A 61,188-nucleotide genomic window follows, 5' to 3' on the forward strand; every position below is an offset into this window, starting at 1 on the left:
ATGTGATTACCACGTCGATTTAATCTGAATACTCCCAACGGAGATTTTGCAACAGTGCAGGAGACTTTTCCTCCCTACATAGCGAGACGTTAAAAAAATCTAGAATGGATTATCGAATAGATGTTATCTCTTTAGAACGAATATAAAATTACATAACTTGGCATCAAAGATACTGCTTTTGTTACAGCACAGTGTTGAGGACATTATTTTCCGTGTGTTTACTTCCGGGTTCAATGCCCAGTAGAGGTATACCTACAATTGTCTGTTTTTAGCTCAGCAGTTTATCAATTAAATGGTAACGATCATGAAGACCGATAATGACGATAATAATACAAAGATGGGTGTCATAGTTCACATTTTTCTTTCTGTCCTTTAACCTTATATATACGAGGGTAAGTCAAAAATTATCCGCAATGCAGGTAACTTTCTTTACATTGTTCATTCTGAGCTCTGTCCTCGTTTATTTGCTATGCTATGCTGTTATGCTGTTAAAGTTTGCTATGCTATGAAAGTTTGATCCTAATTCCTTCATTTGTCTTCTTTTTTCTGCACATAGATCATGGCCGCTCCATTATAAATTTTCACCAAAGAGGAACAACGAGCAATGATCGGGATTTTGTGGTCGAAAGGTGTGACAGGGGCCGCAATCCATCAAAGACTTGCGGCACCATTCAGGAACAGTGTCTTGTAGCAACGGAGTGTCTACGAACGGATTGAAAAATTCAAAAAAGATGGCACAAGTGTTATGCATGAGGAAGGAGCCATAAATGGTCATCCGGCTCCTTCCTCGTGCGTAACACTTATGCGACTATTTAATATTTTTTTCATGGATTTCCTAAACGGATTGCGGCCCCCTGATACGAGTACATCTTCCGATTAGAAAACCGGACCACTGCTCGTTGTTCCTCTTTGGTGCAAACTTCTAATAGAGCGGCCATTATCTATCTGCAACAAAAGGAAGACAAATGGGGGAATTATGATCAAACTTTCATAGCATGATCACAACAGCATAACAATAAAATAAACGAGAACAGAGCTCAGTATGAACAACGTAAAAAAAAAAAAAAAAAAAAAAAAAACTATAGTTGTTTATAATTTTTGACTTCCCGGCTCCTTTAGCCTCGCTGTCTAGATAAAACTTTGATTTCATTTCCTTTCAATTTTTGACTTACCCTTTATATATGTATAGACCCTATAATATAGGATGGGACATATTTATATTTTGAATACTGTCATACATGATGTTTTTTATATTGCTTAACAGGGAACGTAAAGATGGGAGTTACTGATACATGTTTCTTTCATTGTTGCACGAAATATCCGTGATGTGGACCCTAGTTAAAATTTCGTACGTCATGAAAGCGTTCTTTAGTAGTGGAAGGTGCATCATCACAGCACAACGGCGTTGCAGATAATATTTTAAGAAACAAGTATCATCATTGCGAAAGGTCATACTGCGTGCTGTTCACAACTTTCGTGCGATCGCAAACACGAACAAAATATACTGTCCCCTGGGAGACCTCGAGCATTACGTAGTGCAATAAACATTGAACAATCTCCAATGCCCTAAAGTCCAAAGAAGTCAACTCGGCAATTGTGTCAAAGTGCATATTCCACGTACCAGTGTGCGGCGAGTTCTTAAAAAGGACTTTCAACTGTATCAATATAATGTATAAATTACTCGACCAAGATAAGGTTCAAGGAACCACATTCTGTGATTGGCTAATCAGCAAAGTTGATAACTTCGTGCGACACCTTATCACGTCCAACGAAGCTCGTTTCCACCTCAGTGGTTTTGCCAATAAACAAAACTGTCGATTCTGGTCTAGACAAAATCCACAACTGGTGTATAAAACGCCATTGCACAGTGCCAAGATTACTGTGTGATGTGCAGAGTCATACTTGTATGAGAAGTCCATACATTTTTTTTTTTTTTTTTTTTTGACTGAAGAGACATGTAGATGCAGCAAGACGGTACCATCAGTTATACAGCAAAAGTGTCAATGACAACCCTTCGATGACATTTTCCTCGGATGTCTCATCTCCAGATTCGGTTATATCCATTGGCCGCCCAGAATCCCCGATCTAACTCCACCAGACTATTTCCTGTGAGTTATCTAAAGGAGATATACACCACAAAACTCATTATCAATGAACTGAAGGACAGCATCTGAAACAAGATAACAGACATTCCTACCGAATCCCTGCGCCAACCTATGCTGAAAATGATTGTTAGAGCCAAAGAATGTTCTCATCAAGGTGATGCCCATCTAGGGAATGAAATCTTCAAACACTGAGCATAGTGCAAAACTCCTGTCCTTTGGCAATGTGTTCCACGTAGCTGGTAATAAACTTTGTGTTCAACATGCTTCACAAATACATTTTAAAGGTGTCCCATCAATATGGCCCACACTGTATAGACCTATACATATTATAATCTTAAATTCTAAATAACTTGAAAATGCTAAAAAAGAAAAAAGAAAGAAAGAAAGAAAGAACCTGGTTTTCGAAAAAACAGAATGGATATAAAAGTTACAGCTTAAACTCTAGACATGCTTCCCACTTATCACCCAAATAACGAAATATGTAGCCTACCAGAGCTTCGGAGTTCAATTCGAGTCATAATTTTTTTTAAAAAAAAAATGGAAAGTGGTTTGTTCTCTTGTTAGGAACTTAATGCCCTTTTTAGTATCAGTCACGATTTAACGAAGGATCTGAACAATATTTAAGGGTTCCTCTAAAGACTTCACCCAACTTCAAAATGTTATAACTTGAAAACAAATAATCGTATTTGAACGGAACGCCTATATAGGGTTGCCACATCTTACTTTTATCCGCAAGTTTTTTTTTTTTTCTGGCATGGTTTACGTTATATTCTTTTTTATTTATTTATCCCGAAAAATAATTTGTTCCATTTCTAAAACAAATAAGCAATGGGCATGTTAAAAAGGTTTTTACACGATTTTGTTAGTGCAATATTCTTCTTTCTTTTTGAATTAGAGGAATGTGGGCAATCAATTCCTATTAAGAGGCCTTATCACTACGAAATTAAAATACTGCTAATTTTAAAGTAATTATGTGAGATCTTCAAATAGATAAAAGATAATCAAAATGTGGAAAAGATCGCCCTAGACAATATTATTTTGCATAAGGTACCGTTATCACGAGTCACTTAGTAGCTTTCCGTTTGCAGGCTTTTAGAAACGCGAAAATAAAAGTCGATTTTCTAAATGATTTGGAATCGAAAGCAGATAAGTGGGTCGTGATAACGGTATCTTATGTAAAATAATATTGTCTATGGAGCTCTTGTTTCACTTTTCGATTATCTTTTATCTATTTGAAGATATCACATAATTACTGTAAAATTCGCGGTATTTTAATTTCGCTGTGATGCAGCCTCTTAACAACGCAACAAAACGATGTATCATAGTATTCGGAGAAAAAATATAACAGGCTGCGTTTTCATCTTCTATATAAACGGCGCCGCAACTTGTTTAAGAACAATTTTCTTTTAGCACTTTACTCTTCGCCTCTCAATGTCAACTTGATAATATCGCCATTTCGAGCGATCGTGATATACTGATGTCAGGAGAGGAACAAAAACTACTGTGAACTAATAAAAGCAGAAAGAACTTCAAGTGGTTGTAGCATTTTTTGAACCAATGAGGAAGTGGGACTGTTAAGAAGTGCAAAGTCTTCATGAAAATACAGTTAAAAGGCAACAAAGATTAGTATTACTTGGTTGGTTGGATTAAAGTTTAGCGTTTTTTCCAGCAACGAAGCTGCACGAGACAAGCACAATATAGTAGAAGAAACAAACGAGAAAAAATGGCCTAACCCGGAAATAATTGCAACACAAATGGTTTTTTTGTCTATCACTTCCAAATAGCGTTGCTAATAATATATTCAAAATCCGCTATCGTAATGCTTGGGGAAAGTCCGCCATCTTGGAATCAATATGGCGGCCACACCGAGACATCGACTCACACTTAAATGACAATATCTACTCACAGATTTAAGCTGAAAACTTCGTTCCTGCGCCATTTTCAAGATAATAGCATACCTTAAGGGATGCAAGTTTGCATGCCTCTATGTACCATCGCCATATTGAAAAATGGCGGCGATTATTAAAAATATAGTTTCTTTTTCAATTGGCAATAATGTTTTATTGGCAGATAACTCAGAAACTAACAGAGATATGCAGAAATTTCTTGAAATAAACGTAAAAGCTCATGATCTTAGCTTTCCAACGAGGTACTTATGTTCGTTTATCTTACAAAGTAACGAAGCTAGTCGAATTTATGTGGCACTGGGTGTACGATTTTCGATAATATGACTTTTTTCTCAGGTTCCTGCTAGAAGCTAAGTAGACGCAGTATACGGATTGACCAGTAAATAATTGCAACACAAATAATTTTTGAACCAGGATGTGTAACAAGGTGTATTTAGCTACATATTAAAAATCTTCTACTCACCTCCTTGGGGAAAATCCTCCGAAATTTCGTTGAAATATGACTTCTGAGATTTCGTTCAGATGTCGCTACAGATCGCGATAATGCATCATTGAAATGAAAAAAAAAAATGTAAAAAATTGCTCAAAATTACGATATTTCTTCAGTCCTTGTTATGGTTAACGCTATATGTCTATTTGAAAGGCAAGAATGAAAACAGTGTAGCAACCTCTTCACTGAAAAAATTGTCCTCGTCTTTACAAAGTTTACACCGTTTTCCACATTATCACAAGTTTCTTCCAGGCAATTGTCACTAATTTATATTAGTAATAGATCACGTTTCTGGCATGAATACTTCATGTCTCTATTGTTTTCATGTATGTGTATATATAATGGATAACAATTAAAACAGTGTAGCTATCTAATCATTAAAATGAATGATCATCTTCATAAAATTCTAGAATTTCTTTACACATTGCACACGTTACGTGTATGTTCATACCTTATATGCATATTCAATACATAAAAACTACATTAATAACTAAAACTAAAAATTTTCATTTTCAAAAACTTCAGTTTTGTCTCACATTATCAAAATATTTAACCAGAAACTGGTCACAAATTGATGTACAAAACTGTCCATACTCCTTGAACCAACACACCATACTGACATAGTTTTCTGCGGATATGTATATTTAGTAAATGGCAAATAAGCAGCACACCAACCTAATTATTAAAACAAATCGTCTTCATTGTCAGAATGTTCTGATTCCCTTTCTACATTATCACAAGTTTGTCCCAGACACTGTCCACAAAATGATGTACAAAACAGACCATACTTCTTGCAAGAACACTTCATGCTTATACAATTTCCATGACAATTACAATGAATGATTTCCTATATATTATCAGGAGCAGGTTTCCTGTCCATCATCACTGGAAAATACATTCCCTTATGTAGTCGCCATCCCCAACCTTCTGGTCGCATTTGGGAGGATAGACTTTTCCATTCCATGATTTGGTAGTAAACACTCAGAGAATGATATTTAAGTGCATCAGGAGTAGGGGGAAGGTTTTCTGGTCGTACAAAATCTGTTGCTGTACTGATTTTGCTAGAAAACATTCTTATTCTTAAAGCAACAAGAGATTCATCTTCCTTGCATTTGTACAGCCTTGCTGTTTCCTGTTCTCCAGCACGAATAATTTCTTCTTTAAAGGCATTTTTAGAATTAAAAATAGAGATGGATTTCTGAAAGGCCTCATCAGAATTAGCTAGTTGTAATGCCACTTGTTTTCCTTTTCCAAAAAATCGTGATGTATCACAACCAAGAAATACATGGATACATAGAAGATTGCTACAGAGTTCGCCAAGGTCTGTTTTCGTAGATTTAATGTCCCAAAGCCTAGTTTCTGTTTATAAAACAAAGCATTCGTGTTTGACAGTGATAGACTTAGGAGAAGAATGAGCAGATCAGTATCATTTCCAACAACACAAGTATCTTGGTTTCGTGATTCTTGAATATCTGTGTTGACTATCAGTGTGTCAGCATCCCTGTCTAAATACAAAACTTGAAATCCAACAGCAGAAAGCTCCAAACCCAATTTTCGAATTAGTCTCTCCCTTTTCATAGAAAGTTTCACTTCTGGAGAAAGGAGCACTTCAGGAGCGCTCAAACCTCTAGTTCTCCTTAGGTGTGTGCAATCCTTTATCGATGGACCACTAATGTAACCATCGAAATTAACTGAAGCGTCACTGAAGTGTGTCTTCATGTAAGAAACGTAGGACTCAAATACTGTTTTGAATGTATGATTCACTGGCCAATTGACCTGGTGGAGCAACCACCCACCGTCAATCACATATTTACAAGACGTTGGTGTATTTGAAGGTGAACTTGTCATTTTCCATAAAGCATTAGCCAGTGCTGATTTATTTGCTGGTCGTAGATTCTCATAATCTTCAAATAAAGTTCTTGGAACAGAACAAAGCTCAAAGGAGAAAACGTCTTCTAGATTCATGTTTCCTCTCATAGCAACAATTGTTAATCTTTGGAAAAGCTTGTTATGTTCCATACTGATTGATCCGGTAATCGTATGTATGGATTTCTTGTCTGTCATTGTAATGGCTTTATCCTTCGAAAATATGAATGAGTCTGACGAATTTTCCTTCATTTTCAGTAAAATATTTTGTCCAACACATTTTGCTTTATCAACATTGACACGATCTTGGGCAGTTAAATCGTTCGTAATATTAATAAGTTCCTCTTCAGTTCGGAACGGCTGACATAATGTTAAGAAATCAAGTTTTTTTTTTTTTTTTTTTTTTTGTATCAGCTGCATCCCTACTCATCCTCTTCAATGAAATATCTCTATGCTGGTTGGTGTGCTGCTTATTTGCCATTTACTAAATATACATATCCGCAGAAAACTATGTCAGTATGGATGTTGATGCAAGGAATATGGACAGTTTTGTACATCAATTTGTGACCAGTTTCTGGTTAAATATTTTGATAATGTGAGACAAAACTGAAGTTTTTGAAAATGAAAATTTTTAGTTTTAGTTATTAATGTAGTTTTTATGTATTGAATATGCATATAAGGTATGAACATACACGTAACGTGTGCAATGTGTAAAGAAATTCTAGAATTTTATGAAGATGATCATTCATTTTAATGATTAGATAGCTACACTGTTTTAATTGTTATCCATTATATATACACATACATGAAAACAATAGAGACATGAAGTATTCATGCCAGAAACGTGATCTATTACTAATATAAATTAGTGACAATTGCCTGGAAGAAACTTGTGATAATGTGGAAAACGGTGTAAACTTTGTAAAGACGAGGACAATTTTTTCAGTGAAGAGGTTGCTACACTGTTTTCATTCTTGCCTTTCAAATAGACATATAGCGTTAACCATAACAAGGACTGAAGAAATATCGTAATTTTGAGCAATTTTTTACATTTTTTTTTTTTTTCATTTCAATGATGCATTATCGCGATCTGTAGCGACATCTGAACGAAATCTCAGAAGTCATATTTCAACGAAATTTCGGAGGATTTTCCCCAAGGAGGTGAGTAGAAGATTTTTAATATGTAGCTAAATACACCTTGTTACACATCCTGGTTCAAAAATTATTTGTGTTGCAATTATTTACTGGTCAATCCGTATACTGCGTCTACTTAGCTTCTAGCAGGAACCTGAGAAAAAAGTCATATTATCGAAAATCGTACACCCAGTGCCACATAAATTCGACTAGCTTCGTTACTTTGTAAGATAAACGAACATAAGTACCTCGTTGGAAAGCTAAGATCATGAGCTTTTACGTTTATTTCAAGAAATTTCTGCATATCTCTGTTAGTTTCTGAGTTATCTGCCAATAAAACATTATTGCCAATTGAAAAAGAAACTATATTTTTAATAATCGCCGCCATTTTTCAATATGGCGATGGTACATAGAGGCATGCAAACTTGCATCCCTTAAGGTATGCTATTATCTTGAAAATGGCGCAGGAACGAAGTTTTCAGCTTAAATCTGTGAGTAGATATTGTCATTTAAGTGTGAGTCGATGTCTCGGTGTGGCCGCCATATTGATTCCAAGATGGCGGACTTTCCCCAAGCATTACGAAAGCGGATTTTGAATATATTATTAGCAACGCTATTTGGAAGTGATAGACAAAAAAACCATTTGTGTTGCAATTATTTCCGGGTCAAACCGTATATTGCCTCTACTAATATAGCTTACGTGGGATCCGAATTGTATGAGTTCTCACAGATTTTTGTCTTTTGTTGCAATTATTTTTTAATGAAATTGTCTGTTCCTAATTAAAATTAGTCCACATAGTCCACATAATATATGTAAAACAATATATATGTTTGTTATATGAAAATTCTGAATATCACATATCTCCCATTCACCTCCCGCTAAAAGTCATGTCTGGCAGCTCTGCACACAGTTCGAAAGAAGTGGGTTCAAGTTTCGTTTGGTTGTCGGGAGATGTCACTAGTGTGCAGCAGTAACATGGAAACGATGCACGATAGTGACATCTTCCCTCAACCATTAGTCGATTCTCATCATTGTTACCAACCCTACTGATCTCAGAGAATCTTCTGAATTTTCAACTTAGTCTAAGATCAGTAGATTATTAATAATAATAATAATAATAATAATAATAATAATAATAATAATAATAATAATAATAATAATAATAATAATAATTATTATTATTATTATTATTATTCTATTTATGCTAATAGCCTTAGAAAATAGGCTTTTGGTTGTCGAAACGATACTTCAAAAACTAAAAAGACCACTACAACGAACTCTACCTACAATTTCTTGATTTTGAATTGCCTACACTCACTAAGTTAAAGAGAGAGATGCAGAATGACGATCCTCAGATTTTCATCTTAGGCGAAAATATTGTTTCTTCGAGAACAATCCTTGATTGCTGCATGGAGCCTGAGGACTTACAGAGTGCATGAGTTGAAAGGATGAAGTGTCGAAACCCTAGTGTCTTCCTACCTCTAGAATAAATACGAAGTATTCACGAAGTCTTATCACTAGAGTCCGGATTTTTATGTAATATCAACCCCCTAAATATGTAACAAAAACCGCTTAAAATGTAAGAAATATGTAATATTATGTAAGAATATGTAATATTACATATGCTACATATTTATGAAAGCGTAATATTAACACGCGTATGAATATGCAATATTTAAACGAATTAAGAAAATAAAAAAGAAAATCTACTACACTTTATCCTGCTTAATGCAAGTCCCCCAATGAAGTGAAATGCTTGAACAGCTGAGACAGCCATAAGTCACTGACGTGACTGATTGCAGGATAATAAACATCAGACGCGAATGAAGGAAGATGTGAATTGGCTAGAGAGAAACAGGAAAGCCCCGAGAAAAGCAATGGATACGGCATTTGTACGTCAGAATCTCATGTGATGTGGTGTGGTCCTGTTTCAAATCTAGAACCTTTTACACTAAATGCGCATCCGTCACCACGGCCAAATCTTGAAATGAATTATACGCAATATACAAATTTAAATACTAAAAGCAACTTAAGACGAAATGTATTGTTTTATATATATTTATTTCATGCAGGAAAAAGCAGTCCAATATCTTTTAAACAATACCAGCTGAACTAAGATTGAAGAATATTTCCATTAATGAACATTTTAAATTTGAAATAAAGTACTTACAAAAGATGTGTATGCACTTCAACTGTGTGTTGTTGCACAATGGGTTATAAGGTACATTTCCAAATGTTCAGAAGTAAAATTTTGTCGGCGATCGGATAAAATATTCTTGTATGCAGAGAATGATCTCTCCACATCACATGAGGTAACAAGAGCGTATTTCAACAGGGGGATGTAGTTGGAGGAAATATCTTCAGGGGGGGGTCTTGTTTCACCACTGAGAATCTACACACTGCCAATAGGCTGTCGTAACCTGGGTTTCTTTCAAGCAGTGCATTTAGGTTCTTTCGAACTTTTTCTCCTACATCTCCACACGCACCTTGCAGCAGTCCCTTTGCATCCTCTATGATTTCCATGGATTCTGAAAGAGGCCGCCCAACAGTCTCTAGCTTTTTAATGCCAACCAAAATTGCTATCTATGTATGCGATATCACACTCTACTTCTGAGTCATTAAACAGTTTCTGAGCAATGCCAACTGACACAGTAGACTCCGATGGAAATGAACGAACAACAGGCTTAATTTTTTGAAAATGTTCATTGTAGAAATGTACTGCCTGTATCCAAGTGCCCCATCGCGTTAGCACAGGCTCCGGAGGAAGTGGCACGTCTTGCAGTTGATCTCTGTAGACTTGAGCACGTTGTGGCGCATTAACAAACATTTTTTTTTCGTGGGAGAAACTAGTTTATTTACTTTGCAAAAGTTGTCTCTCGCCTCTTCAGCAATACGCTGAAGAGCATGGGCCATACAGATGAAATGAATTAAGTTAGGGTAAAAAACTGTAAGTGTTCTAGCCGCTTTTAACATGTACGCTGCACTGTCTGTATAGAGAACAAGGACTTTTTCTTCCTAAACTCCTCCCGGCCACAACACTTTAAGACCATCGTTTACAAAGCGAGCAATCGTGGAATGATTCGTGCGTTCCAGCAATTTACTCGCAATAAGATAGGATTTAGATGGAGCATCTTCACTTAACTTTCCAATCACTAAATTTGCCACATAACGTCCCGAAACGTCTGTTGTTTCGTCCACAGAAATCCAAATATATGAACTACTTATTTCTGCCCTAATGGTATCTATAGCTTTTCTATAACAATCTTCGAGATAACATTTTCGAAGAGTGGATTCGTCAGGAATTCGACGCCTGCAGTACTTCTCCAGAAAAGCAGGGGCCGCGGTGGCTCAGTGGTAGAGCGTTCACCTCTGGTGCTTGGGGTCCCGGGTTCGATCCCAGCCCCCGCCAAGTGAACTTTGTGGTGGACAAACACCGTGTGCGTGGGTTTTCTCGGGGTTCTCCCGTTTCCTCCCACTTTCTTCATTCCACCATTTCATTCATTACTCATCATCACCGTCTCCTTTAGCATACCCGTGGGACGTAAAACTCAAAAATTTCATTTCATTTTTTCATTTCTCCAGAAAAGCACGTATTTTGGCACTTGAACTTTGTTCCAAGGAATGTTTGCTGCTATCATTGCTTGGCACAAGTCTTTGAAAAATTCACTCACTGAAGTGTCTTCATGCAGTTGTGTCAAGAGTACTTTTTTTTTTCAGTTCACAATTTTTTATTTCTTGTACATGTTCTAACTGTACATGTTCTAAGCTTAGGTTACCTGCTATGATATTGCCATTGTCGCCAGCTTCTTGGAACGAACTCTTGCAGTAAATTCCTGGAAGCACACTAACATACAATTTTATCTTGAATTGCAGGATTTTCTTTCGTCTTTTTTCCCGTCCGACCCCCGATAACAATCAAATAGACATCATTTTAGGAATTTCCCGGCCAGTCGCCTATCAGGCACGTGATCTGTCTTCTTCCAGAGTTGAGAATAAAGGGCGATTCCAATGTACCCCGGAGGGAGGATTTTTACTTGTTTCCTCTTATATTTCTTTTGTTATCGGCGAAAATTCTGCGAAACATGGTTTGACAAATAAAAAAGAGAGATATATATTTATCTTTCGGTAAATAAACGAAAAGAAAGACATGACAAAATTGAATCTAGATACAAGCCTTGCAGTTGGAGAGTTTATTTTTTTATATTTTAAATTAAAATTTCAGTAAACGCAAAATTTTAAGACAGTTTTATGTAAATATATATATATATATATATATATATATATATATATATATATATATATATATATATATATATATATATATATATATATATATATATATATATATATATATATATAGGAACCATAGAAATATGTAATATTGGTAAAATAATATGTAATATGAAACTTGAGTTGAAGCACCCTACAGGTGTGACTCTCAAACATTTAAGGATTTAAGGAACACCTACATATGAAGGAAAAAATATGTAATTACATACAAATCCGGACATTACTTATCACGTCAACTTAAAACCGTTATAACTCAGAAACGATACTTGTGACATGAATGTGGAATACACACAAAGAAAGTGTGATTCTCGGGTATATTTTTCTGAGGAAGTGAAATACGCCACATAAGCAAGGACACATACGAGAAGGATAAGAATAGTGTTAAATGTAAAAAAAAAAAAAAAAAAAAAAAAAACTTGTGAAAGCTCTTTTCCCACAAACGTCTCCAAAATCCAATACTAAGAGAAGCTTTCTGTAGGATTTTACAATGTATCTGTTGACAGTTAAATAATATTTTATGATCGCTTAAAAACCTAATTTTCCGAAAATTTCTTGGCTGCTAGCAAGTAATAGCTAAACCATATCAGATTATGTGTGGCGGATATCTGTACTTATAAGAAAAAAAGAATGCAAATGTGGCAAATTTAAACATTTGAAGCAAGTATAGTTCACATACTTATTTGTATTGCATGATGGATGGTAGCCAGTGCCCAGAACCAAAGCTGAAATAGTGCCGATTCAGGTCAAGGCAATGACGAATTAGTGTTGGAGTGAGGTGATACACACACGGTTATTACCAGTGTTCCTACCAGATATACTTCCGAGAGTGGTTTGCCCCCTCCTTCAGCAACCGAAGTTCAAATAAACTAAATTATGTTTGTCGTTGAAATGTGTTATACATTGCAAAAACGTGTTCATTCTTAATTCCGTTTTGATACGAATAGTGAGGAACAACTTGTGCTAAGGTTTTCTAGCACGCCTATACCACATAGAAAAACAATATTGGGACTTCATTAAAAAAAAATCAGGCTATTGGAACTGTGTATGTCAGGATCCAAAGTGAAATACCAACTGTCGTGACTCTTGACCTTTTGGGGAGTCTACAAAGTGTTATGCATGTTCGCTTATTGGCGTAACTAGAGGGGGTGCAAGTCCCCTACTCCAGTAGCCCTCCTAGAGTACGATTTTGCTGGTAGTTTCGAGAAATATTCTCAACACAAAAGAGACTTCAATAAAGTGTATTTTTTGTGATGAACAATGGTTTGATTTATCTATAAGCAACCAGTTCCAGAATATAGACTTCCGAAAACCCTTATAATTTGCAGGAGAATCAGTGAAAACAGGTGTTCGGTCACCAATGTCAAGACTGTGCGTTACAGGGTGTCTACTGAGTTTCAATTTCAAAATTCCAGTATACTTCCAGTATAACTATCAGTAAAATTCCAATATCTAATACAATGATCCTTTTAAAGTTCTTTAGGAATTATCATACTCTTGATGATTTCAAGTTTGTAATTGTTTTACCATCAAATGAATATTTTATTTTTAATAAATTTAGTTAACCTTGATTTCTTTAAAATACAAATCATTATATATATGTAGCTGTTCATGAAAGCGCTGAAATGTTTACATAACCAATGTGTCACACCCATACCAAGCATTAATACTGGTCCTCAGTTTCCCATCATTAGGCATATTTTCACTGACTTTACTGACTAGTTTGCAGCCTGTATACTGTACTTGAAGCATTGCATATAATATAATACATTCATTGTTATTCTACGTGAGGTATTGAAAAGAAGAAAACCGGAAACTGAAAACAGTATTAGTAGAAAGGGGAAGTTAGTAACTATCTGCAACCCTGAGACATGACATCACCTCTTAACGCCGGATTATTAGGGAAAATCACAATTTATTATTTCAGTAACTGTACTGTATTACATAAGTATTGTTGTTCTATAAAATCACTTTTTCCATGATCTGAAGATCAATTTCACTACTTTCCGTTGACCGACTACCTCAATTCATGGCCTTCATGACCCGTAGACACCCCGTCGGAGGCCTGATACAGTGAGCCAAGAGTATTATTTATATTATATAAATGAGGCGCCTAGTATCAAAATCCGCCACATCCATTTCGCTTAGTTTCGAGTAATCTCGCAAAACGTGCAGTGAATCCCCATATAAACGCGTACAAAGTCCCATATTTGAACTAGTTTTTTAGTATGGAGTATTAAGCTTTTAAACAAAATTCTATTTCCATGGTAGATCAAACATATAATAAGTGATATATAACTCAATTTCGGTTAAAAAAAATGAATTGGCGGCTTTTGATACTATTCGCCTCAAATGTATTATTAAGTTATATTATAACTTGTATAAATAACTGCGTATTATTCTATTCTAGTTATAATGCAAGATTATTATTACCTTGGACTTTTGGAGTTCAAAAATCCATGGTAGATTACAATGAATGATAATATTTGTGTATTTCATAATTTTTCCAGTATGTGGATCAAAATTCCAGTATATTTTCAGCATTTCCAGTATCAAAATTAAATTCCAGTATAATTCCAGTATTTCAAGTATTTCCAGTATCAGTAGACACTAGAGACCTGCACGGGCCGGGCTTGGGCGGGCCGACTCTGTTATTTCTTAGGGCCGGGCCGGGCTTGGGCGGGCCGACACTGTTATTTCTTTGGGCCGGGCCGGGCTTGGGCTGGCCGACACTGATTTCTCTTCAGGTTGGGCCGGGTTGGAGCCGATCAATTGCAATTCTTTAATAATTATTGACTTTTGTTAAACGATAATTGGAATAAAGCCAAACGTTGAAGAAGTGTGTCCGTGAAAAATGTTACAAAGAGTACAATAGCTATTTACAGTTTGTGTTGCTTAGCGGCTCCACTTTCACTATAGAGGATTGCAGGCATTATGCGGTAAATTGAGCTCTGACCTTGACCTTCACTGAACTCAAAATATAAAAATAAGTTGTGGGAATGTTTTGCCTGTCGCTAAACAATATTGCCATCTTCACTTTATGCTAAAAATCAATTAAGTTAGATTTTTGTTACAGGGAATGGAGTTTTTGTTCTCTCGATGACAGACAAAGTTCTAGGAGGCAATGGTGCCATTCGGGAGGCAAGCGTCAGGTTGTGAACCAGAGTTTAGAAAGTTTCTGAGGGTTAGGTCAAATTTAGTACTAAATTTTGAGATAGATTCGGGCTCGAGCTAATTAAAAAAAAATATATATCGGGCCGGGGTCGGGCCAAAAATTTTAAAATTTATCAGGCCCGGGCCGGGCTTGGGCCAAGAATTTTGAAAAACTTATCGGGCCGGGCCGAAAATCTTCAAAACTTTTCGGGCCCGGGCTGGGCCGGGCCTAGGTACGTTCGGGCTGGATTGGGATTTTGCAGGCTTTGGTGTTTATGTTGTAGAATAATGAAAGTGATCTGTTTGCTTGTTTGGTGGAGTACCTTTACTGCAGCGAAGCTTATATGCAACGTAGATCTAGTTAAAGTGGATTCCGAATCATCGTAATGCCTTTAATGCCCTCCTACCAGGAATCTCACCCAGGATCCCGTGCACCAAGGGCACGCGAGCTAGCTACTAAGCCATGGGGGAGAGGAGTTATTTTATCAATATGATTGCGCCACAAATCATTCACCACATAAAAACAAAGTGTGTATTGATAAAGTATTTTGTACTGTATTATTGGGAGGAGGATTTACAGCATTACAACTCTCTCATATCTTCGATCTTTTCCACTCAACTACTTCTTGTGGGGATATATATAATATATATATGTGTGTGTCAACGGAGATATAATAATAATACTTACATCTTTCACTGAAGTGCTGACTTCTTTAGATATTTCTTCATTGTTTCTCAACACGTTTTTGCAATTTTTTTTCGCCAAAATTACCATTTCTGTCTCTTTTTATTTTTTTCGTTCCAGCCACTTTTCTAAAACGTTTTTTGAGCATTTCTCTGAATTAATATCTTGTTTAGATTTTTCTCCGTTGGTTTTTGGTTTCTTTCTTTGCACATTTTACTCACCGAAATTAACACGATTATCGTTTTTTTTTTTTTTTTCCGCTTTAATCACATTTGTAAAACGTTTTCCGACATTAAGCCATTACGAAGTAAGGTCTTATTTCGACATCCTAAACACGTCCTGCGCAAGCAAATCATCTTAACTGCTCTACCTGATTAAACATCAGAGATTGCTATGGCATAGTCACACGCTAAAGACTTTAGTATTGTTTTTCGCCTTTTACCATGTTAACAGTTTGTCCTACAAATATTTTTCATCTGAATGAAACCAGAACAAAGAAAAATCTTTATTTTCACCCCTCCTTTCTTTCTTTTGCCTTGTAAGTTAAGGAAACTAGCTCATGAGCAGTTATCGAAATCAGTTGATCGTCGCTTTCTTTGATGCTAATTGCGGCTAGAAGTGAATGGTATTAAGCCGAGATTTCCTGTTGTAGTTAATCTATTGGGAACGCCGTTGAATAATTCAAAATAGACGATGACAGGTCACATGTTTTGTTATTTTTCCCGAGGTCGATGATTTCTTGGGCTCAAATATGTCCTCTTAACACTTCAACTAACTTAAAGATTATTATTATTATTATTATTTTCGATTATAATGATTAAAAAGGAATCGATTCTTTTCAGTATTGCCTGGCTGTCTGCAAACTTTGGCTTTGGGTCAAAGAAGACACGAGAAAACTGTGGTCACTGCTATGTCAAACAATAGAACAATAACTTCATCATGTGCATATAGGCAGTGTTCGAAGTTGAAAGAAAGAAAGAAAAAAAAAAAGCAGAGGCGGTATATTTTATTTCGATTTTGACTCGACATACTGGATATCTAATGTTGAAATAAAGTGAAGGTATGTTGCCTGAAATATTGCATTTCAATGTACATAATGAATGAAAATCATTTAAGAGTTTCTATGTAGTTACGGGAGGGAGGTACATGGACAGATTTTGATCCCCTGTCAACATCTCTCTGAAAAAAACAAAATATCTCCTTGTGTTGCTTTATACAAAACTGGGGGGAAAATTGCCAGGTTCCCCACTCGACTGAGAGGTATTCCAAACCTCCGCAGTGCCGTGCAGTGGAAAATCAGCGCTCAGAACGAGAGTATACGACGGTGCTCCGATACATATGAATGAAGTCGACAGACCAGCAGCGAAGCGTAAGGAAATTTTCAAAAGTAAACCCTGCTTTTCCTTGATTTTGTGCACTTTTTATTACTTTTTACTTCCATTTTATATATGTGCACATACATTTTCCTAACTTGAGTAACATTATAGGATCACTTCCTAAACCAGGAACAGGATTCAAGTACATACTAGTAATATTCCAAGTAATTTTTCCTTTTCTTTTTTCCTTCCGAATTTTGTGCCCCCTTACTTCGGCGCCGGGGACGACGGCTCTGCTCGCCCCCCCCCCCTTCCTCAAGGCATGGCGCTGCCCCCAGAAGATCCGCCCATGCTCAAAACATGACAATTATATGTATTAAGGCACGAAGACGCACACATACACAAGAAAAAATAATTCAATATGACACATCAAACTATAAACTGGATGAACTTCTTTGAAGACACCTCATTTTAAAAACAAAAGATGGGAAATAATGATAAAACTGTCGGTATTGTCAACTTAGAAATTATTTCTACATAAGAAATAAAATCTTTTTACGTGCAAAGCTATTAGTCAATTAGTGTATAAAAATGGATTTATTAAAGGTATTTAGCATCTACTCTCCAGTTTTGCTCACTGAGAAACCGGAGGCGGTATGGCAAACCACCGCATACCGTCTCACTTCGACCCTACATATGGGCCCTCCTCACTCTCTTTCCTTTCTTTCCTTTGCACAGCAGGGATTCTAGGAAAACTGGATTTCCATGTGTTCCCAAAGCGCAAACATGTTTAAAAAATAAAGACTACGTTGGCGAACACAGCTTGTCTAGGAACTGTTTAGTGACATATTCTGTTTTGAAGTAGAGTAATGAAAGGCAATTACTGTTTGACCTGAGAAAAAATTACAAATATCAAATTAACAAAGTATTGTCGAAACATTTTCTTAGGGGGGGGGGGGCGTCCTACACCATTGTGTATAACTAGCTTTAACTAATTTTCTGAATAAAAATGTATTCTACGGATTTCGTTGTTTCTTGCTATAATGTACAAACATGTGTCACGCATTTCTGGTACAGTTTGGTGCTCATAGTACTGCTAGCGGTCAAGAAATATTCGGAAAATTAGGTTTTTAACCTAACGTCTTAAGATGTAAAATAATCATTAATTCATACATTGTAAACCAAATATATCGACTTGTTTCGATATTTTAGCACATAATACGTCTGAAACTACAGAAGAACTTCTCGTGGCATTCAATTATAATTATTAAAACGTAAATAACTCAATTGTAATATAAGTGATTAAAACGTTAAGACAAAGCATGACACGAACACCTTATTGTTTTTTAAGCCACATGTAAGACATATTCGTGTATATTCTTTTGAAAGCTCCATGGGCTTTCTGTGTATGTGATATGAGTTAAAATACAATGAAAGTGCACTGAATAAAGTAGTTAGAAAACTGCTTTTAACTACAGATGCTCCATAATAAGTCTCGTCCTTATAACCTTGGTGTTAGGATTAGAAACAAATATTCTTTTACAATAAGAAGTTAACATAATTTTGTTTAACGTACATTTATTCACTAAAACATTGTGATTCAAATATATAAATCTGTGCAGTACATAGCTAACCATGACATCATATATAAACATTACAATTAATACACACTTACCCAATATACGAATAAGGCACCTGCTAGTAACAACCGAGTTGTAACAATGATAATATTTATCACTAAAGTTAGGCAGTTTGTAAAACATAATATGAAAGCGCAACCTCTTTACTTGTCGGACTGTATGAATTTCAGCAATGAAATCAGTTTACAATTTTGTTTAATTCAATGGACCAAGACGAATTTATTATTCTGTATCATACTATTAAAAACTAAGTACGTTGCAGAACTTGCAGAAAATACTACAAAGCCTTCCCAGCAATTTACTACGTAAAATATAAATCACAGTATGCTTTTTGATCATACCAGTTATGAACGAGTTCTTCGTTCAATAATTAGAGAACAGTTATCAATGAAAATTAAATAATTAAGAACAGTACAAATGGCAATTACGTAAGATCTTTGTTAAGTTCTTTCTACAACAGGCCACAACTGACATAGTATTCTCAATACCTATACAGGGTTAATGACTATACCAACGAACTATGAAAGTTCACTATACTTCAACATAACCCCCCCCCCCAAAAAAAAAAAAAAACTTGCACCTGTAGCAAAAAGTATATAGTTTCAGAGTTAGGGACATCGAAATGAGTGAACATATCAGGGTTGGCAAAAACCATGGTTTTTATTAAAAAAACCAAAAAACCGGTTTTTTTGGTTTAAACCAGGTTTTTTTTTGTTTAAACCAGGTTTATTTGGTTTAAATAATTTGCTCTATATATTCATATCATATATGGACAGAAATAAGTTTGTTTCGCCTTGATGTTATTATGCAACAACAGGGTTATGCTGGAAGGGGTCACATAAGCTTAAAGCGGAATAAAAACTGCTTCTCGAGTTACATCCGAGAGAAATTGTCCTCCATTTGAACTCGGAACCAGGGCTAATTGGCCACAAATGCGCTACGTCTCCCGACTCACTCACGAAGGAATCCTGATAAAAATACGTTGTACTGATCTTTACATGCTTCTTAATATAACTGTCAGGAGTCATTTCAGAAGGACAAAAAGATACACAGTTGCACAAGTGAAACCATTATACAGAATTACATATGGACAATTTCAAAGTACTACGGAGTACAGAAGAACTAGTTTAGTTCTAGTTAGTTAACAACGACTTTTATTGGTCCAAATTAAAGAAATACAACGACTTAATTTGCATATCAGTAAGAAAAGTGTATAAAGATACGAATTATTTGAGTCCACTTTGGCTCAGACTCATTTATACATAAATATATACCAAAGATACTTCTCATTTCACTAAATGCCTGTCGTGGGCTCTGTATGACCCCCCCCCCCCCTTTCACACACACACAAAAGTACGGCATTTCGATGTATTTTATAAATAGTAAACATTGAAACGAAACAATATTTAGAAATTTTTCTTTGATTGCAATTACACAACAATAATAACTACAAAAAAATCACAAAACACATTTATAAACTTATATATATATAAAAGTTGCTTTTGTAGTATAATCTTTTTGAGTAATGAATGGGGAATTTAGGTCTGAATATAATACGAATAATATACGGGAGTGAAACGTGATAACCCACAAATGTGTGTTCATCAAGATTTTACAAACACTTACACTTTTACGAATATTTTTCGTTTTTTGGTTTAAACCGGTTGGTTTTTTTGAAAAAACCAGCTGGTTTAAACCTTGGTTTAAACCATGGTTTAAACCACCTTGGTTTAAACCAGCCAACCCTGGAACATATAGATCGCAACACGTGTTATTTCGAACAGTGGAGTAACGGTTTATACTAGCGTAAAGCAACATACACTATCCAAAAATGCATATTTCAGCAATGTGTGCGCAAGGGATTCCCTATGGGGCATAATCTCCAGACATGCTTTCAATACTACTCTCAGATATGCTCTCACTTCAAAGTAGGTCCTAAATAGGCAAAAGATTGACTTAGACATCAGTAAATACGGATTGCGTCGGCGAGAAGTCGGAAGTGTTAGGGACCGCCAGTTTCACAGTTTCTAGTTTTCGGAATAATATGTGCTGCAGTGTATTGTTTCACAGTATATTTTATGTTCTCTTCACATATAAGCGCGAAACAATACATTGCAGAATTAGTATGCTTCTTCTCAAAGTTTATCTTTTGCCTACTTTGAAGACAACTTTATGTTAGAGCATGACTGAGAATTCTGTTGGGAACATGTTTGGGAATTATATCCTGTAGAGAATCGTTGCGCATACATTTCTCATTATTGAAATATGCATTTTTGAGTTACATATGAGTGACTTCCTTTACGCTAATATGGATCACCAAGGTTTATCGTGTACGAAATAACGCGTGTTGAAGCGTAGTTTTTCCACGCTTTTAGGCGGCCCTAGCTCTGAAACTATGCACTATTCCTCACATGTTCATATACTTTTTTTTTTCTTATTTTGGTGTGAGGAACCACTTCTTACGGAATATAGTTCATTAACACCCTGCATAACAAAGGATGGAAATTTGACAGTCGTGCTACTAAGAACCAGCATAATTTAACTATTATATATATGATTTGATCTAAAACTAGTAAATCAAATTACTCCCGGACAAGCGTCTTAATTATATCACAATATAGTATTAATTATTAATTAAATTTTATACACAATAAAATGCAATATAATATCTTTTCCTTTCTTCGTAGAACACTATTGAACCTTCAACAATATCAATGAAATCAATATATACACATTTACAAGCCTGCGTACCAATGTAAAGTATTCCAAAATGAATAGTGTTTGTTCCTTCATTATTCATGACTAGAACACACGAAGATACTTTTCAATTTAATTTTAACTGTATTTCCTATTTGAATCATAACCCAATTCAATGCCGATGAAAAACGAAAAAAAAAAAAATCCCACCCATCCTCATACATATTGACACTTTGTATTTATTGACTCAGCTGTACTGGTTTTCCCAACTTCAAAGTATTCTGCAGACATTAATTCCTATACAGCTTTCATTTTAATACTCGTTCCAACACGAATTAAAAGGTTGTTTAGTATGTTAAAATACACTACAAAGAAAGTTTTAAAAGTAGTAAGATTGAAATTCATTGCCTTTTTTTTAAAAAAAAGGCACTACAAGCTTATTTAAGTTAACAGAATAACTTCTGCTTTAACTGAATACTTTAAATTGGTACGCCCTTTCAAGCATTTTCTACAAAGCACAATAAATAACATAATAAATCAAATCTTTGTTTACTTGTAAAACAAATATTTTACTTTACATTAATTGAATATTAAAGGTAACTCAGATTTTCTTATTAGCTAAATCAAATTAAACACTAATTGACATAAAGAACACCTAAAAATGGGAACACTTCATGTCCTCATTACTTCAAACAAAAATTAGAAACTAAAATCAATTTGAATATTCCTTTAACAGCAATTTTACAGTAATCAGACAGTAGTTCAGTTATCATGGATAGTTTGATATACCATGATTTAATACAGAATAAACACTAAATCAATTTCCGTACGTAAGAATTACAAGTCACGGAAAATAAAAGACAATATATATGTAACAATTAATTAACGTGACTCCAAATTGATTACTATGGTTAGGATTTTTAGTTGCGCACATTTTCTTTACGAGCAAAAATAACCCTTTTGGAAGTAGCTGTAGGAGCCAAAGAAGCCTAAATGGGAATAATAATTTTCCACCGCTTTTTTTCTTTATTGGAACTTATCCTTTTACTTTTTTTAATTTGCCTCCTTTTCTCATCTTTCCGCTTCTTTTACTGTTAATCTTTAAAATTTTATTCCAAATTTCCCGATCATCATGCATTGAGTATGCGAACTTTTGACGAGATCAAGAAGTTGTTTTTCCTAGATCCGATTTCAGAGATTCATCGCACTCCAACCAGAGAAGACAGAGCACATTTGCAGACAGAACAATTTTAAATGTACAGTTACAAATATGTGACTGGCATCGTGGGATGCTATTAAATATTTGGAATGACGCTCAGAAAAAGAACTGTTGACTATCTACTTCCATGAGGCAACAGTTAAATGATTTAAAAAAAAAAAATTAAAAAATAAAAGCTTGCGGCTATCTTCAGAAGAATCTCAATGTTGTTGAATTTCCAAGATCTATAGAGCTACCATTTCCAATGAAAACGGAGTTTACCCTAATGGTCTCTGTAGATGTGGAAAAGTTTTAGCGTCTACAAAGTTGTTTTATCTCCAATAGAAATGCTTGATGTTGATAACTACATCCTTATATTTTTCTCCTTCTTGAGGAGCCAACTAATAAAAGTCTACTCAATATATATTATAGAGGTTACGTAGTTTATATTAAGTTATTTTCAATTACATAGAAGGGCAGTTGTCGAAAATAGTCGAGGAAAACAGCAGCTTTTCTGTCCTATTTTTCATCTTGTTTTACTACCTTTTCTTCTATGAAAACGGTCCCTAAAAATCCTAACCCTAGTTATTACTACCACTAATAAATGCAAATTTCTATATCGACAAATGCAGCAACGAATTATCAATAATAAAGTAAAAGTCATCTATAAAATAAATGAAACCTGTACTTAGCAAACTTGTATTTCCATACAGTAATATCCCGAAATAATATTAGCGAGGTGTAGTAAAATTCTATATGCTTACATCTAACACATTGATGAGTGTTATATTCCAGCAAGATGCCAGAAAAACTAGAATCGAATCTTGTGTTCTTATCACTACCTGTCAAATATTTTGTGACCGAATGAAGAAAGCAATAAAGATATCAGATACAGGTATATGCGATACAGTAGTATGGGTACAGTTTAATTTAAACAGTTTTACTACTTTTAAACCACCCCCTGTTCTGTTACTTACACTAATACATGAATAACAAAAGCTGAACCTGCGACTGAGACTTGCATCAATATAAATATTTAATAATTGGATTTTAGAATCGTGCAAGTTTTATATATATATATATATATATATATATATATATATATATATATTTCATAACTAAAATTTTCGCATTAATTGTCGGGCAGCCAGATATGCAGAATGTATGGTAAAAAATGCAAATTATTAAGACATAGTCACTGCAGCAATTTCTTTCATATACTGACAATTGAAAGTGGAATCTTATAAATACTACGGAATAATTGAAGATCATCCAGAAATTGTTAACTTCCCGTGTATAATTGCAGTAACGTTTAATTAGATTTTTATAAAACTAATTACGTCAGTGACATCCACAGACTTTTTAGAGATTAGTGGATGTGGAGAACAGAATCGATCTTACGAAAGGAGATAAAGAACAGTCTGAAGTTCTGTGCACCAAAAATTAAATAAATTAATAAAAATAAAATAAAGTTAATAATAATAATAATAATAATAATAATAATAATAATAATAATAATAATAATGGAGAGGTAAAATATCTAAAAAAAAATACATGCAAACGCCAGCGGATATCAGCGTTAGACGAATATAGATAGAACACTCGGTAATAATAGTCTACAATATTCTACATGGATGGATAGATAGATTTGATGTTAGGATCCCTTTGAGCAGCGAGAGCTCCTTCGTGGCTAAGCGGTCAGCGTACGCGCCTTTGGCGTAGGAGATCCGGGTTCGGTTCCCGGCGGGAGCTCATGTGTTTCGGATTCCACGTTAATCAGTAGGTCTCCGTCTCATATAGCCTTGCTGCTGAACGGGACGTTGAACTCAAAATCAACTCAACTCTTTAAGCAGCGAGGCTATATGAGACGTGAACCGATGGCTGAATTTAAGATCCAAACAATGTATGATCCCGCCGAGAATTCTGACCATTTAGCCAGGAATGGAATTTTATATTTTTATTAGCATTTAACGAGGAAAAAATTGTCGATATATATATATATATATATATCCAACCGATAGATCTCATTAAGCTGAACAAAATTATATGGGTGAGTTTAATCCTTAGAGGCTACAGTCTTTTGTTAATGAGAGGATTGTTATATATATGTATGACTCTTTTGATGTGCGAAATTCCTGACATCTCCACACAGTTCTAGGAATTAAACACTCTTCTAGTCAATCTAAACCGATGGAACAACAGCGTGTATTTTTAGAATTTAGAAAAACTCCAACCGCTTTTTGAATTATTCTCATGAGACACATGTATCCCACTGGTAGGCAAAGGGTTAAATCTTTACGCGTAGTTTTCGAGATTTTTTTTAAACCTATGATAAATTCATTATATATATTAAAAAAATACTGTAGGATAACTACGCCACCTATTAAGATGTAACTGATACTGAAGTATATGCTAATCGAGCTCTTCATTATGACACTAGAAATATTACAGTATGGTTAGCAAGATAAAACCCGTTATTATTATTAACCTTTGAACTTTAACTTCTTTTTAACTGTAATATTGTCCAAAGAATAATATATATATCAAGCGACACATTACATCGAGCTCAAAAACATGATCGAGCGTGAATTTTCATGTGTAGCTTTTGAAAAAATCAAATTCTTAATAACATTAAAATATAGAGCATTCATTTGCTAATCTGATGTAGCTTATATTCAGCTGGAAGAGTAATTATTTATCAGCTGTACATGAAAAATATAAACTGTTAAGGAGCAGATTGTATCTATTATTTTATTTCTCTTAACACTGACACTATACAATCCTAACCGTGAGGCACATACTATTGGTTAATGAGCGTGTGTGTAACCATCACATCGCCTTTCAAGGTGGCAGTTATGTGACAACTCAACAAGCTGTCACTGTCATGGAAAATACTTTCAGACAAAAAATATGAGTGCGAAATGACCGCCTGGAACCAGTGAAATGCCAAACGATGGATTTATGAAAGAAAGAAAAAAAAATATCTTTTCGCGGAGCAATGTGACTCGATCTTTTACGAAATGACAAATAATAATGAAAACTGATCTTTTAGATCCAGGAACGATACATGTATCAATAAAACTGGATTCTTTTACAAGCTGGAAGGCCTAATCAGAAGCAAAAACAGTAATGGAAACAAGATTCTGGCCAACTATGACGTAATTGTTTTGATGGATTTTGTTGAACAAATTGCTTACATCCTTAATACAGCAGTTGCATAATCGAATGCAATACAGAATCCAATATGAATGTGTGTTCTGTTGGAAATCATATAGACGAAGTGTGATTCAGCCTTTTAAAGCAATTTCGTAAGTTTTTAGATGAATAAAAATAATTTCATTTAACAAACCTAACCTTAACAAACACATTTTTATGCAGAGCAAGCACAACACAGATTTCTACTCAAGTGAAAATTTTTGACTACTTATGGTATAAATAAAACCCGCTTTAAAATAACTATACGCGAATTTTTTATTGTAATTTCTTGCACTATAAAAGTCATACACACCTAACAAGCACCTTTTTGTTCTTCTTCTTTGGCACGAGAAAAATGACTAGCATTAACTGCTTTCTGTACCTCCTCTACCGTCATAATACCTGTATATTCCAAAGCACGAAGTAATTGTTCTCTAGCACAAGGAATGAAGTTATTGTCCAAAAATGCTGGAAGTCCTTTATAGCCATCACTCATGGTGTGCAAAGGAATACGAAATGTGCCCATAACTTCTTTTCCATAGTCTTCTGCAGACAATGCTCCTCTCTCAATAGATTCAAATTCCTCATATGACACTTCCAAGGTATAGAAATGACAATAAAGGCTTTTATTGAAAATAAAATGAGAAAAGCAATAATTATTTTCGCTAATATCAAATTTGGACAAATCTAAATTTAGTTCTTCTACTAATTCCCTGAGAAGGCCCTTCAAAACATATTCATCACTATCCTCAACATACCCACCAGGGAATCCTAATGTGCCATCAGATCTTACTTGCATCAAGGATAGATAATAATCACACTTTGCATAGATCATACAAAAGGCTGCTTCTTTATGCAATGACCGTTCATGACCACATATCTTCTTGCGTCCCTTTATGCGTACTTCTTTTGGCGCCGTTTTATTATTGCATTCACACAATTCATTTCCACAATTACAAGTCCCTTCTAACATAATGATTCTTATACAAATGGCTTGTTTGGAAGTGTAACAATGCTGCTGTTAACACAAAATTTAAGGTAATATTTCAAATGTACTATACGATGTTACCATAGGAATAACTTCGACATCAAATATTTGTTGAGAACGCAATATTGTTTGAATTTAGTTTATTTTAGCATATACGAGAAATAAATAAAATTATATTGCATCACAAATCATATATACTCTTCTATATCGGAGATAGAAATGGTCTTCTTGAACCATTTAAAACAAACTTAATATATCGCTTATTTCAATTAAGTACATACAGGGTGTTTCAAAAGTCCCTAGACATAGGGGAACTCTGTTATTATCAGAGTTACAACACAATGTAGGAGGAGAAACCGTTTCCAAATATGATATTTTCAATCTAGTGAAGGATTTTTTTTTTTTTTTTTAATCGGACAAGCCGTTTGGGCTGTACTCTCTTTATGCGCCCAATGTTAAATGAAAATGCAACGTTGCCATTTACCTGGACCCACAACATAAGTAAATGAAATTACTGTTGCAATGGAGGCTTGCCATCAACATATTAGCGTAACTTCATTCACTTATATTGTGGGTCCAGGTAAATGGCAACGTTGCATTTTCATTTAACATTGGGCGCATAAAAAATGTACAGCTCAAACGGCTCGTCCGATTTAAAAAAAAAAATTCCTTCACTTTAGATTTAAAACATCATATTTGGAAACGGTTTCTTCTCATACATTTTGTTGTAACTCTGATAATAATAGAGTTACCTTATGTTAGGGGACTTTAGAGACACCCTTTATATCTGAAATTATTTAACCCTGTATTCATTCTGAAAATTCTTATCAACACACAAGCAACATTTCTACTACGAAGACGATTTTGCACAAAAAAGCAGTTCTTCGAGCAACGTAAATTTAAAAAAGCCCACTGATGACGACGTGAATTTATAGCTGAAACTGTCTGCGATTAGTTTTTATGAGGATATTTTAGGTGACTGTTGGACTTATTATTATTATTATTATTATTATTATTATGTAGCCTAACAATACAACTAATTATTTGATACAGAAAATAAAACTTTTAATGCCTTGCATTGCTTTATTTGACTTTCGACCTAACATTTCTCTTTCTTTACACTGGATGCATCATCTGGGGTTAGACCTCTGATGAAAATTCTATTCACATACTTTCCAAACTGTCTTATTCCTTATTCAAAGGTACTTCCGATTTTAAATTTGAGCTGCAGAAATTCTTACTAATTTACACACTAAATGAAAAATTATATTATTTACATTCATTATATGAAAAATGTTAACTATCACTGCAAAATATCTTCGAACTCGTCACCATGAATCAGTATAGCTAGTTCCTGAAAGGAACATTGATGGGTAACTGTCACAAACTCACTGAAGAGAAATTAACTTATTTTTATTATTATTATTATTATTATTATTATTATTATTATTATTATTATTATTATTATTATTTTTATTTATTTTTTTTTTTTTTTAATGCGAATGTAGTGGTAATTCCTAGATTATAAAGGTAGTTCCAGCTCCTATCTACAGAACCCTGTTCAAGACTTAATTCTGGCATCTTAGTTCTAAAGTACGACTCATACGTAACATTTTCTATTTGGGATGATGTCTTTATGAAGTATTTTTACCCTTTATATAGAGTGCCTCAAGGCTGCCAAATGTCTTTTGAGATTCTGATATGTTCCTTTAATATCGTCCTCACATTTCTTTTAGTCATGGTTATATATATTTTATTACAATCACACTCCTAAGCTAAGTCCCTGAAGTACTAAGATCAATCACATAATAACTCTTATAGCTAGTGCTATTGTTTTCTAACTGCTTCGGTGGTTTTAGTGCCACATTAAAACCATACTTCCTTGCCACTAAGTCAATATAACATTTATGAAACAGAGAATGTTCCTTACAGAAGCTTTCCAAACAGTTTCGTATGTTTTTACGAGTAATAATAGCCTATGCTTATTTCCTCATTCTTTGTTTATTTCCTTTAACATGTAAAGTAATTGCATCGATTTCTTGTTGCAAAATCGGCATTACTATATTGTGAGAAGGGGAAAACAAGAAACTGATCTTTGATCACAAATAGCAAACTGGCAGACTGTCTGATGTCCTGTAATCCTTCGCAATTCCTTTTCACGATCTGAAGACGAAAAACTCATTTCCGATTCTTGAAATTTTTTATTAGCACTTCGATATGCATTTTAAGTTACTCGAAGTAAATATATAAGTGCAAACAAAATTTTGTTATCGTTTCTCCCATCTCGATTCTCAAGATCTTGAATTAGAATTAAGAAACGATATCACGAACTATATCTGAACGTTTTGGTTTAATATGCAAGCACGCTGAATGGCTAAGTATTGGCCTCAAAGAGTAAAAATGTTTGGCTGATGGAAGAATAGAACGGTGATGTAAGCCGAGACTCGGGTTCGATTATCGGTCCAATGTCATCTTTTCACTCTTTGCTTTAATTGAATTCACCACACCTAAGATATAGTGTAGAGCAGTGCTATTCAACTTTTTTTTTTTTTTCGCGTATCCCTAAACTATTCGCCATCCAATTATGTATCTCCGAAACTGTTTAAAAGAAATTAAATCGAAATGAACTTATTAAACTTGATACACATGTTCTGTTGATTAAAAAGAGGGACAAACAGAGACCCAACAAAAGGACAATCAGTGTTCCAATCAAAAGACTATTTACAGGGGGATAAAGTGCACATCCGAAAAATTAACATGTAAAATTTCAAAATTTTCTCCAACTATGATTATTCAATAAATATTGGTAATACGCTTATTTTAGGATTACGTATGCCAAGAAACATCTTCGTGAATAGCATTGGTGTACAAGATCAGATGTCTTAGCCCTATCGGGACTTTTTTTTTCCCCAAGAAGTCGTCGGATGTTCCGAAAAAAAAAATGCAAACGGGATGCAAAATGTACCTTTAAAAAAGTATCAAGTGTCTGGCTCGCTGTTACATCGCGTAATTTTTGTGTTCCTAAACCCTATAGTTGAATCTTCATTTGAAAAGTTTTCGAAATGTCGAACAGATGACTCTGTAGTGAAATTCATGTTTTAATATTCGTAGATCGATAATCAAAGGTTGCGTGAGGAAGGAAAGAAAGACATAACAATGGCTATGCCAAATGCCCTTTTTATATATTTTCTGAATCTCGTCACTTTAATATATGTACGGAAAAATCTGTCATTTCCTCCATTTCTCACATATGCGTTTACAAGCATGCATTTACAGCCTTCCCAGATAATAGTTGTATTATTATTATTTCCAACATTCATAAAATAATATTAGAGATCTGCACGGGCTCGGGCCATAAATCAACAGAACTTGTCAGGCTTGTGCCTCACACTTCTGACTACTGTTTATTGTATAGGTAGTAAATATCGTGATCGAAAGCTATTTTTGTAATCAATGAAATTATAGTTTACTTCAAAAGAATCTTTTGTCTTATGATTTGAAGGATTGCATAAGCCACTAAATCTCTGCTTGCCAGGTGCAGATATACATGCACCACACCGAACTTATCCAACACCTCAGAACATCTCTTTCTGTCTTTCAAGTTAACGCATACTCATACATGCATTACGTCGTTCGGGACTATTGCTAAAAACATACGTATTGAGCAGGAATAATATCTCTAGTCAATGTCCCTAACAACAAATGCACTTTATTGGGAAAGTACAGATAGCTACGAGACGAACGGAAATAAGTAGTGCGGCTTTCCCGATTATGTATGTTCGCAACAGTCATTATCTTTTGCTTGTTCGTTGTTCTGCTTTTTCGCGCTCGCGTTATTTGTGTGTTTTCACTTTTGAAAATGAACACAAAAGAAATTAAAACTAACGTGAAGAAAGAGGAATATGTTTTAGTGGAAATTACGCGTGTGAAAAGTGACGTATGGAAAAAGTTTCGAGAGATTAAGAAGACCGATAGCGATGTGAAGATAGGTGCTGTGCAGTATATAAAGTGCAATCCAGTTTTAAGCCATTTCTCTTCCAAAATTAGTAGTTATTATTTAAACAGGCATGTTAGTAAAGTTATTTCAGGACAAAGTAAAATTGAGTTTTTATTTTACAGTCTTTTGCATTGAGGCTTCCACAAAATGTCAAAGACGAAATTACAAAAGCATGAGTCTCTCCCAGTTGCAAAGACACATGTCCTTTAGACGTAGTGACAGGTTAAGGATTCATAGAGGATTAATTTTAACCCAAAATATAAAATAGGTTCCCAACATAGTAATGTAGACATATGTAATGATATCTTTGTATTTTCAGCATAATTCTAAATATCCTTTTATTATACTTCTGGGCAATATGTAATTTTAAAATATGCACTAACTAGTTAGAAGAAGAAGAAGAAGAAATAGAATCAAAATTGATTCTAATATGTTAATTTGATAAGCTTTTGTTTGTAAGTTGTCATAACAACGTTTTATAAATAAACGACATATAGTTCACGAAACATCATATAAAGTATCTATGCGTAATTAAAAGGTGTATTTTATTTCAATAATTGTATGCCACCATAAAGTTAAGAAATCTAAACATAAACTGTCTTGAGTGAATTTAGTGATATAATATAGATAAAAATATGACTGAGGACCTGTATATAACAAATTATGATGTTGTATATAAAAGATACACTCACTCGCTGAAATCCTTCGAAATTCGCTGGCTCATACGATGCAAACAATGACTGATAGGCGGGAATATGCTGCCACCACCAATATGTGAAGTGATGATTTTAAACACATTTTCTACATAACTCTTAAAGTTCATTTTGTTAATCAGAAATGGATGTTGTGTAGTAACGTGCTCTTCACGGCAGAATCCCTAACCGGAAAACAGGAATAAGCATTAAAACAGAATTAAATTGAAAAGCAGTTTCAGTGGGACTTAAACAAGGCAGTCTTCTCAAATTGTTTTTGTAGCGGACCAGGAAAGTAATATCGTCAGTGCCCTTCACGCTTATACGAGATTAAACTGTTCTTTCCATCTACTTAACACAATACAGAGAAACTTGTTCCAGAGTCTCTCGGAAATTCATTTATCTATATAGGCACACTAATAAAAGAAGTAAAGGACGTAGTGCGGTACATAAAACACACTGGTCTTACAGAACACTTTGGAAACTACCCTACATCAAGAAAGTGAAACTCGATGGTACAGCAGCATTAATATGTACAATCTTTTGATGTCAACTGCAATGACATTGAAAACATTCGTATCAAACGCCATGAAGAAGAATGGCATACATTTAACGAGATATCCCGAGAATGCTTATGGGGTTTCTCGAAACATTCAAAGACGCTTCTCTGCAATTAGAAGCAGATATCTATACTTCATACTACCACTTGTGCTACCTTTGCGATTCAATTTAATACACTACCTTAAAGACTAAATCTCACAGATCCAGAGGATCTGTTGCAGTCAGAACAAATTGCATTAAATTTACTTCAGGAGAAATCTGTTTTGCACAAATTTCTTAAGATTACTTCCTTCTTATGGCCTAAGTTTCATCAGTTAAGAATGCTTGAAAATGCAGAGAAAGATTAGACGAGACTCGATGTGTGTTCCTTAATACGGGATCTACAGAGTAAAGAGCAAGAATCTTCATGTATAGAACATTCTGTGAGAAACAGTTTTTCTGACGGTTCTCATTCTCAAGTAGCTAAAAGATGAAAAATATTAAATTTCACATGTATCGAAAATGAAAATACTGATAGCCAAAGTGAAAATAAGGGCAATGATGTTGAAATCAAAGTTATGGATCAGTTGACATAAAAGATCAATTAGAATGGTGGAAAAATCACAAAATCCAAATGGTGAAAGGAATTTTAGTGCAGCTGGATTGCTAATTCAAGAAAGAACTGGACTCTGGTTAGCATTCCTTGTTGCTACAAAGAAAAAGAACAGTCAGAGAGTACCCTTTTAAAAAATATATATTAGCGCATATTTTGTTAATATTTATTTCATTCATAGTAGAAGTAGGAACTGTAGCGGTAATTCTTTCCCCAAGGGTAGTATTCAATATTATTATAACAGCAGTTAACGAAGTGCAAGAGTTCACATTTGAAATTCAATGGCAATGCGTTTGTTAGATTTGTTAAGGGTATATTGGAAAATAATTTTAATTAAATTTTCGGGCTTGGGACAGGTTCGTATTTACGCATCTTCGAACTCGGGTCGGGTTTACTTTTTCTCCAACAGGGCCGGGTTTTACTTTTTAAGCCAGTGCAAACCTCTAAATAATAGTAATGATCCGAAAGTAGGTGGAAGAGTACTAGTCTTTTGAGTATTTATTCGCTTGGTATCCATCCAACAATTATTCGTCAATCGAAAAATGAAATGAAATCTTTAAGTTTTACGTCCCACGGTTATGCCGGTTAGGCTAAAGGAGACGGTGATAATGAGAAATGAATGAAATGGTGGAATGAAGAAAGCGGGAGGAAACGGGAGAACCCCGAGAAAACCCAGAGCACGGTGTTTGTTGTCCACCACAAAGTCCACACAGCGCGAGCTGGGATCAATTCGTCAATCGAGCAGAGTGAACTTTCAATATCATCAGAAAAGCTACACGAGATGCCCGGAGTATTGTTTTGTTCCCAGAAGAAGAGCGTTCATATTAACCCATCATTAAATGCTAATCGCTTATCGAGCACTATTCTAACACAGTCAGCATCTGTGACTGCGCATATGGAATGATGGGTTCATTGACAAAGTAACAGTTCAGTTCAGTTCAGTTTAGAATAGGAGTTTAATTAAACTCCTTTTCGAGACTTTCAACAACAAATTACTAGGGCCCTAACGCTTATTATTAAAGAAGGGGAACGATGTAAGGAAAGTGAGGAGTAGGAAGAACACAGCTGATGAAGCTTTAGAAAATAGAAGAAAATATTGAACGTTAAAAGAGAAAACTGAAAGATTTACGAAAGAAAAACGAAAAAACGCATTAGTCCCAGGGCCTGTCAACAAGCAAAATAATAATTATAATAATAAGGTTTATAACATTATAACATAATAATATTGTCTATATCATTTTTCCTTTCCCTTCTTTTAGTTATAAACTTAATTAAGCTTGTGTTAACCTACTGAAATATAAAATTTAAAATGTAACAATTAAAATTACACTTCAAAAATTGTTAACAATTCTCAAATTAGTTGAACTCTAATAATGAACGCAATTAGTGCGTTTGAAACGTTAAGTTGAAATAAAAGAAACAAAACACGGAAAGAATATCAAAAATTGAGTTGTTTTAATTATAAAATGTATTCTTGTCCTTATATTTTACTAGCACGAAGTATTTCAAGAATCTGATTTATCGTCGATACAAAAGCACTTTCCCAAATTAATTGCTGCAATGATTATACTCTGGAAAGATATATAAAGGAATCTGTTCTATAGCATTTCTTTTAATTACACGCAACCATTTCTTTACTAAAATCCAAATTATCTCAATAAAATTCCCACTTATATAAAGATTATAAAAATTACATGTGTATTACAAAATTACACATTCACAAAGTGAATTACACTGACATTTTTATCTGAATATCATGCAATCATTCTATTCATGAATCACGAGTGTAATTAATGAAGCATAACATTCTCCGAAAGAATACTACTAGAATAATTCTGTTATTTCTCGTTTATCATATGGACAGATTCGACTAGTTATCACAATCAATTACGTAGATAATATTTACATTAAGCAAACAATATTACTCTAACGGATCTAATTACCATCTTGGTTCCCATTTGAATTTGAACATTAGATAATTAGAACAACGTACACACGAATAACAATATGTTACACTACGAGAACAATGTTACTCTAACGGACCTAATTATCATCTTGTTTGCATTTGAATCTGATCACCAGATAACTAAAGCATACACAATAATAATAGTATGTTACTGTATAGAAAAGTAACATTAAAAATCAATATAACATCTTCTGTAATACAAACAGATCTACGAGGAACAAGGATAAAAGTAGTTTACAAGTACACTCGACATTTGTTCTTTAAACCATCTGCTATGAACTAAATTCATCTACTTCAAGAAATGACACAGTACGATATACTTGTTGAAATTACCCAAGTACTTCAAGGAAAAATAAAATTACCATGCACACTTCATTGAACATACAAATCCTTCCCTAAGAGATATCACAACAAACGTTGAGCATGGTTTCCAGAAATAAAGTTGAGGGCATCTACAAACGAAGAAAAAGAAATTATTTTGTTAACCGAAGTCACATATATAACATTCTATATAAACTTTATATGCATAAATCAAAATAAAAAAAAGACACTTATTCGGGAACTGAATGTATTATTTTCTGTAGCATTATTACAGCAATATCATTCTTATACACTAATATAACATTGGGGTCGTGGTGGCTCAGTGGTAGAGCGTTCACCTCTAGTGCTTGGGGTTCCGGGTTCGATCCCAGTCCCTGCCAAGTGAACTTTGTGGTGGACAAACACCGTGTGCGTGGGTTTTCTCGGGGTTTTCCCGTTTCCTCCAACTTTCTTCATTCCACCATTTCATTCATTACTCATCATCACCGTCTCCTTTAGCCTAACCGGCATAATCGTGGGATGTAAAACTCAAAGATTTCATTTCATTTTTTTACTAATATAACATTACGAGGTAGAAAGTACGAGAGCTTTGGTACAAAGAAAATAGTCGTTCATCTATTTGAAATATCTTATACGTACCAAAAAATCTATAGTGACTACATAAAGAGGTCGCAGATTAATAAATAAGCATATAATGTCAACAAATGTTCCTTGCGTTCTATAAACAATCACTCTCGTTATTTCCTCACTCCATGAGAAGTCCTTAAGTTCTAAATATTATTAGCGTGAAGGAGACACCATTTGATAGATCCCATTGCGCTGAACAAAATGATATATATATATGTATATAAATCATCTGCACAGTTTTGAAGAAATGACGGAAAAATTATTCTTTTTGTAGACAAAGTAAATAAATAAAATAAAAGATGCTGTACGATAACTATGCCCCCTATAAACTAATACTAAAGTACACCATCGTCAAGGAATTTATTATGACGCTACCAAGACAGAGTTCGGGTTAGGATTAGGAATTAGATTTCTGGGCTTTCGGTATCAATGGGCATGTTAACCCGTCACATATGAGGCATGATGTCCCTCGGCGATCACACTATCCGCGGAAAGGGAAGGAAGGAAGAAAGGATTGGGATAGGAAGGAAGCGTCCTGGAACTTCTATGTTAGGTACCATCCCGGCACTTGCCTGGCGTGAACGAGAAAAATCTCAGTCAGAATGGCTAGCCTAAGAAAATGGGATCCGGACCGCTCGCACAAAAGACAGACAGAAAGTACACAGTACGGTTAATGAGATATAGGCCAAAATTATGGTTAATTTTTGTTTAACCATAATACTGTGCAAAGATGAGACATATGAACCGACCTAAACAAAATGACATGCTTGGGGATAAATTTTCATGCATACTTTGTAGTGCCCCACTAAGTGGGTTACAACAGTTAATTCTATGGCTTGACGTACAATCCGCTGTTTATTTTAGTGTTATAAAAGTTTGTTGTAAAACAGTCGAGAAACTTCTATTAAGTTCAATAAATTTTACCAGTAGTGCCCGGATTATATATATATCTGTACATAAGTTCATGTGAGAGCATTATTATAAATAGACCATGAGCACTCTTTAAAAACTTGTTCTCGGAAAATAATTTTAAAAAAGAGAGAAAGAGAGAGAGATTTCATATATTCTGTTGTTGAATTATCTACGTTTGATATTCTACGATTATCGAATTCAGTGAAATTAATACATTTTAGCAGACATAGGATCTCAACGAAACAAGATATTGAGTAAATCTTATTTCCAGTGTGAAGTGGACTAAATAACATTGACTAAATAACATAGAATTGATCGTTTTATAATAGAACATATGTCAAACACAATGATAGTGTAATTTTTTAGGCTTTAGGCTTGAGGGTCCCATTCCCTCAACACCACCGAGACCTTCAAACATGACATAATCATCAAACATGACATAGGTGATAAAACTTCTGTATTCCGATAAGTATTGCAGTATGCATTTTCTGATTATCACTGAATACATCTTTCTTTTACGTAGATCTTTTGCAATGTTTATCAGGTCAGGAATGAATGGATGTGCTATGGTGAGGTATACGTTAAAACGAAAACCACGAAGATTTATGGGTGTCGAAGCGAGTCTATGTATATATAAAAAGGAATTGCGTACAGATTTTTGTCGACGTTCTTTAACGCTGTCTAAAGAAACACAAATGTGTCTTCTTCTAATCTGAAATATATATATATATATTCAAATGAATAAAGTAAAGCCTAATAATATATAGTAAATATGACGTAAGAATGAATTATTTGGATATGACCGCAGAGGCATATCGCATCATATGTGAATAATTGATACTTACTTGTGTTTTCGTGGAGATAGTCATGCTTATTAACGAGGGGAGAATAGGAGCTAATTCACTTACGATGTGTATGTTATTGTCTATTATCATACTTTCGTTCGCTATCGACTTTAACAGCCCACTTGGATCAACAATGATAAACTTATCATCACTCATCATCGCACTTCTGTTACTAATAATATCAACTACTGCTACTGCTGTTGTTACTTATCATTTTAGGAAAAACTTATGTAAAACAACTTACCTCATATAATCTACTTTTTACTTCTCTACTACTAGTATTCATAAATTAAATAACAATTATGGAAATTTTACACAAAATTGTGACTTGCCATAGAAGATACTGACCGAAGACTAAGCTAAGAATTGCATCAGGAATTCTTGATAATTTTCATTTGTTTTCCTTGTATCTGTTACTTGTATTAACATTAGTTTGATGATAATATAATGTCAATCCTATTCTAAATTTTGGTTATTTCTATTAAGATTTTTTGTTAATAATTTGTCAATAACGTGTCATGCTGCCCTCTAAATGATGGCTCTAGTATGTTGTCTTTAAGACCCAATCCGACGTGTCACACTCGATATCAACGAATCAGGAATAAAATAATCTACAGCAGAGCCCTGCAAATCCAGGCCCGGATGGATCTGTATTCTGTGCCCGGCTCGACCCGGCCCGGCCCAAATCTCGAGCCGGGCCTCAAGTCAATCCTTCAATATGCAATGAAAAATGAGAAATGTGTCGTGATAATATTGCAATGTCTATTTGTCCTTCTCGAATGGGAAAATCGTGCGAAAGTTTACCCAAGGTTTGCTTTCTGTATCCCTATTCTGTCTGTCTATTTGTTATCTGTGCTTGCTCTGTCCAGCCATGTTTATTATGCAATAATACAGCTCATGGACGTAAAAGTCTTGTACTACACTCATTATTGCGTTACGAGCAACAGAGAAGATATGTAAAACTGCTACACCGTATATACTACTAATACTACAACTATTACTGCTAATACTACTATTACTATTACGATTACGAATGCTAGTGCTAATTCCACTATTGCTGCCACTGCTACTACTATTACTACTACCACTATTGCTACTACTCATTACTATAGAGTACTAAAACGACAGCGAATACCACTACTGCTATTACTAATAATACGAAAACAAAACAATGAAAATGAAATCTTTGAGTTTTACGTTCCACAGTTATACCGGCTAGGCTAAAGGAGACGGGAGAACGCCGAGAAAACCCTCACACACAGTGTTTGTCCACCACAAAGTTCACTTGGCGGGAGGGGCGGATCGAACCAGGGACCCCATGCACCAGAGGTGAAGTTCAACACTGAGTCACCGTTCCAGGAACACCTAATCGACCCTGGCGTCTTGGTGATTTATTTGATTATTATATTTTGTTATATTTGTAGTATCATACTATAAACAATACAGGAACATGTAACACTATTTGGTATTTGCCTTGCTAATTCAACATTACTACAAATTGCACTGATCTTATGAACACGCTAGTTCATGGTTTTGGCCTCCGTGGTCTAATGGTAGCGTACCAAATTCTACTTAGCAGGTCAAGTACTTGACTTTATCATACGTTCTTTAAGTAACTACTGCTCAGGCCGTATGGATGATGATGGGATGAATTGGTGGAATGAAAAGTGGGAGGAAACGGGACCACTCCGGAAACTCCCACGCACACGGTGTTTGTCCACCACAAAGCCCACACAGCACGAGCAGGGATTGATCCTCTAGCACCAGAAGTGAGTGCTTTACCTACTGAGCCACCGTTGTCCCTCGTAGACCAAGCATCGGTTCACATTCTACACAGACCAGCCATAGTAACTAGCATTTCTCCCGTTTTTTTCTGTACTTAGAAGGTAAATTCGGTACCACCAGACATGTTAACTCTGACGCGAAGTGGTAGCGGTTGTAGTAGTATTAGCAATGGCCGTAGTAGTAATAGTAGAAGTAGTAATAGTAGTAGTATTACAGTACTTCGCAGTCTTCAATAAAGAGTCAGTTTCACGAATACATTACGGTTAACATAGACTGACAATATTAGTTTCCAATCCGTCTTTCAGTGTTCGGGCCGAGCCGGGCCGGCCCGGAAATACATGTGCCTGGTTCGGCCCTATAGCATTTGTGTCCGACCCAGAATGTGTCCGGCCCGGTCCAGTTTGATATTACTTGAAACGGGCAGGGCCGGGCCGGGCCGGGCACATTCCGGACAGAACCGGGAGCGCCCGGCGCGTGCAGGGCTCTGATTTAGAGATGCGTGTTCTTACGATCCTGTCAAGTAGAAGTTTCCCGTTGCGCGATACTAGATAATTGGAAAGACAGGAACTACATACAGTGAAAAACAGTACTATTACAACTTTTGAAGAAAATCGAGAAAAACATATTTCTATGGCGCCAAAAAGTATGTCATTCGTTGCCAATAATAATATACCGTTTTTATTTTGCTAGTATAGACTGTTTATTAATGTACTGTATACGTAAATAAATAAAATTAAAATTTAAAGAAAACGCAGTAGATTTTATCTATCACTGTTCGTCAATGACTCACCAAAACACTTTTCCTCTACTGCAATGTATTCCACAATATGACCCACTAAATGAATCACCACTGGAAGATTGCGCAACTGCATAATTTATTCCTTCACACCTATCAGAAAATCAATAACAATAGTTCTGACAGAATTATACAGGCAAGAATGGAGAAAAGACAAGGAACTTTTCAAACAGATGTTTGACAGTGTACCACTGACAGTTATACAATATAGTACTCAATGCGCCTGATAAATGAGATAGTTCTTTATCTGTCTACACAGAAATGGGGGTGCAGTAATGTACGTCCAACTTCAATTGCTCGTAATTTATTTGTACCTTTTTTTCTTGACAGCAATAAAAGTAAGATTGCCGAAATTTCTACGACATCGAAGTACTAAGCTTACTTACTAGCCACAGTGATAAATTTATTTTCGAAGTATTTGTCTCAGTTCATCCATATGTCGCCTCACGGTGATCTTCATCCACACAACGTTCATTTCAGTTCATCAAATATTTGATAATTGTACAGGGCCATATCCAACTGGGTGAAGAGTGCTATGCAGAAGTTTGGCTCTATGAGGACAGATATTATCATGAAGGAGGACTATTTTGGGAAGAGACTTCATAGCATGTCGCAAACGTATTTTTGCTTATCTTACAAACAGTTACGGATTTGACGTTTATGCCACCTATTGATATGATACTGATATCAACATCACATGGAATGAGTATCAAGTTCTGTGATTATCCTTCATCTAGTTGCTTAGAGATATGTCTTCAACTGACTGACATACATAGTTCTCAGCGTAACACGTGTACTACAAGTCCTACCTATACAGTTAAGAATGACCCTTCTTCTTCTTCTTGTTCACCTCAACCATAGGTTGGTGGGCAACATGGAAAAATTAAAAATTTTCTCTCGCTTGGGAGAGCTGTTTTATACTTTGATAAGGTCTCTTCTTCGTAACTGCATCTAAATATTCTATCCTTGGTCTTCCTTTCCCCGTTTTTCGTTCTGCCTTTCCCTCTATCAGCACAGTGATCCAATCAGAGAGTCGAATAAGATGGCCAAGGATGCTGTTTCTTCTTTTTCCTATTATCTTCATGATCTGTCACCCTTTCTTCATTTACTTCCTTTAGTACATCTTCATTCCTTTCCCTTTCGGTCCATGATACGTGCACCATTCTGCACCACCACCACATTTCAAATGCTTCCAGCTTGGATATTTCAGCTTTTCTCAATGTTCACGTCTCTGATCCGTACAGCGCCACGCTCCATACCAATGTCCAAATAAATCGTTTACGAACGTCCAACGACACATTTCTTGGTGTTAGTAGTCCTCTTTTCCTATTGAATGCTTACTAATGACCCTAAGGAACATATATCAAATAATTTGATGCTTATCCTTTGATCCTTTTAGAAAATGTGAATTTTTTCGTTATATTTCGAGGAAAACTCACAACTTTACCCTCAGATGAACGAGTATGTAAATGAAGCAACCTGTTTGCATCAGTATGAGATACGAATTTACCTCTAAACATAGTGGGGGGGAAATGTACAGCTTTCCAACAGGAACACAAGGTACGCTTCCTACTTGTACAGTTACGTTCAAAATTGTTACAAAGGCTTTTAGTTCAGTTTTAGAAATATGAAGTTTTTTTTTTTTTTTAATTTTTTATTTCTTATTTTTTTATTTTTGTTTTCTTTTTCGTCTCGAAAAATTTAGCTACCTAAGCTTTTAATGTCATTTTTGTAATAATCAGAGGTGAAGGCGAAACTTCAAAACACACAAATTTGGGTATTTTTGAGCGAGATTGTGTTGCATTCATACAACTACGATGATTTTCTTACTTTACAACAATTAACTTTGCCACTAGCTAACAAAACTTTCTGCTCAAACTAGGTAGTATAATAAAATAGTTTACCTGGGAAGCGTCATTTTTCGAAAGACTTAGTTCATGATTCTTACCTCATTAGAATCAATTGAACCACAATTAAATCTGGACAAAGGGCCTTAATAAATAATGGGATTACGTTATATACAGAATTTTTAACCACTTAAAACTCGATACTAAAACCCGAAGAAACCTAGTTAATTTTTCTACCTCTCAATTGCTAATTTCAGTTACTATACAGGGTGGCCCAAAAATAGATATACACTCCCGCATTGATCAAGTATAACATTCTAGCTTATAGGTTTATTTGCTTGGGCTGTTCCGAGCTTAGGATATAAATAAAAAGACATTAAGAACAAATAATAAAGAAACTAAGTCTACCTTATGGACAACAATAAGAAATGATATAGAAAGCAATGAGTTGATCAGTATGAGACTGTATACCTACTTCTGGGCCACCCTGTATTTTGGAATCATTCACTATTTACAATTTGCAAATGACAGATTGCCCAAAATGACTTAATAGCTCCATTTTCAAAGGTTTCTTGATATATTTTAGTTCCTTTCCTCATTACATGTTTCTAAAGTAAATAGTACATGTTCTTAGTTTCCTAAACTATAAAAGAGACCAAAAGGAGATGTCATTACAAGCAGTTGATTGTTATTCTGAGTACAACTACCTGATGATGATTCCAGTGAAGATATGAAATACTACAGTGAAAGGATATAAATTCAACGCTTTCAAGGGTACACTATTTTATTAATTCTAATTTGGAAATCGTTACCACGCATTCGTTAGCCTTTTATATTGAAACTAACTTACCTATTTGTATCACAGCAAAAGAGGATACTCCCTTCTGAGTTCATTTATATACTTCCTTGTATATATCATAAGAATGATGCCCCATTTGGCTGTCATGAACGACCATACTGCAGATATAAAACCACTTTCGCTTACTGGTAACAATGCTGAAAAAAAAAAAAAAAAGGTTTTGATATAAACATACAGTATTACGGATCTGATTTGAGAAAGGTTCTAATTCACAAAATTGTCAAGATCAAGATAATGACATTAAAAGGCTCGTAAAAGACTAGTCTTACTTTCCAATAATTTTGAGTGCCATTTGATATCAGATGACAAAGACAGCAAAAGTGACAAAGTTCTAACTGCAAAGGAGAACTTTAGATCTGTGGGATAACAAGGTTTTAACTGTATGTACAGTAGCGTTAGTGTCGCCAAATGTAGTGTGCGGAGTTTCTGTTCACGTAACTTTCGGCTGACCCGTCAAATTGTTGGAACGTTGATAATAATATGCTGGTGTTGAACTGTCGTTAATTTTCCAACTCTACTGTGTCTAATGAGTAAATACGAAGATATGAGAAGCAGCTTTCATCGCAAAAGGTGAGTTATGCGACGACAATTGCCTTCAGTTGAAGACGATTCTTCACACACAAAACTGTTCTCAGGAAAGTACCTGCATTATAAATAAATACAGTCTGTTCCAGTGGAATACTATGATGCTATGATTTCATGGTTTGATAGCTATGAAACTTATCTAAGTTTTTAGGAATGGTTTGTAAACTAGTAAATGTTAAGGTACGAAATCTGTAAATAAACGTCGGGGCTTTGATAAGATAATACAATTGATCGTCAAAACAGTAGCGTCATTTCAGGTTTTTCTGCGGGAGATCTCCGATATGAGTAGAGTTGTAGGTTTCTCATTAGTATAATAATCTAATATTGATTAAAACGTATATACAACTCAATTTTCCCCTGCCCTCCCTAAATGACGTCACAGTATCAAAACCTGTGAATTTCATTCCGTAGTTCATTTTAGATTTTGTCATTGGGGAAGATTGTAGCCTAACATAAGACTTCCATGTTTTCTATTAGTACATAATTTACTTAAAAGCGTGTTTTTCTCGAACTTAGGCGAGAGGCCAACTCTTTCCTGTTCTCCCCAAATGACGTCCCTGATTTCATTGTTCTATCCACTGACTTAACGAAAACGTTTGAATAATTCTAATAAAATAAAGCTTTAGTGAGACTAGGATGTCAGCGACCTGTATCTGAAAAACGTGAGAAACTGACACTTGAATCTGTTTAAAGAGTCAATGTATCGCCACATATTTGCTACTAAATTCCAACTTCTGCGCTTGTTGCAGTTGTCAGAGGTATCAAGTGGCAGTAAGAATCAGCATATTAACAAATGATCTAACTAAAACATACCAACATAATCAAAAATTGGAAGTGTTAACAGGGACGAGAGCAACAACTGAAAGCTGAACTCCCCCTGGGCACCCACTAGAACATAGTTAGAATGTATCCTTTATTTTGTCTAAAATATACAAATAAAGAATAAAAGCTACACTTAATTTACAGGATATGGCTACTAAAATAAGAACAACAGGATTTTGCCACTAAAATACGAACAATGTTTAATTTGACGGAGTTATATCCGATGACAAAACCTTGTCATTTCAGCAAAACGTGAATTCCAATATGACATAGTTCTAATTGCTACATTGTCACCCCCCATTAAAATATGTCCTTCTACATTTTTTGAAAGGACAATGTCTAAATTTATTCATTACTAAGGTGAAGTCATATTGTAAGCTGTACGAAAAGGTATTTTCAATAAAGTTCACATTAGAACAAATCGAAACTTTAAACGGCTGTATCTTGAAATGTAGGTGGATGCAGTTAGATTCTTGTCAAATTAGGGCCGCAGTATGTTCCTAAACTTTGTCTACGTTCCCATATTTAAAAGATTATTTTAAAGCTAACGCACGGATCAGAGTGAGTGTCTCTTTCAGCCTTTTTTTTTTTTAAATAGTCTCCATTATTAACGTAAGTCTACTAGGCCTCTTTTTGTCTCACCCGCGCTTAATCAACTTGTTTGGATTATGACCAATGCACAATGTCAGTAATGAGATTTTAAAAAAATGATGAATAGAAGACCATATAGTACAAAGTAAATATAGTCCATGTGTTCGTGGGATTTCTGTCTCCCAGGAGGAAGGTTGCCAGGGAGACCTTCTGTGTTTGACTTACCGATTTTTGTTCACTGTACGTGAATTATCACTTCTCGGTGATTCTGTTTTTAATACTATACTTTTAGTTGGCATTTTTTCTGTATCTTTTATTGTCCATTCCTTGAACTTTCTCTAATGTATAAAACCACACAATTCATTTTAAAAAACACTAAAATGTAAAATTTGGACTGCACTTCAGAGTAACTACCATTTACATCCTCTCAGGTCTACTTCACAGGATTCTACTAACACAGCTACATAAAATTTGAGAAGTTCCACTGATTCATGTTTTATATGCAGAGTTAGAATCCATTGCAACTATCGCAGGCAGAAAGTCTAAAAGTACAACTGTTAGTGAAATCATTTTCATTTTACTGGACAAATAGCAGGTTGTTCGAATCTGATAATTTATTGCCTTTACAAGTTGTCATTTTACAGTAAACAAAACATGAATTGTCTAAGTTACCACAAGTGGATGGTCTACAATTCTTGTCGAGTGTACAAGCACATTATATTTCAAATGGTAAACATTTGATGCAAAATACAATGACTCATTCTGTTCACATTAAACAAGCAGTTGCATTTCCTAATCCTCAAGCAAGAAAATCACAAAACAGACACAGATATATCAGAACTGTAGCAAAACCACTATCTCTAGTCATTTCAGATGATCAACTTGTTGACGAGTTCAAATGTCTGCAGCTTGAGAATAAGTCTGCTGGAAGTGAAATCACTTCTTTACGTATTGACAGTTGCTGCGCTTTTTTCATGGAACTGAAGGAGAAGGATGGTTCACCGAAGTTTCTTCTGGTGAGTAAAGTAATAAATGCTGTACTCTGCCTGTCTCATTCAGTGCTGACATTGAAAAAAGATTCTCCGTGTCAAAAAAATACTCTTACAGAGGAAAAGACACAAAAGAACAGTAAACAGTATTCTAATGCTGAAAGATAGTTTGAAGTTTTATAACAACATGCTCAATCTCGTTCCAATTTCTAAGAAAATGACTACCTTGGGTCAAAATGTTCATAAGCATTACCAATAGTATCTAGAGGAACAGCGACTAGCGCAGGAAAATGCTACGCTTAGGGAGGGGGGAAAGAAAGTTAAGAAAAGCAGAAGAGGGCGGAAAATGCTAGAAGAGCTAAAAACAACATAGAAAAAAAAGAACGCAATCTTAATGAAAGGAAGACGAAGAGTGACAAATAAGAAACTGCAAATTCCCTGCTCGGTGAAGCCACAGATTGCCTTCGAAAGTCCACTGAAGAAAGAGACTTGAAGGAGGCATATATTGCTCAAGGGATGGTGGAAGGTGTTATGTCGCTGAAAGAAAAGAAATGCAAAGAACAGCAGAACATTTAGGCTCTTCCAAAAACGAGTTTAAAAGATAAAATAGACGTCTTTTGACTTTTTTTTTAAATGTTTCTGAGATGCGTCTAATTAAGATGATGTAAATATATGTAATTCTTTTTTATGTTTGTGAGATGTGTGTATTTAATTACAGCTAATGTAAATATATATGAAAAAAAGCCAATCTCCATTCAGGGCCAGAATGAAAAGTTTTATACAGCTAGAGACTGTGCAACTGAATTGTCATTTAGCATTCTTTACAGATATGTTCTCAAATTAAAAACAACTTTAATTATTTGTCAGAAATTGGAAGATACACAAATGTGTTCTTTTATTTGTGGTTTTAATTGGCATCTTGGTAAAGTAAATCACATAAAAAAAAAAAAAAAACTCTAAATGACTGAGAGATAATTTGTGAAATATCTTATCAGAGACTGGTTAATATTTTTTTTTATTTTTTATTTATTTATTTTTTTACGATTCAGCGTACAAAGTAGATTTTTTCAATATCATTAGGCGCTCCGATCCCTAAACGCAGCATAGGACAGAGAGAATCAGTGTGGTTTATACGCTTCACTTATATTTAACTTGTCAAATAAGCCATTCACTAACCAATCATACCGTTTTTCCTTCTGTATTTATGAAAATAGAGAAACATCGCACTGTTTATACTGCCCTGCCTACCTGTATTGGAAATAAAAACATTTAGTTAAATAGTACAAAAGTGAATTTACTTACAATGATGATGATAGATGGCATTAAAAATATGCCACGCCGTTCCAGCGAAACCCAATAAAAAGACAATAAGGCCTAATAATTTGATTCCACCTAAAGTATCTGGAGAATGCCAATCAGCCAATTTGTTCTTGTGGCGGAGGAAATGCAAATGAAAAGCTACTGCTGCAAACACTCCTAAGAAAGAAACAAGATTTTTTTAAAAAAAAATAAATTAAATGTATAGTCATATAAAACAAAAATATGTTTCATCAAATACTCGTATTCTACCATAAGGAATTCGTGACCTACAGAGCCTACCAGTTCTCTACATACCCATATCGACCCTGGTACTCACCGGTCAAGAAAGTAGAGAGTCACTGGAGATGCCCTTTCTTCAGTGCCAACCAACAGTTTCTTAACAATTATTAACAGTAAAGCGTGCCAGCCACTTGTGAAGTCCATGTAATGATGGAATGAAAGCTTAGTCGTCGAAATAATAAAAATGCTACGTCTCCATCACCCTGCTCCGGCACATCAAAAGTGAACTGCCAGTGCCATCGAATTTTCTCCTGTAGTATATATCGTGAACCGACTTCTAGCTATAGAAATTAGTCAATGATAAATTCACACCTCCCCTTTATGATCTATAAATTTGAGCACGCACTGTTCTCAATGTACGTGCTCAGAATTCTGTGCAAGAGTTACTTCCTTGTGAGAACTGCAAGCTCATAAAATATTCCAGTTAACTGAAAGTGAGTATAAAATGAAAGTATTCTAGACGGGCATCTTTCCCCTAATTACGCCTGCGTATTCTTTACAGAAAATGTAATATAGACTTTGGGAGTAGAAATCTGCCAACATATTTCATGATCATTTACTTAAGGTTACGAGACGTCCCCGGATTTTATACTTTCGCTTCTAGGCTTACACAAAGAAATTGAAAAGCTTCCCCGGATTCATCAGGTAACCGAGAAAAATCCGGTAACTTTATCGTAGCCGGCAAAACGTTATTAATTTGACAGTGCGAACGGTTTATCATTCACATAGCCACTGCTATTTTAGATTTCGATTAAGAATACGAGTCTGAGTATAGCCATCGGGGTTTTAAAAAGGGCAAATCATGTAACAATTTGGCATACGATATTTTTTGAATATATACCAATCACTGATCACAAAAATGCCGGATACCACTAAAAACACTTAATAGGAGAGGAGGAAAGCCGAAATTTTAGCCATTTCTATTATTCACTATATCTACTTAACTATTGGAGCTAGAGCATCTGAACTTGCTTGTCTAATTTTCTTCAACAATTTAATTTTAGTGCATTTTTTAGCTAAATATAATGGTTTTCTTGTTATTTTCACTTTTACTCACTATTGGTTGCGCGTGACATCAGATTTTTAGCCATAGATTCTTTACAAGACCGACTTCGGAAAAATGTTTCCTCTAAAAGTTTTTTGTCATTTTATGCTCTTTCAAGAAATGTATACTTATATTAGTGTAGGACTAATAGAGCCTGAGTTATAAGTTACTTTATTCAGTCGTGTGCGGAACTGATCACGGCGCGGCCCAAGAATTACCTTCCCACAAACAGTAGATATTAGCAATGATGATGATTAATATATATATAATCATGTCCGCCTGCAAGTATATAATCCTGATGATAAGTCTGTCTATAATCTAACTAAAAATATCCATTTTTAATACCAATTGAGGGGCTTCTGAAGAATAAAAAGAGCTTTCTCTAGTACACACTCTAGACTCTGCACAGAAACTCTAAAATTTGATTTCTTTATACGTCTCTCTTATACCTTCTAAAACATGCATAAACATGAAGCTTTCTATTCATTTTTTCCGAAAAAAAATCCTTTGACACGGGTTGTTTTTGCTACAAGTCCTTCGATTTATGTACTACAATGGTACTGAACGAAATAGAGCAGTAACCAGATTTCAAAATTGCCTTCAACTAGCAACGAAAAGTGCGTTAAATGAGATTTACCGTATATGTCCGTGTAATGTCCGCACCTCAGTTTTATGCGAAGTACACAGGGAAATGTCCGCAGTAGCGTTCTACCATTTTAGATTCTGGAGCTCATCCGTGGCTAAGCGGTTAGCGTACGCGCCTTTGGCGCGGGAGACCCGGGTTCGATTCCCGGAGGGAGCTCATGTGGTTCGGATTCCACGTTAATCAGTAGGCCCACGTCTCATATAGCCTCGCTGCTGAAAAGGGACGTTAAACTCAAAATCAACTCATTTTAGATTCTGCGTTTTTCTACCATTTGTAAAACAGAGAAGTAGGAGTATTTCCGACAAATTACGAAAGAAACCGCTCAAATCTCCGTACGTACAAGTACCATATATAGCATATTCAATTGCAGTTATTTTGTTTGCTTCCTAAGACTTTTTATTTGCCTCAGACACGGTGCAAGTACGTGGTAATCAAACTTACGAACTGAAAATCTCGTATAATTGTCGCATCCTGAAATTTTAGTTGAAATTTTGGATAAAAATGTGCGGACATTGCACGAATGTATACGGTATGTGATTATAGTTAATTCATACAAGAAAGAATGAAAGAACAGAGAAATTAATGAAAACGAGTACCGCTAATAAAGAAAACCCCATAGAATGACTAGTTAATTACATTGATCAAAATAAGTGAAAATAACGAATATACATATAACAAAATCGCGTCGAGGCCATCCTTACGCACACCGAACGTCACAACTTTACGCGTGCACCCACCTTCGTTTACGTGCCTGATCCCTACAAATTTTGGTCTGGCCTACCAGCTTGCCCTGCCCTGATGGGAATAGATTTAGTATAGCCTGGTGTGAGCATTTCATACGAATAACCTGTTTTATTTTGTATCAGTTTGCACGCATACTATGAATATGTCGGAAATTACTGCACAACATTCTAGTTAAAAGTGGATAAGTTTTTTAATTCTTCTTTTCCCAAAATACTTTATTTGCCTTTATAACGCTCATAGTCGCCTCTAAAGTTAAGTTGCACCGACGAATTGAACGTTGCTTCGACTTCAGGGTACCAAAAGTCGAACTTGCGAAAAAGCGGCGCGTATGTAATGAATGTCAACTTAAGCTTGTACTACCAATCTGCACCCTAATTTCTTCGTAGCCCTGAATGTGGCAAAATACGTAACTTTTCTCAAAATAAAGTTTTATAGGTTCTGATAAGCTCCGCCGCGCTAAACCAATATACTAAGGTAAGTATACGAAATAAAAACTAACCTAACGTAACGCAAATCAAACCCATTCATAAGTCATTACTGTCACGTTGAAAAGTTGGTGATGGTTAACGAAATAAATGCATAATTAATTTTTCTTGCACTAAATTACAGCGTTTCAAAGATTACTTACAGCATTACAAGGTACCAGTAATTGTCATCTCTTTGCAATTACAGCAAGCGCTCTGAATCCGGTAATCTATGATTTGGTGCATTCTTATATAATCCGGCACCCATCAAACGGCAAGAATATACAATCGGGAATTAATTTCGTACTCTACAGAATTATAAATAACAAATTTTCAACGCCACAGCTACTACGGAACGACATTTACTATCTCCCCCAAATCCATCAATGGCTCCGGAGTCGGTACTGTGACTTATAGTGAGCCGTTGTAAACGAACCAGTTTGACGCACATTCACCATCACTGACACGCCTGCTCCATACGGAAGCATCCGCTGCTACCGTTCAGACCCTGCTGTTCTCCTGACTCGGCTAGACAGCATTCGTCATTTTTAGTTAGCACTAAGCACAAATTTGTTCGTGCTTTAAGCCCTGTAGTTTTTGATATATGTACACACTGTATACTTATCACAGCTACAAATAATGAACGGTAAGCACTACCAAGTGATTTGGGAAAGAAACGAAATAATACCCGAATTACGAAATACCTCGTATAGTACAGTAGTATATTTATATCGTCTGCATAGGTCCAGAATGTGTGGGAACACATAAAATAAGTGTCATAATAGTTTGCGTTCTTATCTGGTGAGCTGACATCGGTTTTCCTATTAAAAACTATAGTGATGTTCGGCATATTTTTGGAACTGAGGGGTCAGAATATTTTGCTTAAATTCCGTGATTTCTTGCTATATTTTCTGATTTTTTTTTTTTTATGATTTAGGTAGGTTAGAATTTTTGGATTTGGGGGGCCAGAATTCTTTGCTTAAAATTCTTATTTTCTTCCTATATTTGCCGCGTTTTTAATAGTTTAGGCCGGGTTAGGTTTGGTTGGTTTAGTTAGCACTTAGTAATTACACTTACCTAACATTAACTCAGTTCTCCTGTAAACATGGTGATTTTACCTGATTTTGGCCCCCCAGTTCCAAAATTATCCCGTGACGTTCTATAATGCGGCAAAATAGGTAATCCTACACGGCTGAGGTTCCGAACGTGCCGGATTAAAGAGCACTTACTTTACTTGAATATTAATATCTATACCTGACATCAGCCCCCACACTCCAGCGCTATGATTCTTGTAAATCCAGAAGAATGCTATAAACGCTGACACTCCTACTATTGTTCCAAGTCCACTGAATGTCAAATTAAATTTCCCATTGCCTGCCATCTCTGCAATAGGGCTCAATACACAATATTTATAACATGGACACTTTTTCACACAATTGTATAAATTGTCATTACAATTATCTATAAAAACACGCCTCTTTTCTTACTCAGACCCGTTGCGCTGATGCTCGCCCCTCCTTGGGTTAACCACAGCACAGCACAGATTATGATCTCCGAAAACAGTGAACGAATTTCTTCTTTTCTGTTGATCTGAGACTGAGTTCGTTTTTCTTCTTACAAGGCAAATAATTATAAATACATGCGAAGTCTGAAATACAAAATTAATCTGTACCCCTTCCAAGGTAGACAATTTAATTGCGTTCACATGCTACCACTCTCCTAAAAACAAATACTTAGTTCCGGTGAGCACCTGCGCAAACGTAACTCGAAATTCGCCTTGTTATTGTTCGTCGGGAAAATCCCGACTTTTCCCTGATACTCATGCTACTCTTTCTCCAAGCCTGAATCTTATTAAATGTGATCGCGATGCAAAGCAAAATTTTTTAACAAAATAATTCTGATGACGAATCTGTAAGAAAAGAAAATCAAAGTTGCGGACACGATAGAAAAACGCACAATTTGCGTTATTGCTGTTGCATCGCGAAATTCATAAAATCAATACAATAGCGATTATCGCAACAAATGTAATTTTAGCGTTGCGTTGATACAAATCTACAGTGGTATACGCAAGGGTATTAGGATAATATTACTGAAAGATATTATGTAAAAATAATTATTCAACATACTCGGAAATGTATACAAACACCTAAGCTTAAATCCCCAATGCTTTGCGTACACTACTGTAATCGGGCTCTGTAGTCGGGTAGATTTGGGGGGAACCGTACCATGTGGTAAAAAGTTTTTTCTTTGTTTTCTGTTATCAAATAGAATGTCCTTTTGCAGATTCCGATTGATGGCATTTTGGCATCCTTGGGAAACTTTTAATATTACGTCATATATCTATTACGTCACTGTTTCACACCTCTAATTTACGTAGTAAACGCTAATGGATGCGCTAAAATCTATGTAACACAGCAACCGTACACAGTAAAAAGGACAATTTTTGGCAGGAACAGTCAAACCTTTCAACAATTTGAGACATATTGGTGACCATTCCTGGTATGGGAATAATATAGTGACGTCACAATTTTAGAAAAATATTCATTTAAAAATGCACTTTAATAATTCGCTGTGAACAAAATATTGAAACAAATTGGACCAAACTAAAGGAGATTGCAAGGAGAAATATGCATGTCTCTTGCGTTCATGAGTCTTAATAGACTGTGGCTTATATTTATCAAACAGAACAATGACATAATGTTCTCTACAACAATAATGAGATTTCTGAACAGATCATATACGGTTCCTTTGGTAGGCTACTGTATGTGATACAACATCGCATTAACGCAATATCTGGAGACATGGTCTCGGAAGACAGCACAGCCAGTTCCTTCATAAGAACACTTTTATCGCGCCTTTCCTCATGTTCCCATACTCACCGAAAAGACTAAATGACAAAGTAGATAGTTCAAAAGTGACAACATATAAGAGATCCATTTGCCTCTTCTGCGATATAACTATACATTGTTCAGCGTAAGGTCTAAACTCCGATAAACATTGTATCCTTCCGCTTGTCACAAATACGATTGGCTAGTGATGTATCACTCCCACTCCCCACAGGGAGGAGCAAATTATACACGTGCATTTTGACAATACTGTCTCGTGTTGTCTAGATACTAACAGCAGCATCAGAAAAGAAAGAAAAGAAACTCGAAAGATTTTAAAAAAAAAAAACTAAATAAATAGAGTATTTGAATTTCGCTCGTAACCAATTGTTGCTTAGTGAGTAAAGGTTTGCCTTGTTGGTGCTTCACCACAACACTCGCTGAACCGGGATTCATGCCAGTCATCTTTCAGACTTTAAAAGTAGAACACCCGTCCACAGTTGAATTGGCACCATAATTACTGCGCATGCTTAGTGTTTATTTCTATTGTTTCATTAGCCACACTCGATTGCAGTATTATTAGATAATCCGTATTATATTTTTGTCATTCAGAATAATATAGCAGTTTTATATGAAGCTTCAGAGTAAAAGTAACAATGCAATCACATGAACTATTTTGCGGAGGAGTACAAGCGTCGGTAGGACAACAGCAAATCAGCGAGATTTAGTTTCATGTGGCTTTGTTTATCGCAGTTTAGAGCTTACGCCGAACAATGTATAATAAGGGGCTGTATACTTTTGCAACATTATATCCTTCCTTCTTTCCAAGTTTGCCTTTCTTTTTCAATGACAAAATGGTATCCACAGTTCTTCTTAGGCTGTGGTGGAATCCATGCGGCAAATTATTTTTGAAATCTGGAACCATTTTATCACCAATCTCTAGAGTATCTTGTACATTTACATTAACATCGCCTGTCTACCAGTACGCAGATTAACAATATCATTAATTTTAGTATTTAGTGGATGAATACATTGTTGAAAAGCTTTTTTTTGTGTTCTCTCGGTCATTCTGATCAAGAACTATGGGACTGGCTCCGTCCTCTTTATGAGTATTCTCCTTGGAATCCTCTTTCATCAGATCCATTGATATGGACACGGTATTGCAGATATGCTGACTGAGAAAGAATCCATTCGGAAACTTCATCTGGAGAAAGAGTCATCCCAATAAGAACTTCTTTTGCCTCCCCCTTTCTAATATAAGTTTGTTCTCCAAACTGATCTACAGGAACACCATTCCAAGCAGATGCGGACTGGGAGTAAAAGGGCCCACCCGGAGAATTTCCCTAGGGCCTTGATGAATACCGAGTTGATTTGGAGTCTCGACTGTCCTTTTAGTAATCAACCCTTAGCTGGAGACTTGAATGGCTAAACCCCCGCTCCCACAAAATGTAAATTATAAACTGCATAACTGTTGAACCAGTTTATGATTGTGTATGTATATCTATAGCCAAGTAGTATTTCGCTTTCTTTATTGTGTACAGTCTGAAAATCTTTGCAATGAATCGTACATGTGCCATCAAAGCAGAGACTGCTTATATTGAAAGAAATCTGAAAATGATACGATTCCATCTTCAAAATCATGAGGAATTTAAATTTCATGAATAGATCCTGCAAATTAGTGAATAAATTATAATAAACTTAATTTTATTGCGGAAAATAATAGTCTATCTTTGTAGATTTGTTTGCATGATATACTGCATAATGAAGAACATTGAGTAACCATCCAATTATGGAGGTGAAAAAAAAGTAACATTTTGAAAAAAAAAAAACAGAAAGTTTAGAGAAACGGTTTTAAAACAGTTCTAATAAAACACGATGAATTTGATAAGATATAATTTCTTGTTGACTTCTTAAACGCTAATTAAATTGGAGCATTACTACAATATATTAGCATTACAGCCTAAAATATTTTTCTTCTAACGGCACTTAGGAATCACCCTCTCAAAATCAAGAAAGAAAAACAGAACGAACAGCACGAACTTTTGACGTAAAAATTCGCAAATTTAATTGACTGCACGGAGGTGATAACGCATTTGTCAGTTATGTATCTGATGCGTTTTGCAATTCTTATAAAATACGCTCATTTATCACACCAATTCTTACATCGGCGTTTTTCAAAAGACAGAAGATTTCCCAATTTCATAGATAATTTCATCATTAGAATGTTTTTGCAGAACATTCCTTTCAATTGCCGTAAGAATAAATGATTTAGAATATGATTTGACAAAGACGAACGCGTACGAGTTTAATAAATTTAAGACAATTGAATGCTCGCTCACACGATACTTGAGTAACTGAAAAAAGAGTCATCAAATCTTTCTGTGACCTGTTTTTTTTTTTTTTTTTCGGAGGTCCCTTCGTATTAAAGACCCATATGACCTGTGTAATCCATTCATTTCCCTAGGGTGAATTAGTTCACATAACACACGGATAAATACAATTCAAATTATATTTTTTTAAAGTTACTAGTAGCGGAGGTAACTAAGATGGAGTGTCCCCAACCCCCACAATATTCACAAATGGGTCCCCTTCAATATTCGTGCACCATTGTTAGGTATATCGGATTAGAAACCCCATCTTGCTATTCCCCTTCCTCTTTATCGACTCGAATTAAAAAAAAAAAAACTAGGATTGCATCAGCAATGGAGACCTCCTTCTACCCGGGTTTAGAAAACAAGTAAAAACTAAAATCATCATAAGTTAAAAAATAAAGATTTGCAAGAAAGGAATGGTGCGTTTCCATTGCGGTTTACTATTTCCCGTGTACTTTATATATATGACTAGCAGCGTTCACCCCGCTTCGCTGCGGTCACCCCGGAACGCAATAAACTTTGTTACTTAGATAATTTTTACTTTTTCGCTTTCAAGTGATATGATGAAAACCATAGAAGATTGCAGTAAATCTTAACATTATATCGCCTGTCATTTATGTTAACCCGCCCCGCTTCGCTGCGGTCATCCCGGTGCTGGCATATTGTAAAAGTGTCTGTAAAAATAAGCAAATCAATTAAAAAATTTTAAACAGAAGATTCAAGCTATTTTCCGCTGTATATCGCCTGTCATTTATGTTAACCCGCCGAGTGACACGGTCATGCGGGTTGCATATAAATACGTTTATTTTTACCTATGATGAACTAATAACAAAGGATTTGTGGACACCTGAATGGTCAATTATCTCAAGACACTGGTAATTAAAAATTAAAGTGATATGATAAAAACCATCTAGGGTCCAAATCCTAATAACCCCCCAAAAATGAAAGAAATTGGTTCAGCCGTATTAGCGTGATGAGCGGACAAAGGATTTTGTACGTTCTCTTTTATATATATAGATAGAAAGGAATTATCTCAATGTAATGCCCTGTTAATTCCCACAGTTTTGAAATGTCTTTGTTACTCTTGGATTAGAACATGCAGAATATTGCACGAAAATACTCCTACAGTAAGAAAACCGTGTTAGACGAGTTAGAAACGCGAGTTTTGGTGTTGTAAAGAACCGGATTCTCTGGGCACAGCGGTGATGTTAATAATCGGACTGAAACCCAAGAATTCGGCCCCATACGTTTGGACTCACGTCCCTTCTATTCGATATCAAATATATTGCGCTGTCCCTTACTGACATATTATAGCATCAGAGTATTGTCTTGTAATGTTCGGTTGAATAACATTCAGGTAGGATAATAAGGAAACTTATTTTTGTGAACAAAAAGCATGGAAAATATAGCATGAATATACTTTGGGGCCCGATTTCTTGGGTTTCGGGCTCTGCACCAGATTTAAGATATCATCAATGTGCTCCGGGGAAAACCACTGGCGTCTCTGGCATGTAAAATTGGGGGGGGGGGGCATCAAAGAAAGTGATTTAAATGGTATACCTAACCCAACCTGTTTATTATCTTCGACTCCATTTGTTATCTTTCTGCTTACCTTCTTGGACCTCCTAAGGTACATCAAAAACTCTGTTATAATCACAGCCTGAATATTACGTATATTCCAAATAAATATACAGTCTTGGGAAGTAACGCAACGCGTTACTTTTTAAGTAACGTTTCCTAGTAACGCGTTACATTTTTCCAAAGTAACTGTAACGGTAACGCGTTACAATTTTTTAAGTAACATGCCTAGTTTGCGTTACTTTTTTCGCGTTACATTTCGGATGAGTAACTACAATATACTTTTTTTTTTTTCGGAAACAAATGTTTCTTTCCTGTAAGTGAATTTCTCAGAATGGAACAATGGAGCATGAACGATGTAGGTGACTGATAGTCAGTCACCGGCATACAGAGAAACCGATAAGATCATAGTGCAACTTGCTATTTTTGGAAGATGTGGACAGCCTCAGTCAAATCACGTGTACTGATTGCAAGCACCTGGAACATTTTGTCATAGATTTTGACAGCTCCAAATCAATACATTCAGTGAATGAATTACGAGTGCAATAGTACCGGTAGTCTATTTTACTTTGATTAGTGTTGTTTTTATAAAGATGGAGAACGAAAATATTTTATCGTTCGAACATTTGAAAGAACACTTTTCTTAAAAGCTGAATATGATGGTGGACAGGATTTAAAAGTAAAGTGTTGTCCCGGCGAGAAATATTTATCAACAACTAGGATGCCATAATTAACGATATACAGTAAGGAGTTAATACGAATAAACTGTGTTCTGATGATCAGGCTACTTCATTACTAGAAAATAGTTTGTTCATGGTATGTAATATTGGAGTTCTTTCAGATCAATTTGCGTATCTTAGAGTCCCGTTGATTATAGAGTTTGGAACAACTAGCTTTGAAAAGCATGTATCAATTTTAGAGTTGCTGGCAAGTTTTGATTCACCCCCAGTTCATGTGTTCTCATTTTATTAGTTGTAGTATAATGTTTCTCTATATTCTGTATTTTTTAATTTACATAACAACATTATTATTATTATTATTATATAATTAGTTTAGCAGAATAATAATGAGCAACCATTTTTTCTAACGCATAGTTATGGGCACGAGTCAAGCTGATAAGTGGCTTGCTCGTTCTGAAATCATGGCCTGATTACACTGGGAAGCGAAAGCCGTGGCAAATATAAGATAAGAAGTAATATGGAATACTTTTAGTGTTGCTCACGAGAGGGCACATCTCGTCTCGTCTCGATAGTGAGATTCCAAGAGATTTTTTATAACAAGTTCAGTTCGGCTCGGCTCAACTGAGCCGATGGCTCGAGCCGACTCGCTTGGAGTTAACTATCGGCTCGAGCTGGTTTGGTTGGGATGAGCCATCTACTCGGTTCGGCTCAACTGAGCCGAGGGCTCTAGCCGACTTGATTGGGTGAACTGTTGGTTCCGTGGCTCAGCTCACTTCCCGGTTCGGGTCGATAGTGAATGAGCTGTGAGTCGATCAGCTCGAGTCGTTGACAATTCTAAAAACGGGCCGAGCAGTTTTGAAGATATTTGGCCAGTGCTCTATAACTTTTAACAGTGTTTGGCTCGACCCGAATACTTAACCTAGACCCTCAAGCCAAATTCAGAAGCTCATTTGAGTTTTGATTTTGAGTTTAACGTCCCGTTCAGCAGTAAGGCTATATGAGACGTGGACCTACTGATTAACGTGGAATCCGAACCACATGAGCTCCCGCCGGGAATCGTACCCGGGCCTCCCACACCAAAGGCGCGTACGCTAACCGCTTAGCCACGGAGGAGCTCCTTTCAGAAGCTCGTGAACAATGTCCTTGATTCCTAGACTTCACGACTACCGAGGTTGGCAATCCACTACTTTTTAATATTTAAATACAAACCGCCTATCATTCATTTTTATACCCTGTGTTATTATTATTATTATTATTATTATTATTATTATTAATAATAATAATAATAATAATAATAATAATAATAATAATAATAATAATAATAATAATAATAATAATAATAATAGGCCTAATAACAAGATGTAGTAGTAATAGTAGTAGTATTATTGATAATATATTGCCTATGTAAAATACTTGAAGAGAGTACTCGAAACTACACATCGGATTTGGCTCGACTTGACTCTGAACTCGACCCGAATTCGAGTCGACTTGGAAGAAATTTTTCAAGTCGAGTTCTCGGGTGGAGCTCAAAGATGTCTGTTTCTAGTTTCAAAGAAAACTCGCTCGTGCGCATCCTACGAGTAATGCAGTATGGTATTTTAGTCACTGGTACATTATATGAAACTGTTCATATAGCTGTCAATTAAAAATTTGTCCTTGCATTTACACAAAGCGATTCAGAACTTGCAATAATAATAATAATAATAATAATAATAATAATAATAATAATAATAATAATAATAATAATAATAATAATAATAATAATAATAATAATAATAATAATAATAATAATAATAATATCGGTAGTAATAGTAATACGCAAAATTGAAATAATAAGATTTTTTGACATATTCAAAGTTTCGGACCTAAAAGTAACGCGTTACTTTCGAAGTAAGGTAACAGTTACTTTTTTGGGGCAAGTAACGCGTTACATTTTAAGAGAAAGTAAAGTAACTTGTAACGCGTTACATATTTATAAGTAACTTACCCAACACTGTAAATATCAATAGTATTTATATGTTACTCTGTCATTAGTAAATGAATTAAATTAGAATAAAACATTGGATATTTTATACTTCAAAATATTGGGGGACGCATCCCCTCGTCCCCCCGCCAGAGACGCCCATGGAGGAAACCAACCCTTTCCAATTCAATCACCCACGTCCAAAACCTCATGTTTCATTGGTGAATAGAAGGAACTCAACCCTATATTTTCGGGGCCCGATATCTGGGTACATCAGGCCCCAGGCTCGATTTCTGACATCACCGATGTGTTCAGGGGACCACGACCTTTCCATTGCCACCTCCCACGTCCAAGAAGTACATATTTCTTGATAAATAGAAGGGACCCAAGCTCGAAACTTCGGGGCCCGTTTTTTGACATCACCGCTGTACTCAGGGATTATTATTTATAGCCACCACTCGCATCCAACAACTCCATGTCTAACATGGTTTCCTTACCGTAGGAGAATCACCTCCATGCTCATTAAATGTTATCGATTGCACGCTACATTATTGAATACATAAATTTTAGACGATATTACATTTTTGAGTTAATAGCTTATATGTATTTTCGAGACTTTCTTTATTGTTTTATTGATTTTTCAACAACCAAGGCTATGGGTTGAAAGAGACATCCTTTCTCTAGTCCCCCCTTCGCTAGCAATGCGGGCCCGTTAGTTTCGCCATGGTTACCATGAACGAGAACGGAGTTTTGAGTTAGTTATAAGCAGGGTGGAAAAAAATCATTTTTGTTGATTTTTTTATTTAAATCGATTTTTTTGATTTAAATCGATTTTTTTATTTAAATCAAATCATCATCTTCGTATAATACAAGTCGCGAACTGAAGAAAAAAACATTAGGAATTAGTATTAAATGTTAATTATGCCATATATATAAGTGAAAGTATTGGGTTTTAATTTTGAATTAATTCCCAATCATTAACCTATTTCAATCCCAAACAATGTTTCTTAAGCATTAAGGAAAAAGTACAGCAATGTGTATCAACATGACACTTTTCTTTTCACGATATTTAGCAGGGGCATATTTTTAAACAATTGGAACTAGCTAGTGGCACGAAATACATATAAAGTACATAAATTTCGCCTGAAATTAACTAACTCTATGACCTATGGAACCCGGAGGGTCAATGCCATGTTCACAAAAGCTTCCTGACTTCTATCCTTAGTCAACTGAATCCAGTTTCTATTTTGTATTCTTATTTCTGCGAGATCCATCTTAATATTGTCCTCCCATCTGTGCTTAGGTCTTCCTAATGGTCGTTTTCCAATTGGACTTCCAGTTAAAACTATGAAAGCGTTCCTACTTTCTTCCATTCTCGCTACATGCCCTGCCCACCTGAGCCTCCAAGATTTGATGACCCTAACAATGTTTGGTGAACGATATAAATTATGCAGTTGCTCATCATGAAGTTTTCGCCATTCCTCATTTCCGTTCCTTTTGGTTCCGAATATTCGTTTCAGGATTTTATTCTCAAATACTTTCAGTCTGCGTTCTTCCTTCAGCGTAAGCGACCATGTTTCACAACCATACAGCACAACGGCATAATTATCGTTTTATATATATTTTTAAAGCTTCAAATTCCTCGACAGAATTCGCGACGATAAGAGATTTTGAACTGAATAATAACACGAATTCCCTGCTTTTAGTCGATATTTAATTTATTCGTGAATATCGTATGCGATGAGCTTTTGTAAGTCAAAAATTTTCTGCAGGAATTCCAAAAAAAAAAAAAAAAAAATCAAGATGATCAGTTCCAGCAGAAG

General features: G+C 35.3%; 1 protein-coding gene across 4 annotated transcripts; it reads right to left on the bottom strand.

The window, feature by feature from the left end:
• Window positions 1-18,505: 18,505 nt before the first annotated feature.
• LOC145677596 (U8 snoRNA-decapping enzyme-like) lies at window positions 18,506-51,709 on the bottom strand. 4 transcript variants are annotated; one of them, XR_014129896.1, is made up of 5 exons: window positions 51,202-51,709; window positions 46,752-46,925; window positions 42,454-42,599; window positions 39,751-39,849; window positions 18,506-34,922 (listed from the first exon to the last, which is right to left on the bottom strand). XR_014129896.1 is itself a non-coding variant. In XM_081748055.1 (4 exons), the coding sequence occupies exons 1-3, from the start codon at window positions 51,326-51,328 to the stop codon at window positions 42,463-42,465; spliced, it is 438 nt and encodes a 145-aa protein (XP_081604181.1). In that variant the 5' UTR covers window positions 51,329-51,709; the 3' UTR covers window positions 18,506-26,297; window positions 42,454-42,462. The 4 variants fall into 4 exon arrangements, 3 of the variants coding, with proteins under 3 accessions (XP_081604181.1, XP_081604180.1, XP_081604178.1); XM_081748055.1 differs by lacking the exon at window positions 39,751-39,849 and having other exon boundaries at window positions 18,506-26,297; XM_081748054.1 differs by lacking the exon at window positions 39,751-39,849 and having other exon boundaries at window positions 51,202-51,707.
• Between the last annotated feature and the right edge of the window lie 9,479 nt (window positions 51,710-61,188).

The sequence above is a fragment of the Thermobia domestica genome, unplaced genomic scaffold (assembly GCF_964235325.1).
Source record: "Thermobia domestica unplaced genomic scaffold, izTheDome1.hap1.1 HAP1_SCAFFOLD_1081, whole genome shotgun sequence".
In the NCBI taxonomy this organism is placed as follows: domain Eukaryota; kingdom Metazoa; phylum Arthropoda; class Insecta; order Zygentoma; family Lepismatidae; genus Thermobia; species Thermobia domestica.

Coding starts and splice junctions, on each gene's coding strand:
- LOC145677596 (XM_081748052.1), bottom strand. CDS start 26,647: ATGTTAGAAGGGACTTGTAATTGTGGAAATGAATTGTGTGAATGCAAT.